This window comes from Coffea arabica, chromosome 7c (genome assembly GCF_036785885.1).
Source record: "Coffea arabica cultivar ET-39 chromosome 7c, Coffea Arabica ET-39 HiFi, whole genome shotgun sequence".
Taxonomy (NCBI): domain Eukaryota; kingdom Viridiplantae; phylum Streptophyta; class Magnoliopsida; order Gentianales; family Rubiaceae; genus Coffea; species Coffea arabica.
In genome coordinates, this window is record NC_092322.1 from 17,315,512 (window position 1) to 17,387,600 (window position 72,089).

At 33.7% G+C, this 72,089-nt stretch overlaps 2 protein-coding genes and 4 long non-coding RNA genes across 13 annotated transcripts; 2 read left to right on the forward strand and 4 right to left on the reverse strand.

Annotated features, from left to right (window-relative positions):
* The first annotated feature begins 5,294 nt into the window (after positions 1-5,294).
* LOC140010793 (uncharacterized) lies at positions 5,295-7,589 on the forward strand. The gene is made up of 3 exons (XR_011817938.1): positions 5,295-5,614; positions 6,355-6,414; positions 7,149-7,589. It is a non-coding gene; the product is annotated as an uncharacterized lncRNA (long non-coding RNA).
* Positions 7,590-7,811: 222 nt separating this feature from the next.
* LOC113699010 (uncharacterized) lies at positions 7,812-18,389 on the reverse strand. Of its 4 annotated transcripts, none has more exons than XM_027219030.2 (4): positions 18,150-18,384; positions 15,243-16,457; positions 9,701-9,775; positions 7,812-8,158 (listed from the first exon to the last, which is right to left on the reverse strand). In XM_027219030.2, exons 2-4 carry the CDS (start codon positions 16,134-16,136, stop codon positions 8,042-8,044), a joined length of 1,086 nt encoding a protein of 361 aa, XP_027074831.2. In that variant the 5' UTR covers positions 16,137-16,457; positions 18,150-18,384; the 3' UTR covers positions 7,812-8,041. The 4 variants fall into 4 exon arrangements, with proteins under 4 accessions (XP_027074831.2, XP_027074832.2, XP_071914436.1 ...); XM_027219031.2 differs by lacking the exon at positions 18,150-18,384 and adding an exon at positions 16,588-16,785; XM_072058335.1 differs by lacking the exons at positions 7,812-8,158; positions 9,701-9,775 and adding an exon at positions 9,806-10,875 and having other exon boundaries at positions 18,150-18,389.
* Positions 18,390-23,095: 4,706 nt separating this feature from the next.
* On the reverse strand, positions 23,096-27,611 carry LOC140010217 (uncharacterized). The gene is made up of 2 exons (XR_011817498.1): positions 27,443-27,611; positions 23,096-23,262 (listed from the first exon to the last, which is right to left on the reverse strand). It is a non-coding gene; the product is annotated as an uncharacterized lncRNA (long non-coding RNA).
* A 2,864-nt stretch (positions 27,612-30,475) lies between these two features.
* Positions 30,476-36,521, forward strand: LOC113698483 (uncharacterized). 2 transcript variants are annotated; one of them, XR_011817429.1, is made up of 3 exons: positions 30,476-30,916; positions 31,065-36,149; positions 36,322-36,521. It is a non-coding gene; the product is annotated as an uncharacterized lncRNA (long non-coding RNA). The 2 variants fall into 2 exon arrangements; XR_003450219.2 differs by having other exon boundaries at positions 35,916-36,149.
* Positions 36,522-55,692: 19,171 nt separating this feature from the next.
* LOC113699672 (probable phospholipid-transporting ATPase 8) lies at positions 55,693-63,324 on the reverse strand. Of its 2 annotated transcripts, none has more exons than XM_072058337.1 (11): positions 62,752-63,324; positions 60,730-62,087; positions 60,024-60,134; positions 59,645-59,801; positions 59,363-59,451; positions 59,153-59,261; positions 58,873-59,082; positions 58,570-58,695; positions 57,743-57,841; positions 57,286-57,477; positions 55,693-56,628 (listed from the first exon to the last, which is right to left on the reverse strand). In XM_072058337.1, exons 1-11 carry the CDS (start codon positions 63,163-63,165, stop codon positions 56,113-56,115), a joined length of 3,381 nt encoding a protein of 1,126 aa, XP_071914438.1. In that variant the 5' UTR covers positions 63,166-63,324; the 3' UTR covers positions 55,693-56,112. The 2 variants fall into 2 exon arrangements, with proteins under 2 accessions (XP_071914438.1, XP_071914437.1); XM_072058336.1 differs by having other exon boundaries at positions 59,645-59,921; positions 62,752-63,323.
* Positions 63,325-65,540: 2,216 nt separating this feature from the next.
* LOC113699050 (uncharacterized) lies at positions 65,541-70,789 on the reverse strand. 3 transcript variants are annotated; one of them, XR_003450359.2, is made up of 7 exons: positions 70,601-70,789; positions 70,170-70,208; positions 69,873-69,943; positions 68,963-69,653; positions 68,110-68,259; positions 67,712-67,759; positions 65,541-65,890 (listed from the first exon to the last, which is right to left on the reverse strand). It is a non-coding gene; the product is annotated as an uncharacterized lncRNA (long non-coding RNA). The 3 variants fall into 3 exon arrangements; XR_011817939.1 differs by having other exon boundaries at positions 68,963-69,943; XR_011817940.1 differs by lacking the exon at positions 68,963-69,653 and having other exon boundaries at positions 70,601-70,786.
* Positions 70,790-72,089: the final 1,300 nt, after the last annotated feature.

Sequence of the window (72,089 nt, forward strand, 5' to 3'; positions counted from 1 at the left end):
CTGCTAATCTTGCTAAAGTGGAAGCAATACTAAATTGGCTTGTTCCCACAAGTGTCAAGGCTCTGAGAGGCTTTTTGGGCCTAACAGGATACTGTAGAAGGTTTTGTGAAAGGTTATGGGAGTATTGCTAGACCTTTAATTAACTTGCTAAAGAAAAATAAATTTGAATGGAGTGAAGCAGCAAATTTATCTTTCCAACAGTTGAAGGATGCTATGTGCAAAACTCCTATACTGGCCCTACCAGACTTCTATAATCCTTTTTTGTTGGAAACTAATGCAAGTAAAGGAACAATTGAAGCAGTCTTAATGCAGGGAGAAAGACCAATAGCCGATGTGAGCCAGAATCTGTGCCCAAGAAATCAGGCCCTGTCCATCTGTGAGAAAGAAGAAGCCCTTATTTCAACTGTTAACAAGTGGAGACATTACTTATTAGGCACTCATTTCATCGTTAAAACTGATTATGAGAGCCTAAAGTACTTGCTTGTACAGAAAAACAAACTACTCTTCTGTAACAGAAGTGGCTAGCCAAACTCATGGGGCTGGATTAGGAAATTCAATACAAAAAGGGGAAGAAGAATATAGTAGCAAATGCTCTATCAAGGAAAGATTCTGAATTAAAGGGAGATGAGATGTAGGAGATACACATACTCAGTTGTTGGCTATTTCAGTTGTTATGCCTTTATGGCTAATTAGAGTTGTAGAGAGTTACAATGGAGATGAAAAAGCAAAAGAGTTGTTGCTAACATTGACCACCAATAACTTTGCATTGCAGGAATACTCCTAAAATCAATAGGTGATCAAATTCAAGGGGAGGCTATTTATTGGATTTGCTAATAACTTGAGACAACAACTCATATCTTGTATGCATGAGACAGCTGTTGGGAGCCATTCTGGCAATCAAGGAACTTAACAGAGGATGAAAACTTATTTCTTTTGGCCGGGGATGAATAAAGAAGTTGAAGATTTCGTTCAGTCTTGTGATATTTGCAGAAGAAATAAGGGTGAATACTGTAGTTATCCAGGCCTACTTCAGCCATTAGCCATACCAGATCAGGTTTGGCAATAGGTTTCCATGGACTTCATTGAGGGTCTTCCCAAGTCCATGGGGCATGAAGTGATACTGGTATTGGTGGACAAGCTGACAAAGTATGTACAATTTATTTCTATGAGTGCCCATTATTTTGCTAAAACTATGGCACGGGTTTTCTTTGAACAGATTTTTAAGCTTCATGGACTTCCTTTATCCATCATTTCAGACAGAGACAGAGTTTTCACAAGTGTATTTTGGCAGGAGTTGTTTAAAAGTGTAGGAATAGATCTTCAAATTTCTTCATCCTACCACTCTCAGTCAGATGGGTAGACTGAGAGGGTGAATAGGTGTGTGGAATCCTACTTGAGGGGAATGTGTAAGCAATAGTCTAACAAGTCGAGGAAGTGTCTAGCAAGTGCTGAGTGTACAACCCTAATTTTCACAATAGTTTGTAGATGACGCCTTTCCAAGCCCTTTATGGTTACAAACCAACACAGTTAAATCTACAGCCAGATAATACTCCAATAGCTGAAGTAGAAGAGTAGTTAGTAGAAAGGATTAATTGGAATACACTGCTTAAAGATAATCTTTTGCAGGCTTAGAATCGAATGAAGCAAAATGCTGATAAGAGAAGGACTAATAGGAGTTTTGAGGTTGGAGATAGTGTATATCTTAAGCTTCTTCCTTATAGGCAATCTACTGCGGCCATAAGGAGGAATTTGAAGTTATCAGCCAAATATTATGGTCCTTATCAAATTGTGTAAAAGATTAGACCTGTGGCTTATAAGCTTCAGTTACCAGCAGGAGCAACCATACACCCTATGTTTCATGTGTCCTTGTTGAAGCCTTCCGCAAAGGCTTCCTTGTCAGCACTGAACTACCTCAGCACAATGAAGAAGGAGAGATCAGTGTCCAGCCAAGCGAGATGCTTGACAGAAGGGTTATTCAAAGAGGTCAATAGGAAGTAGACCATGTTCTTGTCCTATGGAACAATCTGAGTCCAGAAGATGCTACGTGGGAGGATGTGTTAGTGATTAAATCTCAATTTCCAAAATTCAATCCTAGAGACTAGGATTGTTTAGAGATGAAGCAATTGTTATGACTGCAGCAGCATAGAATTCCAGCACCAACAAGGGGTACGTTAGTTGGACTAGTGGGGACCATCAACATTGGTGAAAGAAAGTTAGTTAATAGTGGGGACCACTAGTACTAGTAGTTAGGTGATTCAGTTGCGGTAGTTAACATGTAGACAATTAGCTATTGGAGAAGATATTTGTATAAATAGTAGTTCTGTATACAGGAATAATCATCTGGGAATATTCATTTTATACATTCATCCCTTTTTCAATAAAATTCTCCCACTTTTTCCTCTTTTCCCTCTTTTCCCTCTTTTCCCTCTTTCTCTATTTTCTCTCATCCCCTCATTTTCTCTTATTCTTGTTTTTTTTACTCAATCCATAACACAAATCTAACATTTTGTGTGCAATCAGTTAGTTTAGATGGTTTCTATCTAAGGTCCAATATAGTTTAAACCATGACAAACTAGAATGCAGATTTTCAAATTATAGGGAATTAAATTGAATATTCAACAAATCACATGTAGCTTTTTGGTATTTAACCCATACTGAAAGTCACATGGAAAGGCAAAACGAATAGGAATCTTGCCAATTGAATTGGAAAAAAGGTTGGTAGAGTTGAAAATAAGTCAACGTATTTGAAATAAATGGAAAAAGTAAAGATATTATTTATAATAAATTGATTTGGCTTGTAGATGTATATCCTTGTGAATTCTCTCGCTAAATTGGAGATTACTATTATTGACAATGAATTAGATTACTTTCTAACTGGAGAAAGTATGTGATTTTTTTTATAACTTAAAATAATTACAATTGTTTAGAAAGTATGTGATACTTATTATGAGTATTCCTATATTAAGCACCCAAAACTTTAATTAAAACCATAAGATTCTAAAACCTTAAATTTAGGCCAAATCCATTTTGAGTCCAAAGTATAAAAAATTAACAGGGCTAAGCCTACTCTGTGATTTGTCCAGATTGAGTCTCTTAATTGGACCTCAGAGAAAAGCTCAAAAAACTCCAGCCCAAAAGGCCCAATTGACTGCTCTAGTTGTATTAATTATTTCCCAATATACCCATGCACAGATAGAATATTTGATATGGCCCCAGATATATGTCAAATTCATTTTCCCCCTGTCAACTTTGAAAGCCTAATAGCTTGAAGACAACCTAGCATAGTTGCTTGCTTTCAAGAGATTTCAGTTATCAAACACACTATGCTTGCCATGGTTCACAGTCTTGGCTGAGACCGAGACGACTCAGTCAAGTCGTCACCGAAACAAGACTCCTTGTTCCGATACCGAGATGAGATAATTTCGAAATACTTTGATTGTCGAGAAATCGGCCGAGTCACCGAGAAATTGGCCAAGAAGTCACCGATAAAAATAGAAACAGCCGAGTCACCCTGAGTCATCCCGAGCCAACTCGAATCCAACCAAAAAATAACAAAAAAAGCAAGAAAAAAAAGATGAAATTGTTGGGTGGTCTTGATTCTTGATTTGATATGTTTCACAAAAACAAATTCGAGAACCCGAAAGAAACATCAGGAAACATGTTATTCAAATAATATACAATAAATAAGGTGTGGTTATTATCTGTGTGTGCATATGCAAGTTGAGGCAAAACAACAAAAGATTGCACAAACCATGAAGAAAATATCATAGTTACTTCCCCTGTTTTTGGAGTGTTTTTCAAAAACTAATTTTTCAAATATAATAAAAATTTTTAAAAAGTATTCTAAAAGGTAATTTAAAATTAGTTTAAATTTTTTAAAAATTTTTAAAAATATCTCAAAATATATTCTAGAAACTCTTCTACTCTTAAATATCCCAAAATATTTTCTAAAAATATTCCAAATATATTCTAAAAACTCTGCTATCGCAAAATTTTTTAAAAATACCCCAAAAAACAGCTAATCCAAACGGATAGATAGTTACTTGTGCTTGTTATGAGAAAATATTATGCTTGTGCATATGAAATGAAATAACTTTTCTAGAACATGATCCACAAAATACATGTTGCTTGAGTCTTAGATGATGTTCTATCTTGATCAGTGGTTTCATGAAAGTTGTGGCTGCTAGGTACTGTTGTGGTCTCGATAACACTTATCAGGGATTATAGGCTGGGTATTTCGTGTGTATTTAGATTTTTTTGGATTTTCTAAATTTATTAAGGGAAGTAGATGGGTAATATTTCTTATTCTGCAAAGTAGTTGCCAGAAGTTGTTTGCTATGATGAACTTGCAATGGAATTGTGTGAAGCTGATATTTTTTAAATATGTTAGCATAGTACTGATTGATTAAGGAACTGTCTTCTTGTCAATTTGCTACTTCAAATTTTCATAGTGGAAGGCCTTTTGAGAATGCTGTTATTTCAGCTATTGCAAGTTTGAATAGGGGAAATGCAAGTGCTTGTGTTGCTTCACAACCAAAACCCACTGTGCAAAATGAAGGAAGAGCAGTTGTTAGCCATGACTTAAGAAACTGTAAGCATCAATGTAGCTACAAATGTGGACTCTCATACTCTCAGTAGGCATGAATATAACAGCATGCAGCAATGTTTACTATGGCCCACTTTTCAATGTTTGCAGGTTGAACTAGTTTCTATACAGATGAACACAAATACTAAACTTTGAACTAGTGTTATGTGTTATGTGTTATCTTGATTTTGCAATTATTAGTTTTAAAATTGTGTTATATGTTATCTTAATTTTGTTTGTGATGCCATTATATTAAATGATTAACGATACTTATTGTGTTTAATATGTATAAAAATAGTACATTTTACAGATTTTGTTATGCTAATTTTTTATTATTTTTATTTAACATATTTTTTTATATTATTCACAATTTTTAGAATATTAAATGTTTCAAAATTTGCATCTCGTCAAAACTGCGATCGGGTGAGGATTCGAAAGTTATTTTCATATCTTTTATTTTTATCTTACTTGCCCTAAATTCTTGATTGATATAATGGTTGAGTCATGATTTTTATCCTATAGCTTTATTCAATTTGGTGCATGTTGAGTTTTATAGCTAATGTGACCAACTAGTAAGGTGTTTGCAATAAATTTAGTAGACAAGAGGGAGTTTTGTACAAAATGGATTATGTGACAAGAGTTGTTAAGAGATAATTGGAGAAAAGATAGAGATTCGGGTGAATTAGAGATAAAGAGATAGACTTAAGTTGCACTCTTGCTATTTGTCTCTCATCTAACCAATCTTGACCTTGACCAAGACCAATACTTGTTCAACCAATCTTTCATTTCATTATCATTTCTTCTTCTTTCTTGCTAGCTTCGCCGACTTTGAGGAGAGAAAATGGGAGAGAGAAAAAAAACTCAATTTCAAGTCTTGATTTCTTGTCTAATTAGTAAGAAAACAAGAGAGAAACCTTAATCCACTCCGTAAATTCTTGAGGCAAGTTCGGAAGGAAGCTCTTGGAGGAGTTCTTGGAGGAAGGAAGCTTTCCAACTTTCTTGATTTGCTTTCCATATTAGGTTTTGGAGGTAAAGAGATAAAACCTTGCTAGAAAACCTATCTTTTTCCCTTATCTTTAAGTTTAGTTGAAGTATGATGTCATAGAAACTAAAGGAAGAACTTTTATGGAGGATTTCATATTTTTCTCAAGTTATATTATAAATTTTCAACTTTAGTGCATAAAGTATATAGTCTTTAGAGTTTCTGTATGTGAAATTTTGATGGATTATTTTGCCCTGAATATGTACCATATACCTTATGACATGTTAGTTTTGATTGCTAGTGTATTTGCCATGAAAATAGGATTGAAAGTTGGAGGTTTAAATAGAGAACTTGGGGACAAGTTGCTGCAAATTCTTCTTTGGTTAGCCGAGTGAGGAAGGGAGAGTTTGAGTTTTAACTTTAGGGTGATTTTGACATACTTTTGCTTGAGATACTCGATAAAACCTTGATTTTCACATACATGTTGTTTTGGAGATAAAACAAATAGGTTTAAGAGGAAGGAAATTAATTTTTTCCAAACCACTTTATTGTTGCTAATTTTTAGTTTTGAATTTCGAGAATCTTGTCACATTTCTTTCAAAATTCTTGCCTATAATCAACATATTTTCACTCCATATTATGCTTGAAGCATTGAGCTGCTATATACGTGGTTTTCCCCTTGATTTGAACAAGAAAATGTTGTGATTTTTGGAAGCTATGTTGGAAAAAATGTGTGATGTCTAAGTGAAAGTTTGTTGGACTCTTACTATATTATATATGATCGCAGGATTTGAGAGTGACCATTAGGCAAAACCTACGCTTGAAGTCGATAGAACTTGATAAGTTGGTGAGTGTTCCAATTGCATGGTAAAACTTGCCGCTTGATTGAAATGTTCTCTTTGATGAGATTGTTAAATACTTGACTTGAGATAGATGATTGATTGAATGCTATTAAAATGCTCCTGAATTGTTTGGTTGGACGAGTATGTACTTTATCGCACTTGTTCTAATTTGACTAAAGTACTGTGCACCGTTTGCAAGTGAAACGATATTCATATGCATGACTTGAAAGTCGTTTGGGTACGTTATTCCATCGACTATACTGAGTGTTTGGGATCCCAAACCCCATTGCCTAATTGGTCGAATCGAGTTCGTAAGGGTTTGGTTGAAATGATTAATGAACCATGGATAGTATTTATTATTTATTCCATTGGATTCAATATATTCGAATATTACCCCACCTGTTATATTTGGAGTTCGGATCCAATAGAGGGATAATCGGTGGACGGATACTAGAGTGAAATGGTGATCTATAGAGTATTGTTATTGTATTCTAAGGTTGAAGGAGCGTTAACGAATTCAAGACAAGTTGCAACTAAACTGGTTCGCGAAAGCAATTGTATCCTTACACGTGAAAGTGTTATTTGTTTACTTGAAATGTTAATGATCTATCTTGTTGGTGTTCACTTTCTTCGCTTTAAGATGGTAATATACGTGATTATTATCTTGCCACTATACTTGCATGTTTTCTTGAAACCTCACTGGACGAAAACTCACCCCATAAATTTGTTTTCCTTATAGGGTCGAGAACATGAGATTGAGAATCAGAGAAGGTAGAATTTTGTCTAAGTTTTTGTTAAGTGTCCTAATGAACCCTTCTTAGTTTTATCTCGGATTTTGGTTTATAAGTTTAAATCTTTTGTTATATTTTGAGCTTGTATAGACAATCAAAATTAATGTACACGTGCACGGAAGTTTCGAAAGTGTTATTGTTATTGAAGTTATTATATTGCTTTTGAGGTTCATGAATAAGTCGTGACGAAAATTAGGCAGGCGGCCCGCCAAATCCTGGGATATGCTCTAGAGGAAGGTGAGGTTGTCATAGACCTATGTATTGAAACCGATATACAACGTTCCGAGCTGCGACCGCAACTACGACTTTGAACCATGATGCTTGCTACAAGAAGAATTGGGGCTTAAAACCAGTGTATCTAGGAGAAGGTGCAAAGAGTTTATCATTCTGGTAATAACACAAACTTATTGAGGCAAATCACAACACCTATCAATTCCATAATCCTTTGGTGGCAGTGCTGAAGGTAGGAGGTGAACAAGCAAACAATAAAAAAACAATTTTTTTTTTTGAAATGGCAACAAGGATGCACCACAAGGGAATCACATCATCAAGCTTTTACTCCAAAATAACCTCAACTCCCCCCCCCCCCCAGGGGAAAAAACAAAAGGATATGGTCTACTTTAACACAGCTCATGAACAGCATTTAAGACATAAAAGATGAATTTTTTGACATCTTGAAACCATCTTCAGCTGGTTTCACTTGTTTCCATGACAGAACCAAACACAACTTGTGACAGATTCATTCAACAATATCAAATGCACTGTTCACTCTGCCCCCCGAAAATCCTATATTGACAAAAGAAAAAGCTAATGATAATGCAGTAACACAAATAAATGCAAGTCATGTTGCATGAGAACCATGTGTTCTTGAAGCCCATATGCCAAATACAAGAAACCAGAAAACAAACAAGATGGCCCAATATCGTGCTGGTCCATACTTGATTCTTGTCAGCACAAACTGCAGGTTGCAGAAAGAGGAGAAATTATAGTGTCAGATCAACGTAAAATTAAAAAGAAATAGACATTAGTAAAGTGGATCCTGTAACTGATTAATAGCAGAATTAGTAATGCCAATTTCCCACAAACATGACCTAAGTGCTTTAGAGCATCCTCAGAAACTTGGTTTTAAAAAAAAAAAAAAAAGGGCGTCAACAAAAGGAAGACCCATAAAGGGTTTTATACTCACTGATGTTAAATAGCTAATACTACATGGGAAAGTGGGAATAACAAAAGGAAGCCACGAATATAAGAGAAACCCTTGGTAGTATGCTACTGCTTGTTAATGTATAGAGGAACAGTTCGTAAAATAACGAACAAAACTAAACCAAAATATAAGGAACATTTGCTTTGGTCACTCCTCACATAAAAGTAACAAAAAATTGAAAACCTCAATCGTCCTTTAGTATTATGAAATGACAAACAAAACCAACTCCCAACATATTGAATATGTAATAAAGTCCTAATTACATTATATATGGTTTTTGACATAATAGATCAGCTAAAGTTGTTTTCAATTCTAGGAAAGAGAAAGGAAATCAATGAGATAAATCTTCCTTCAGAAACATTTTATTTTCCTGATTACCCTTTTTTCTATTTTCTTTTGTTTCATTTATGTACATTTCCAGTTTTCGGTTCAATGGAGACAAGGGCGATGATTCAAATGATGATGACCCCCAACCACCCAACCCCCCCCCCCCCCCCAAAAAAAAACAAAACAAAACAAAAATATGTCACAGCCATACTAAATCTTTAAAACCTTCTCACTGGAAATGAATTTTCCCGACCCCTGCATAGCAGTACTGTGGCAAAATCAGATTTACTACGGTCAAGCCAATTAGTTCTGAAAAACAGTGACCTCAATCCCACTGTTTTCAGCTTTTGAACCAACCAACCACCATTCTCATTGTTTTCCACTCAACAGCCTTTACTTTGGATATTATCTAACCATTTTGTGCCAACTACTTTCTGGACTGTCACTCTCATTGTTATACATTGAGCAGAACTATGTGGAATATTACTTAACCACTTTCCTCCTGCAACTTTCCCCAGTTCAAAATGACAGCTTTAAAAATTAAAAGAGAAGTTAGATATTACATTCAAATTGAATTTTATACTTATTATATACAATAAAAATTTACCTTTGAGACAGAAAATTGAGTTCATGAACAATCGTTTGCCCAAGGATCAAATCCATAGGAAAGCTGATTTTCTACAATTTTGTTGACAAATAAGAGATTCCTCTTTAAGCACATTAAAAGCTCATGTTGCAGTAGAAATTTAAGTAGGTCTATGATGAAAACTGAAAACCAACTGTCAAATAGCAGGAGACTGAGTCTCGACAATGACAAGCATTGCCAAATACTGTAATCACTGGATACCTATCAATGTAAAATGCCAAAATACTACCCACCACTATTTTTATATAACTGAATGTAGCAAGGGCGGAATTCTATAATACTCATGCAATCGGACAAAAAGACTGATGAAAAGGATTACTTACAAAACGAAAGAAGATTACAACTGTTAAAGCACAGACGCCTCCAAGAAGAATATGTAGACCATTTTTTGCAGTTTTCTGCCAAAAAAAGAAGAGAGAGAGAGAGAGAGAGAGAGAGAGTTTGCTTGGTCAAGGCATAGTTGTCAGTGTAAAATATAGTAAACTAAACAATAAAGTTAGAAAACAGCAACATCAAGCAAGTGGCAAGAAGGGTCAAAAACAAACTTTTCAACCATCACTAATGATGTTACACTGATTCAACAACTATAAAGGCACAAACCAGGCGATGCAGCCTCCTCCAATCTTGTGCAAAATGTTATAGAAAATTAAGCATTACACTACCAGAGATGTCAGGAATTGTTTGCAATTGCAAGCCTAAGTGTTTTCAAAAGTCAGAATCATTTTAATTCATGAAGAAATCTCATTACAAGTTGACATTTCAATTTATAGGAAAGAAGGTTTCGTATACATAAGTTGTGATTACATTACTAGATAGAAATGTTGTCTGCCTTCATCTCAGTTGTTATTCCCTGACTTACCTTTCATTTTATTCAAAACAGCTAATACAACCATCAAAGAGCTCCCTGTCTATCTCACTTTAGGGTTTTAGCACAAAATAAAAGGTCCTTGTGCAATATTTCCATAATTAGCATGCTAAGAATCATGGACACAACAATGAGCCATTATTAGCTAAAGATTTTAAAAGGGACTAGAATAATAAGAGAGATGCTACATATCAATCAGTAGACCAATAACAATACAGTTTAGAAGACAAATACAGCAGGCCATTTTCAAATTTATATTTAGAGAATCAAATATAGCCCATTAGTTAAAGATCTTTCTATTTTTAGAATGAGGATGCAAATTTACACTGCCTCTATAATAACCAAAAAAATAAAAAGGTACATACCAAAACTAAGCTATACATCGCTCAAAAAATTTCAAAGAAAAAATGGTTCAATTAGTTAGGTAAACTGTTCAAATCGAAGCTAAAGTGGCAGATTCATTGCTTTACCAAAAATTACCAACATTACATGCAAATCTTCAAGCTTCTAAATATCTACATGCACTATCAAATGCAGAAAATCCACCTTTCTTTGCCAGCTTCAACTACATCTTATCATTTGCTTTAAAAAAGTGGGGAAAAAAGGTATCCTTTTCCTGAAAGCATGGAGAAACTACAAAAAAGAATTCCAGAAGAGGGAAGAGAGAAGGAAATATCATGTGAAAAGATGTAAGACTATCACATCTCCAGTCAGATATGGAGAAAGCCGAATTAACTTCTTAAAACTCCCAATGAATCTTTGACAAGATAATTGCAGAAGCCATCTGCAGTGAGATGGAAGCTTAAAAATTAGTTAAGCAGTGATGCAGAAAGCTGAAAATCTATGAGAGTAACTCAACCTTGGAGGAATCAATTAAGGAGCAAGTAAGTCCTTGCTTAGGTTTAAAAAGTATATAATATGCTGTGGATGATGGAGAAAGAATCACCTCTCTTAATAAACGTGTAATATGGATATTAGTTTCTCAAAGCTGTGTACCTAAATGTTAAAGGAAAATTTGGCATAAGGGAAGAGGAAGAGTTTCAATTTATGGGTGGGGTGTAACTTTTGAGAAACTTTCAAAAAGTGATTGGTTACTATATAACAAATTTTCATAATATGAAGTTCTATCACCAAAATACCCAAGTGGCCTAATTCAGCCAAATGAATCCCTTTTCCCTTCTACCTCTCCATCTACCACCCCATTATGCCACCACCACCATCACCTTCCTCCACAAAAAACCAACCCCAATTTCCTCTGGAAACTCCACCTCATATTCCCCTTAGATTTCCCTCTCTGTAATATCCAATTGAAACTTCCCTTCCTCATAAGCTCCTTGTGAGCAAATGCTCAGCTGGAAGAGAAATAATCTACAAAACCAAGGGACTTGTCTATGAAGACAACATTTCAAAAGTAAGTGCCACACTTGAACAGAATGATCAGAACTCAGAACAAAACACCAATGAAACTTGACAAAGCCAACAGAGGTAGAACTCCATTAAGATTTATGCAAACTGGATGGAAAATTGGGTTGTTCTTCATTCATATACTCCCTAAAGCTATATAGCCAATATCTAGGCACATATCCAAATAGTAGACAACATAAAGAGAAACAACCAGTTGAGGTAAATGCTCTTCCTTACAGGACATGACATCAGAGATTGAGTAATTGACTTCATATCTTCTTAGACACAAGCTATTCAAAACATATAAAACCATATACTAATTTTCAGTTGAATTTCTATTTATTCATATCACTTGTATTAAATTGCAGATTCAATTAACATTTTCCCCATAATAGAAAGTGCTTTACACTTGGAAATTGGGTTTTTTCTTTCTTTTTCCCCCCCTTTTCTTTTCTTGGGGTCAAAGATAGGTAAATATGGCTATCCAAGAAAAAAATATGACCACAGCAATCTTTTAAATTTACTATTTATTCTCATCACTCATTATGAATTCCATATGTAGATAACATTTTTCTTATACATCAAAAGTACTCTATGATTAAGATTTGGTATTTGTTTAAAGATATGTATGTATGTTCGTATCCCCATAGACACAGGATATTGAAAACAAATACAAGACCACAATAATACTCAATTGACTTTTATTATAAGTGTTCTTGTTACTAAGGTTTTCCCATTCATACAAAGTACTGTAAACTTAAAATTTGATATTTTTACTTTTTACATGTGCAAGTATGTTCATCAACCAAGTGACAAAGTAACATTTTACACATCATACAAAGTGCTTTAGATATCTTTTAAAAGACATGTAAGTGCAGTAATATTTTTCCCATACATAGAAAGTACGTTTTTCAACTGAGTTAACTACTATCTTCCCATAAATAGAAAGTACATTACATACAATGATTGGTACTTCTTTAAAGATGTGTAAGTACAAAACTGACTAAGTGACAAGCAAGATTATTCCTACACATGGAAGGTACATTACATACAAAATATGGTAGTAATCTAGATATCTAAATATATCTCTAAACCGGGTATATCAATGTAGGATGGCAAATGTAATTATGGTTCAATATGTAATTAACATACTTATTAATTCTTATCACTTGCACATGAACGCAATATTCATCCTGCACTTAGCAAGTACCTCACGGACAATGTGTAGTACCAATTTTAGATATGTAACTACATTTCTCAAATGATTAGATCACCTTAGCCTGGTGAATGAAAATCCAATTTAACACCTTTACAGTTTTTTATCTTCATATTCAGAGATGAGAAACACAAAATACAAGGCAATGAATCAAAGGGGCATATATATTTTGGAATTTCAGGAATGAAAGACAACCATTAAACAGTGGCAAATTTACAAGATAAACTATAACTAGGATAATTGCCTGAATTAAATGGTGAAAACCAATCACCAAAAATTTCTACTCTTTCTCACTAAAACCACATTTCTTCTTCCTAATTCAATTATCTTAAAAAATTTAGAATAAAAAAAAAAACCAACAATCATCCTCTCATGCACCACATCCTTCAATTACTTCCAAAAATTTCATCCTTTGCCTTCCTCATAGAGAAAGGCATCATGTCCATTTCCTATTTTCACTTCTTCCCATTGAGTATAACATTTTATACCAGATTCCCTCACTTGGTGTCGTAATGCGGCAGAGTAGAAGCCATAACTTGAACAGCAGTTGAACAATTCAGGATTGCAATTAAACCCCCTTTAAGATTCCCAATCTCGATATGCTCCATGATCTCAGGATTAACTTCCAGGAAAACAAGGGAAACCCCTTCAATTATCTGGACTAGGATAGAATCCACCACAATAAACCCATCATCAATTGCCAATGGTCCGAATTCCTTATACAGGGGAAAATGATGTCGAGGTTTCGGAGGGGCAGGGTTTTTGTGGAGGAATATGGTGCTAGTGATGGTTGTGGTGGGGTAATGGTGGTGGTGGGGGGAAAGGGAGGAGGAATTCACTTTGTTGGGGGCAGCAGCAGAGGCATGGAAATGGCAGCTGGATGCATTTAGGATTTCTGGCAGAAAAGTTGAAAATTGAATACCCATGTAGTACTCAACTGAATTAGCCCACTTAAATATTTTGGTAAATTAGCTTGAAGTTAATTTTTTTTTAAACCTTTTAGTAGTAGCCAATTCTTCCTTTAAAATTTTCTCAAAAGTTACACCCTTTTCCTAAATATTAACTCTTCCTTTTTCCATTGTGTTAAATTTTCTCTAATGTCTAGGTACCAGCAGATTGAGCACTAGCAGTGGTGCAGTGCAGCAGCTGGACTTGAGGTCAGATTGGATGTCTCAGATATTGCACAACAGGAGGTAATTAGGTGACTACAATTTGTCTAAGTAGCTGCCAAACAAATGACATAGTTTCACCTTCCATGGGACAAGGGAGATGGTTGGAGTTGCCAGGTCAGTCGCCAGGAAACTTCCATGGGTCTAGGGGGATGAAACAATACGCTTTTTAGCAGAAATAAGAACTATACGCACTAGCATATGTACCATGGCAATGCATAAGAAAATTTTCCCAGCTGCTCTTCGTCTTACTTAAAAACTCTAGAGTTCCTTGTGTAATCAATGGAGTACAAAAGTTTTTCTTTTCCATGGCTTTCCATTAAAAAGTCAAACCAAAAATAAATATCCTTTTTTTTTAATGTAGAAATTGCGCCAGGTTCTGAAGTTAGTGGACTTCAACAATTCCTTGTATCTTTTCTAGTTAACAATGCCGAGCTCAAATGCAACAAGAATTCAGGAAAACAGAATGAGAATACAAGCATTTACTTGCACTAAGCATCCAGTTTTTACAAGTCAAATACTCCATGCATTGAATTTTCCACTGTTCTATTGTTTTTATTACTTGTATTAAGATGCTTGAAGAAATTTTCTAAGGCAAAGAGAATGAAGCAAGACGGTAAACTTAAACTAACTCTAATATCATTAATCAACAGTCAAAAATAAAACATTAATTGATGAACAATTCAAATATATTCTATGACAAAGATAGACACTGAACAGTGAGTATCTACAAGGCTACCTTTGTGTCAAAGAGTTCTTATCCATATTTGACAAGAAGATTAATGAATGAAGATCATTCCTATAGGTAAAGAAACCTTGCAAATGAAGACAACGTTCTGAATTTGACATCAAGAGATGACCAATACACCAAAGGATGACAACAAAAGGTAGGTTAATATCATATAGCTGACCAATATTATGGGTTTATAAGCACTAGACTAGTCAAACTAAGACGTTCCCTAAAAGACCCACTAAATGAGGCAAAATTTTAAAATATCACAACTGCTAGAATTTCTAAGTATCATTAGAACACCTTAGAGATTTTCTGAGATCCAAACTGTCCGAGAAAAGGAATTACATCATAGAATTTTATTAACTTGGTAAATTTAAGTGTCCACTCAAGTGATTTACCACTATCTAACAGAATTAGCTTTCTCAAAAACACAAAAAAATTGGTGTCCAACTAAAGTGAGAGAAGCAACTCCAAGTACCTTTCCAACCCGAGGAGCAATGAGCCATGCCAGTGTAACAGTGAGTAACCCTGTAGCTAGAAGGATACCAGTACCTTCCACAGCCCATTTGGCTGCAGTATTTTCACCAGCTACACGCTCTTCCATCACAATATTTGGAGCTGAAGGCTGCTCATTGACAACTTGTGAAGCAGTAGTAGTGTTATTAATATTAGGACCAAACCACAGTGAGATTTCACTTAGCCTTTGCCTTCGAATAGCAGCAACAGCATCAGGATCCACCACTGAATTCCACTGTAGTTGTGCAGGAATAGGTTCTCCATTAGCCGTCCTTTCCCTCAATGCTTCATTCTCCTTCAAAGCATTAATAACTTTCTTTACATCTGAAGCTTTAATGTTCTTTGCAACACATCCACAAATCTCACAGACAGTTGATCCATGGTTGACAAACCACTTCAGGGCACATGCATAGTGAACAAGAGCAAGATCATTCTTGCAAGCACATCCAAGCTCCAATAGTCTGTCTTCATTCTGATCATACCCCATTTCCACATCCATACTACAAACAAAAACCTCCCCATTTGGACTAACAAATTCAACATATCCAGATCTTTTCCTGTTGGTTGTAGCATATGAATCTTTTCCAACATCTGTAGAGATGATTTCACCACTAATCATGACCTCCTGGCTTCCATTAGGTGCCTCACTTGATGGCGGAACAATGCCCAGGAATCCCAAAGCAGCATTTCCCTTTTTCTCAGCTTCAGTACACTGGCATACCCGACAAGCAGCTGCTCCTACCTCCTTGTCTACACTCTGGTGCAATCTAGAATTAATCCTACTTTGTTCATCCTCAGTAGCTGAACAAACCATGATATGTTTGTCATGACTTAAAGGTGACTTTTCCTTATCCATCACATTCAAGTTGTGAATGTTGGAAAAGGAAGATCAATTATAGCATCAAAATAACAATCAAATACAAAAGGGGAGCTCCTTGCAGACACTGTCGTGAAACACTAAATAGCAAATTCCAGAAAAGTATTATTCTCTGATGACAAAATGTTCGTCTTCTACAAAGAAATCCAAAGACCAAGCACATGAAAGTACAGGAGTCTACAATTTTGGAGAATACATATATGAAGTATCTCCAGCTGAACTACAAATGCTTAAGATCCCAAGCTCTTGAACTGTATCCATACTACATTTCAGTCCTTTTCAGTGCACTCTAGAGAGAACCTAAAGAGGAAAAGAAAAAATAGAAGACGACATTTAACAGGGAGTTAAAACAACTTATTCCATCAACAAATTATCAATAGCTATTTAGTTGTTCAATTAAACACGTAAGTTTAGCATTTAACATAGAGACCTCAGTTCATACAATAGGTAGGCGTATCCCACCCACACTTTGCCCTTGTGTATGTAGCTGTGCATCACGTTGCTTTTAGAGGCAACAAGATTAAGAGCTGAAATATTAACTACTAGTGAGATAAAGTTGAAGCAGCTTTCCATGATTATATGTGGATGAATGTCATTAAGCGGTGGGGAGGTCACGCACCTATGTAAAACTATAATCATGTATCTTGGATTAAAAGAACATTTTTTTCCAAAAAGGCTATAATTCTAATATGGGTTAAAGAACTGACCCTTTATTTTAAGCGAAACTTTCAACAAACACTGACAGCATTGGCCAGTAAGTTTGATCATATGAAAAAAAAATGAAAGATAATTCACAATGCCATTTCAGGAAAGAAGCAGACTCCATTCAGATCTCCCAAAAAGCAATCACCCAAGTTTGCTCAGAAAAATCCAGAAAAGGGAAACAACTGTAATTACTGAATTGCAACTTTCCTGCTACCAGGATGACTTTGTGATAGTAATGCTTCCCCTAATCCCTATCGCAGTCAAAACAAGCACTCCACTACAAGCCCCATGTATGCAATGGAATAAACAAATTAACTACAAACTCCTCCAAAATAAACAAGATTGGCAGAACATAATTTTTGAATTGTAAATTCAAACCACAAAGAACCTTAAATGGAGGGAGCAGCAAAATGTCAATGCAAAATTAAACTAAAGACAGTAAAGATGGAATTTTTATGAAAAACACTTCTCATCCAAGAAAAGAACATTACACATAGAAATGACCAAGTTGATTATGATCCAGAAAAAACCCCACTCAACTATTTCAAAAGCAGTACAGTACTACTAACTTTTTAGCAGATTTAGTACTTATTTTACAAGTTTCTTTTTCTTTCCTGCTGTAACTTGGTTACTTCAAAGTCCCCCCCCCCCTTCTTTGCCCCCAAAAGTGAAAAAAAGGTCACATAGTCACAGTCATAATTGATCAAGAAGTTGTATTTTCGAAATTAAAAAGCCACAAATTGATGATAACAAACTTCACACTTCCTATTAGGAACTATGCGAATGTTTGCATCTACCTTAAATCCCAATTACTACAAAGCTTTAACCATAATGCACTCTTGCAATCTCCACCCATACTTTCCTAAAAGCTAGTCTTAGCATCCATTCGTAATCAAATTAGGCATTTACTCAGTTCTGTTTCGAGGTGTATATCTTTTCCAGTTTGAAAATCTTCATATTGTCACTGCCCACAGACTGAATTCACCATAGATAAAAGTTTTACTACTTGAGCACTAACCCAAAACTTCTCAAGAACCCCCCACTCTGGAGATCATAACTCATAATTGTTTGTGAACTAAACTCTGAAAATCTGAAAAATAAAATAAAATAAAATGGCACCACACCCATAAGCCCATTTCAACAATTGACAAAAAAATTCCAAGAACGCAATGTTATGCTTCAAATTAGTGTGTTAAATCCAAAATAAAAAGAAACCCATTTCAGAAACTCAATAAATGAAAAGAAATAATCAAAGAAAAAGGGGACTTCACAGAAGAAGAAACAGACCTCAGATGTTGGAGTATGAGTGACGAGTGTCCTGATAAGGTGAAAAAGATACCCAATTCTAGAGCACCGAATGAACTACTCCTCCAATCATGGATGGCAATCTAATCTAACTGTACAGATTATCTCTCTCTCTCTCTCTCTCTCCTTTTTTCAGTTTCACTTTTTTATCACTGAGGATTCTCTAGGCTCCACGAGCATTCATTGTAGCTGTTTTAACTGTTAAGAGTGTTCACATTGTCGGACTAGACTAGGATTAGCTGCATCTAAGGTTGCGTTTGCATTACATCATTTTCAAATAATTTGAGAAAAAAAATAATACTACTGGGGTTAGATTGCAATTTTAGAAAGAAGGAGATTTTGTTGCATTATTTGAGGTGTAATCTACATCAAACAAAAATGTAACTTGTACACTTATTAAAGTAAAACCTCCCTCATTTGTAGAATTGAAAATTTGCCGGCTCATATGTTAGCAAAAATTTCTCTTGGTTTGGAATGTAGAATTGTCTTATGGGATGATTTTCCTCCATTGATCAAAGCTGTAATCTATGATTTGAATGAATGAAAACTTCATTTTACTCTAAAAAAAATACACTTATTAAAGTAATATTTGATAAAAGCACTTAATATATATAAGAAAAAACTAAATTATATATATATATATATATATATATATATATATATATATATCAGAAATTCTACCATACGATAAGTGGATGTCTGAATAAATAAAATGGACATATAATAAGGAGAAAAGAACCTATATATAATAAGTGACAAATGACATGTAAGAAATTTATATAAAAAAAAAAGGCATTGAAAATGGTTAAAGGTAATTTTTTTTATAATATAAGTCTAGGCTGGAATGCCACTGTAAAATATTGATTTGATGGGTCCAAAAAATTAGAACTTTTATAGTTAATCAATATAGAATGAATATAACTTATTTCACTCGGGATAGTAAGATCACTTTATATCAATTGTGATATATAATTATAGATATATATATATATATATATATATATATATATATCAATTTTTTTAACAGGTAGCAAGGCCGGAGTATACTCCCCCCTTCCCCGCACCCATTTCTAAACGGGGGGAAAAAATTCCCCCTGCCCCACAGCATTAGCCCCTTGCATGGCGGGGTGCACGTCATTCCTACTTTTCTTAAAGTTTTAATTGCTTTCACTGCACTGAGTATTTGCTGTAGGAATTTGGCAATTTACCCCTAGGATAAAGAGCAAGAGAAGGGAAAGTTAATCCTCGCAAATGTCATGTTTTTCTAACTAAGAAATGACCAGATGATTCTAGTTAATTTTAATACTAGGGACTTGTTCATTTATGGCAAAATTGTTTTTTCTATTTGTTTTTGGTGTTCAAAAATAAAGTATCTACTAAATATAACTTATGGCACCAAAAATAATCACCATTTGAAGTAAAAATATGCCTAAAAATTGTGACCGTAAGCGAAGATCTGATCTTGGATCTACTATTGCACTGATTCGGATCCGTGACCGAATCTGATTTTGCATTTGACGGTTCATACGATTGGGCGATGATGGATCATATTGATCCAAACCAAATATGTGAACTAGATCTAACATGCAATTTCAGGGCCTTTGTGATCAAAATGCATTGATGGATTCGGCTTGATCCAAGCAAGGATTTGGCTTCAGATTCTTTCAGTATTCCTGTGCTAATTTGCATTCTAATTTCAAGTCTCATTTGATGTAATTATATCAAATTCTTAATTGTACATTCCATTTTCTTTTGTATATTTGAGTATTAATTATTCAATTTCTTATTTCATTACAAGCCAGATCAACATTAAGTACTATTCAATGTGATTATATGATCCTAGACATTGGCCCGAGACTGAAACTAGATAGCAAGGTTTTCAAAATCGAGATCCTACCAAGGATCGTTTTTTAGTTTGTAAGATTGGATCGTAGGATCGGATCGTAGAATCGGTAGATCCTACAAAAAATGTAATAAATTGTCATATTTATAATTTTTAAGTTTGTAATTCATAAATATAGTAACAAATAATGTAATTCATGTGCAATCAATATAATTATATTGTTAATTAAGGTTAATTCATTTCTAAAGGCTCTAAACCATATTAATTTATTATAATAAAGACACAAAACACAAGTTTCATGTGATAACCTATAACAAAGATCATTTATTCACTTTAGTGAATTATATGAGTCAAATTTAAAGATTCATGAAATTTTCTAGGTTTGGAATTGGGCTTAATTATTTACATGGATTTAAAGCACTCTGAATATAGTTTACAACGCAATAAACGACACTCAGTTTCGAGTTTTCTACACAAAGATATAGTCAAAATACTAAAATTGTTATTTAATTTATTGAAAATAATAGGATCGTATCAGGATCGTAGGTTGGATCGTTAGTCTTGATCCGGTAGGATCGTACGATCCTGCAATCCGGATCACGATCCTAACAACTATGCTAGATAGTTAATAGATAAAGCAAAGTCGAAGAGTTTAGGTATATATAGCAGTAAACTCTGTTGAAATTGAGAAACAACCTATCTCAAAATGCCATCAAGGTTGCCTAGTCAAGTTACGGCCCAATAACACATGATATACAACTTAAAGTGTATCTTCTCAGCCTGTATGTGGATGAGATTAGTGGTCCTGTTTATTGTTTTAATCCATTTTAAAACCTATCCAAAAAGGCAGATTTATCTTCACCAATACTTGGACTCTTTGGAAAATCTTGGACAAAAATAAACAAACCAAAAACCCTAGAAATAATTATTAAAAATAAAACCAAATAAAAGAAGAAAGAATCTACCAAACCATGGGGAAAAGGAAAACCAAAACCTAGAATCCTGGAGTTTGTGTGTCTGTATGTGTATATGTACATATATATGTATATATGTGTGTACATATATATTCTGCTAGTTTAGAAATAAGGAGAAGGGCAGGCAATAAAAAATCCAATATAGAATATTATTTCCAATGGTAGAGGATACGACTAATTGGCTGATGGCTCAAAAATTTAATGTTGGTTCATTAGAATCATATAAACTGATACCCAATACTCTCATTAAGAGAAAAATAGAACCCTCCCCCCCCCCCCCCCCAAACCATATACAAAATAAATTTTACGGTCAAGTACAAACATTTCTTTCCTCCTATTTGAATGAATCATCCTTTCTACAAAGATAAGTCTTTGCCTACTAGGCAAAAGGATAACAAGTTACAGAATCTGTGTGATTGGAGAAGAGTAACCACTTATTCCTAAAAACGAACGTTCTTAAGACTGACCAAAGAATTGGACGAAATAAAGGTATGACTCATAGAACAAGTACAATTTTTCTAACATGTCTTGAATTGCCTTTTTTATTAATGAGTGTTAAATGGATATTGTCTTAATATACTCAAAATTATCATATAAGTTCCATCAGTTATATGTAATGTTATCCATGTACGGAGGCAATTTAGTAATTTTATTTTATTTTCTTGAAGATTAATGATTTTCCATCAGACAACTAGTTAGACAAATACTTAGTTCTAATATTACCATAATTTATTGCATGAAAGTATATACATTTCATATTAACTAGTTCGCCCATATCACCACAATTTTTCGAATCTATTGTATTTAATAAATTGTAAATCTATTATTTCTAATGCATGTTTAGTTTGCTATTAATACAAATTTTTACAATGTATATCAAATCATACTAGATAATTTTCAGCAATTTCATTAATAATTTTTTTTTATAAAAAAAGGTTCGTCCATATCTTAATGCAATACTCAATTTTTGCGATTGCACAAATTTAGCTCCTCTAAAACTAAGAGTAAATTTTTGCTACAATGTCAATATAAACTTAGGCTATCCTATGCTCTTGATTTGTGTCCTACAATATGTCTTGCAATCTAAACTTATGATAGAAAATTATGTAAAGTCATATCTCGGTTAAAGTAAAACTATGTAAATCCTATGCCGACTTGTACAATATTATGTAAATCATATGAAAGTTGGTATAAAACTACGTACACTTATATGTAACCTAAACAAATGGGCACAATTACTTGCTAGCAAATTAAATTAATTAGCTATAAAAATAGACCATTTACTACAATGAAGATATTTTGAATGAATGTAAAACAAAAAAAAAAATTCAAATCCTATTCTTTTTCCATCTTTTTTATTTCATAAAGTCATGCATAACATATCATGTAGCAATAATTAAAAGAAAATTTTACACAATTAATGCTCAATCATGTTTATTTATTAAAAGTACTTGATAACTCAAATAATTTACTACATTAATGCCCTATTTGATAACTCAATTCAGCATATAAATTTAATGGGTTCAAATTTTAACATATTTAGATGTGTTTGATAACCAAAAATAGAATATCTTGATTAATTAAGTGGCAATTAATTTCCCAACAAATCTTACTCCAAAAAAAAGTGATGACCTAGTTAGTTATCACTTACTGCAAAATATGCTCAAATATTAAGATTTTAATACTTTAATAATTTAGTTATTTAATAGATTCAGACTTCGTATTTCAGATTTTAAATTTCAATTTTTAGACTTCAATTTTATCAAATACACCTAAATCTAGTCTCATCATGTAATATTTTAGTTTAACCAGACCAAGGCCCTATTTGATAACCCAATTTAGCACCGAAACTTATTGGATTCAGACCTTAAAATGTTTAGATACATTTGGAAAAAAAAATAAAATATTTGAATTAACTAAGTGGCATCGAATTTTTTGGGCAAAATTTGTTTCAAAAAATAAGTGATAAGCTATTTATTTATCACTTAATGTGATATTGTGACGACTCCACCTCCCCCAAGGGCATACCCAAGGGTTTGGCGGATCGTCTGCCCAACTCTCATCAGAACTCACTCACTAACATTCTTGAAATAGCCGTTCAAACCTAGAAATTAATATAAAAGTTCCATTTCCAACCAACAATTCAAACTTAATTTACAATCTAAAAGTAAAACATAGGATTACATTTCTAAAGATTTCAAATACATCTCATCTACAAAAGTACAAGTACGAGAAATTATAAACACTAGTTCACGGCTACTTGCTCCAGCTTCCACTCCTGTAAAGAAAACAAATTAATGGGATGAGCTAAAAACTCAGTGAGGTTCCCAAACAAGCAATCAAGCAAGCATACACGGAAACATTTACACTTAGCACTTTGTATACTAGGCACAGTAATAAGCAATTATTTAAGAATCAATCATTCATTCATTGAAAGGATACATGCTCACTTAGAGCCATTTATTCAAATCATTCATTTATCCATTCACCAACCATTTTCCTTATTCCTCCGACATTAGAAAATAGGGAAAAATGCACTTTTCATCCTCAAATGTTGGGTTGATGACTAATTTCGTCCTCAAAGTTTCATCAAGAATACATTTCATCCTCAAAGTTCTTGAATTTTGGCCAATTAGGGACAATTGACAGAATAACACTCAATTTGGATGGAAAGCTGCACGCGAGAAGCATGTTCTATTAGAACCAACAAAAAAGGGATAAAAACCCGTTCAGAAGTGCAGATACTAGTGTTATAACTTCTGAATTCTAATTTTTGTATCTTTACGTTATTTTGTTTATGGTCCATATTCAGTAGGAGCCATGTCAAGGACCACTTGGAATGCATTTTTGACAAGCCTATGCCTCTTCTTTTTTGATGGTTTTAGTTGGTTATATTAATTTGGTTACAATATCCAGTTTGGTTGCTACTTTGGATTGTTAAAATTTAAGGCAAAACTCTACCAAAATTTTCCTTCTTACCTTATTGACATGTAAATCAGCATGAAGATAAAAATAGTTGGTGATTTTTTTTTATATAATGCCTATTTTAGCTTGGAACTGAAATCATACCCATAAATAACTGGTAGTTTTTTCAAATAATGGACGAAAGCAACGAACGTCTGATAGTTTATGGGAAATAAAAGAAGCCCACAAAGAATCCTATGCATAGCTAGCATTTTTTTCATTTCTAGAGAAGGTAAAAAAGAAGTTATAAAGAGGTGATAATTTTTGGACAAGATAAAAGAAAGGAATAATTTCAGAAACCTCCCCTGAGGTTTTTGACAATTTCACTCACCTCCCTTAGTTTTGAATAATTACATTAACCTCCATTCATGCAGTAAAATTACTATAATATCCTTCACTTATAGATAATTTCTAAAAAAGTCTACAACTAAAACTAATCTTTCATTTTAAAACAACGGTTACCACACAAAACAAACTCTTATTCTCTCTCTTCGATGCTCTCTCTTACTTTTTCTTTCCTGTATTTCATACTCCACTTTTTTTCCATAGTTGCCATCTACACAACCATCTAATACATCCCAAATCCTCATTATTATGGAAATAGATTCTCTTTTTTTTTTTTCCTTTTTTGTAACTATTATTGAATTGACATTGCTAAATAATAGGTTGTCAAAGCATATTTGTTATCAAACTAAATGAAGATGAAAAGAATGGCGGTGATACAAATTACAAACAAGAAAATAAAAAAGATGGCTAAAAAAGAAACATAGATTGAGGAAGATTACACTATTATACCAATTGTGTAAAAAAAAAAGAATTTTGGGATATAAGAACTATAATCAAATTTGCCTAAAGACATAGAATGTGGTCTCTAATGTTGCTTTTGGTTGCTCCTTATTGGTATTCTTGGTGGGTTAGATTATTTTAACATCAACAAGCTTGCATCCATTTTGATTGAATTTGAATAATGACATTGGTCAATTTAGATGCAAAATTTGGGTAAAAAAATTGAGGAAAAAGATTAGGTTGAATGGAATGGTTAATTGTCATAATTGATTTGTACAGGAAGCTTTAGAGCTGCAAAGTTGGGCTTTCGGAATTATGAGAATACGAGGATTAAGTTAAGGTGGCTTATTGACTTCGTTAGGGTGGTAGTTATGCCGATTGCAATAGTTACAATGTGGAAGAAATTCATGAGCGAGTTTTCCCCCCTTCTAACTAATAAAGAGGTATTTTAGGGTTTTTAGGACAAATTTAGCATAGTGGATTTATATTGTTACTAAAATACTAATAGTAGAGAAGGTAAGTGTAATCTTTTAAATTAGAGAGGACCTACCTGCAATAGTCAAAAACCTCCCCTGAGATTTGTGAAATTATCCCTAAAATTAAAGTTATAAACAACTGGTAGTTTCTATACAAGATAAAGAAACGACAACCTACCAATTTTTTATGGATTTCCTCTATTTTTGCAAATAGAGTTTACTTTATTATATTTTCTTATAGGTAAAAAATAAAAATAAATTTAAACTAAATGGACTGGGTTAATTTAATGCGTTTCGATAGATACTCAAATTCAAGTCATCTATAAGCCATGAATAAGTGGATGTCGACCATTTATGTCAACCTTTTTGCTAGAAATGACTGGATTTAGAATGGTAAGGGTGGTTAGAAATTTTTTTAGAATTACAACAAGAAGAGGAGCGGAGAGGACATAAATGAAACAAGAACAGGTTTTATCCTTTTTTTTGTTGAATGCAAAGTTGGTTCTAACGGGGTATGCTTCTTACGCGCTGCTTTCCGTCCAAATTGAGTGTTATTCTGTCAATTGTCCCTAATTGGCCAAAATTCAGAAACTTTGAGGATGAAATGTATTCTTAGTGAAACTTTGTGGGCGAAATTGGTTATCAATCCAACCTTTGAGGATGAAAAGTGCATTTTTTTCTTAGAAAATATTTGCAAGTGAAAATTCCTTTAGTGCTCATGTCATTCGTTCATTGATTTCATTGCATTGAATTCACTAGCCAGGTCTTCACCAGATTTCGTGATAATACTCAAATATACCATACATTGTCCCAACGTCACCAGCCACTCGACTGAATTCGCTTCTGACTCGAGTGGACTGGCAATGAAGGGTAAGGGTCCAGTTCAGCCAAAATGTTTACACTCATGCACAAGTATCATTCAATTATTGAAAATTCACTTTTGCTTGGGTCGAGTATGATAAAGTACACACTTGTCCACGAAAATCCATTTACCAATCATTGGAAAGCATTTAATATTTCGACAACATTCACAATATTTCACATAGTCATTTAAAACATACACAAGCAAGAATCACTCGCCTTTTAACGTAAACCAAAGCTAAACATTCGACCCTAAAAATAACCAAGACAAGATGTCATGATCTGATCATTCAAAACTTAGGTTAATAAAGTACTCACTTTAGCCTTAATCATGAGCCATACGCCTATCTAAAATCGGCTCCTCAAAACACAAATTCAAAGACAACTTGAAAACCAATCGAAGAATGTCCAAGTGCATTCTAGGACTATGAAGTACACTTGTTTAAGACCACAAAACCATCCAAAATCACATCAATTAAAGTTTAAAACCTAGAAAAGTTTTCTCAAAGTTTTCCAAATTACACTCAATTCATTTGACAAAATTTCCAGTTTTGGCGACATTTTTTGAAAAGTATAACTTGAGTTCCATAAGTCAAAAAATCATAAAACTTACACCATTAGAAAATAAACTCGAAGTACTAATAGACCTTAGAAGACATCTTCATGAAATTCAACTCATCGGTTAGTCAAATTTTTAGTTCAAAATCACTGCTGTCTCATGTGCAAAACAGAACAGTCATGGGTTTTTAAGAAATTTTGTAAATTTTCTGGTATTTATAGGAGTTGAACCAACCTCTGATTTTTACACGGTTAAAAGAGCTATGAGTCTAGTTTCAAATACGAGAAATGGAACTCAATTTGGATTTTTCTACACCAAGATATAATAAATTTTCCAAGACTGTTCAAAGTCTCCTGCGGGAAAAATTTTCAACAGCACTTCCCTTTATTTTCCCTAATTTCCAGCCATTTTCAAGACTTCATTCTCATCACAGGACAGCTCCAAATCAAGTTCACAAGGTATATGATACATAGAGTACTATTTTAGCCACAAAACTAGCTATAATCAACTTATACCTAAGCTGTAAAATTCTCTACCAAGGCTGAAATTTAGCAACTAAGGCTGGAAATTCTTATTTGGAAACTAAAAAGTCACAATAAAGCTACAAATCTTTATACAAGTCCATAACAAAGCGAGATATCATCATACCATAGCTGAAAAATAAGAAACAAAGCTGGAAAAATGAACCTTGGGCTGAAGTTTCACTAATCTTCACCAAATCTAAGTTATCATCCATAAAATTCCAAATTTCATGTCATCTTCACCATAATTTGCAAGAATAAGAAAGAGAAAGGAAGTTATTCATTTTATACCTTCAACCCCTTGAAGAAAGTGAAGAACCAAGGCTTCCTCTCCATTACAAGTTTCCTTGCTCCCTTGGTGCTATTTTGTTTGGTTTAGTTTTTGTGATTCTAATTTAAAACAAGGCAAGAACCAAGATGAACTTGGTGGTTTTCTTCTCTCTTTTTCTCTCCAAACTCACGGCCAAGATGAAGAAATGAAGGAAATTTTGTGCTAGGAAAGATAAGAATGGAAGAAAGCTTCTTGGTCAAAGGTTGCATGGATGGCCAACACTTGGCAAGCCACCAATTTTCCTCTTGTTTTTGTTTCTTTTCCTCTTGTTTTTTGGTCAAAAATTTTGGCTGGCCTTAGGATTAAATTAGCGAGGATTAAATGAAATAAAAACAAGGAGATTAGAGTAAGAAAGTATTGGTCAAGTGGTGTACTCAACCGGTAACAAACGGCACACGTCGGTTCAAGCCTACTTTCTTAACTCTCTTGTTTGTCTCTAATTCCCAAGATATCTAGGGTTTTTCCACATAACTCTTAACACCTCATGTCACATAATTCTTGATGCACAACACTCCTTATTTATCAAATTTATTAGTCACACCTTGCTAGTTAGCCATACTATCTTAATGTACTACGACACTTATCATGCATTAAAATATAAGAGGGAAATTATAAAAATCTTGACTCAACTAATGAAATCACCATGAAATTTAAGGCTAATAAATAGTTAAATAGTCAAGTAAAGAAATATAAAAGGAAATATAATTTAATTTTTTCAAAATTGGAAGGAAATTCTAAAGAAATTTTCGGGTTCTCACAGATATACACTCAAATATATCAAGTTTAGTACTTAACAATTTAGTAACTTAATGAATTCACACTTTAGATTTTAGATTTCAGACTTCAATTTTATCGAACGCACCATAAGTTTTTATATGACAAATTTTGATACTAATGGTTTGTCAATTGTTTAGTAGATTATAAGTTGCTTATGATCAAGTTACTTGAAGGCCTTGTAGTGTATAGAATGGATAACAAGGTTAAAGGATGAAAAGGCATTAAGGTCAAGCCACTATAGAGTAATATTCTTGTAAGTTTTGAAGTCGCCATTTTAAAAATTTTCTATTTGAACTCTTTAGGTTAACATATGTCTATTAGGAAAAGTATGGATTGCCTAGTTATGATAGGTTCTATGTCTTTCTTTAAATCTACTCAAAACAGAGTTTTACAAACTATTTCTTTTCTTAAATATGTCTCGAGACATTTTTGAAGTTAAAATCCATTTTGAACTTTGAAAAATAAATTTCAATAACTTATTGATTTGTTCAATTTCTGGCAAAAATTAATTTGATCTTGATTTTAATGTCCAAATACCTTCTATCTTGGAAAGTTTCATGAGTCCAATATTGTCCAGATTCCCTACATAATCTTCTAGTATTCTTTTGTGTCTACATTCATTTTCTTTAAATTTCAAACATGTATTTTTTAAGATATTTTCAAATTCATATCTCATCCATAATTTTGACTTGGACCCAATCTTCTTCCAACTGAAACTTAGTTTTTTTTTATCAAACGGCAATTTACGTTCTTGAATTTTTAACTCTCACATCCTTCTAACTATAGAATAATTTTAAAAATATCTTTCCTATATGAGTTATTCTAGTCCAGATTTATTGTTCATGGTCAATCCAGCCAAAAGTTGATGAGCTATCCAATCTTCGTGATAGTTTGCTACATATTTCCCATCGCTTTAGGGAGACTAATCACCCAGCAGATGCTTTAACTAATGAGAAGGCTACTCAGTCTAGCATATGGATTTATAATTCGGCATTATAGTTACCTAATTTAATGCGAGGGGAAATTAGAGTAGATAGGCTTTGATCCCCCTCATGGAAGTAGGAAATATTCATTAAATTTGTAAGGATCTTTTTCATTTTTAATTCAGGTTATTTGTAATGCTTGGGAGGTAGGGTTCTTTGTCCCATTCATTTGTACCATTTTGTTTTATTGATAAAATCTAGGGGTCTATGCGGTTTGTCAAAAAATATCTTTTGTCTAGTTTCTTTTATTTTTTGTTGTTCTTATTATTTTGAGAGTTATACTTGCAATTTATTGTTGTGTTAATCTGATTATTGTTTATTCATATTGCAAGTGTTTATTATCTTTTTTTTTGGGAGAGGGGGTTACAATATATCTTTGGGAGTATTTTATACTTAACCCTTTTGCTTTTCTTTAATCAAGTCCAAAACATCCTTATAGTTAGCCAAAAGTTGCATATCAACCTATTCATTTCCCCTCTAGATTGACCTATTCGAGACAATATATTGAAATTCTAATATAATTCAAGTCTAATATAAATTTAAAAACACCAGAAATGATTAACTTATATTAATTATAGCGCATTGTCTTTCTTTTGCTTCTTATTAGAAGCGCACACGCTCTTCTTATTAGAGACTATACTATAAGAAGCAAAAGAGAGACAATGCCCAAGTAAGCCTTAATGAGAACAAAGATATTACAAAAATTATTACAATAGTATCTAAGAAGAGAGCCTCTATGATATCTAAATTGAATATGGCTTCAACTTTATTCAATTCAAATGAATGATGATATGACTCTAACGTGATCGTACATATGTGCAATGATAAGTCCACATTTAAAACCTATGAAGATGCTTCTAAAGGGCATGCAATATTATAGAGAATTATGACATTGCGAAATTGCGTGGCAAAAGGGTTAGGGGTGTGCAAAGTCGAAAAATTTCGATTTCAAAATCGATTTCGAATTGAATTCGGAAGTTCGAATTCGGAAGTTCGGTAATTCGGTAGTGAATTCGGTATTTCCGATTTCGAATATGTCGAATTCGGGTCGAATTCGAAACTATAATTTTTGAAAACGGAATTACCGAATTCGAAATGGTAATTCGAATGCGGAATTCGAAATTGAAAACGGAATATCGAATTTGCACAATACATATATAATATATATTATAATATTATATAACATAAAATAAGTTAATAATTGAAATTAAAATTGAAAGCCAAAAACCCTGATCTCTTCAGTTTTCACTTACTCACCAGTCACCTTAGCTCTTCCGCCGCCCTCTTCGGCTCTTCCTCATCGCCTCTCCGTCACCTTCCTCATCGCCTCAGCCTCTTCATCACCTTCCTCTTCGTCACCTTCCTCTTCGTCACTGGCAAAGATTTGGCTTCTCGAGGTAGAGAGTTTGCTCAAGGGAGTGAAGGGACTACTATATAATACTATCCCTGTCATCAAGGTCTCCAGCAAGGATCAGATCCATGCCCTCAACGAGATGGAAGGTTCAAGTGAGTACTAGAAGCAAATCATAGCAATTTGGCAAAGAAGTGGTCAGGGAGTTAGCATTGCTCGCATCATCCTTTTCAAAGACTTTGTGCAATTGTGAAATTTTGCCTCATCAGACCACCTTCTGCTGCAACGAAAACTACTTAATTACACATACATTGTCTTGAAAGGTACGTGTGTGCGTGTGTGTTTTCCTTGTTAAAATTTTATAAGATGATGGTGTTATATGGGTCGCTGGTTCTCTTGTATTTTTTGCTTTTTGTGTTTAAAGTTATTGCTGTAAATGTGGAAGGACAAAATCCAGATGCATTTTGACAGGTATAAAAGCAGATTGGCTGCTGGCTACGGTAGCTCCTTATTAAGGTTCGAGCTTTGCCTAGCATACAAGGGACTTGATTTTGGATTGTGATTAGCAAGTAACTTTGCTCCCGTATGTGGAATGCATTTCTTTTTTTTTTTGTTGGGTCCTTGTTTCTGGATTGTGTTTCATGGAATGGGATAATTGCACGAGTACAAGAGAATGTGTTTCCAATTCGGTGAATTCGGAATTCGGTGAATTCCGAATTCAATTCGGTAGCGAATTCGAATTCGGTAGTTGCCATTTCGAATTCGAATTCGGTCGGTGAAATTGAAGCCAAATTTTCGAAAAATTCTGAATTCAACTTCCGAATTACCGAATTCGAATTCGATGCACACCCCTAAAAAGGGTTGTGAACTTGCAATTCACAACCGTTAAGAAATTGGTACTCCAAATATTAGAAAAAGTCTTGTATTGGCCAATAGGCTGAATAAGAATAGTCTTAGAGTTGTACTTTTATTCCAACAAAATAATTTTGTACAAGAATGGTGTATCTATATGACAAAACTATTTTTGTGATGGAATATTTCTATTCAATATTAATAAAGTTTCTATTATGATTGTATTGTTGATTTTTCTTATTATATATTACATGGTAGGGTAGGACATATAAATAATAGAAATTTATATTTTATGTGCGAAACAAAGTTTGAAATATATACATCTATATATATATATATATATATATATATATATATGCAAAAATGATTGGATTACCTTTTCCTAGGGGCAAAAGAAATACTAATTTGCTTGTTATTGTACATCCTGATGTATTTGTACTAAATGATTTTCTAATAGTAGGTGGTAATAAATATTTCATTACCTTTATTGATGATTGTTCTAGATTTGTACATATTTATCTTATGAAAAGTAATAATGAATATTTTACCATGTTCAAATCTTAAAGTTGCTTGTCAAAAACCAATTAGATAAGAAAATCAGAGTATTGAGGAATGATAAAGGAGATGAATATTTTCCTAGTAAATTCTCAATATCTAATGAACAAAATAGAATTATACACCAAATAAGTGCACCATATCTTTTACAACAAAATGATTTGATAAAAAGAAAATTAAACTTTGGAAGATATGGTTAATTTTATGTTAGTAAGTTTTGGATAGCCAAATAACTTATAGGATAAAGCATTGTTGGTTGCATGTCATGTACATAATAGAACTCATTCATTGAAAATAAAAGTCTCTTCATATGACGTATGAAATGGGAGAAAAGCAAATCTAAACTATTTTAAAGTTTGAGGTTCCATTACTTATTATAAAGTTCCAGATAATAAGAGAACAAAATTCAAACCAAAGGCACTTAAAAGTATATTTATAGACTATGTAGAAAACTTCAATGCTTATAGGCTGCTTGACCTTGATTCTAATATCATTGTCGAATTAAGAGATAAGCAATTCTTTGAGAATAAATTTCTTGAAGATTCAATGCCTATTGTGGATCCTACTAGTGGTCTAGAATTACTCCAAAATATTAGTTCTTCTTCAGGTAATAGACGAATGAAAGTGACATCCCTATTGAGCATAGAAGAAGTCAAAGACTAAGGAAAGCAAAGCATCTACTTTCGGATTTCATATTTTCAAAAGTTATTATCTTCTTGATTGAAGAAAATAAAAAAATCTTTACAAAATAAAATACTAATATTATTGAATGGAGAAGGATACTAATCTTATTGAATGTAGAAGATGATCCTAAAACATTGAGTGAAGTAATGTCATCAAGAAATGCTTCATTATAGAGAGAAATGGTAAATGATGAATTGAACTCAATATTATCTAACAATACTTAGGTTCTTTTATGGATTCACACTAACTTTTAAATCAAGATTAGTAGTTATAGGGTTTAAACAAAAGGAAGGAATAGACTATTTTGGTATACATGCATTGGTTGCTAGACTTACATATATTAGAGTGCTAATGTCATTAATTTTAATGTGCAATTTGTTTGTACATCAAATGGATGTTACAAAATGGCAACTTAGATGAAAAAGTGTGTATGGAATAACCCAAAGATTTGTTTTGCCAAAAAATGAAAAGAGAGTATGCAAACTAGTTAACTTTTTGTATGACTTGAAACAAATACCTAAATAATGGTATGAAAATTTTGAATTTGTGTTACTCCCAAGTGGATTTAGGTACGATAATACTGACAAATATATTTATTCTAAATTCATTCAAGAGTATAGTGTGCTTATTTGTCTCAATGTAGATGACATGCTAACTATTAATAATTCTATGAAAGGTGTAAAAGATACTAAAAAGTATCTTTCTTCAAGGTTTAAGATGAAAAACTTTAGAAAAGTGAATACTATTTTGGATATCAAAGTCAAGAAACATAGTGGAGATTATGCTTTATGTCAATCTCACTATGTTAATAAGCTATTGAACAAGTTTCAACATTTAAAGGTTAAAAAATTGAGTACACCTTTTGATCATGGTTTGAAGCTTCTTGAGAATTTCAGAAATTCAATTTTTTAACTTGAATATGCTAGTTCAATTGAAAACTTGCTATATGCAATGCATTCTACAACAACAGATATTGCATATACAGTTTGTGGACTTGCCAGATATATCAAAAATCTAAGTGTAGACCATTGAAAATACATTGAAAGAGTTTTTGGTTATCTTAAAAGAACAAAGAATCTAGAACTCTTATATAACAAATTTCCTATCGTGCTTGAAGGTAACTCGAATACTTGTTGATTCTGTGAGGACCTGAAAAATTTTTTCTACTTTATTTTATTTCTTCAAATACATTTTCTTTACTTTACTTTATTACCTTAATTTTCGAGATATTTTTATAAGTGAGTCCAGTTTTTAAATTATTTTCCTTGTATAAGTTAGTTTATATTAAGTTTGAAACGTATTATGAAAGTGGGACCCGCTAATACGGTAAATGCGATAAATTTTTGAAGATTAGTAGGAATTTTACACAAAGGGATATTAATTTATAAGGTGTTAAGGGATAATTAGAAGATAGCTAGATAGTTTAGCCATTGGAAGACAACAAGATGAGGATTAATTTTGGCTAAACACTTGTCACAAAATTTTTGGATCTTTGACCTTGACCAAAGACTTTCTTACCTCTTTAATAAAAACAAAATATGACCAAAATTCCTTCCTTTTTCTGCTAGTCTTGGCCGAAATTCTTGAGGGAAAAAAAGGAAAGGAAACTTCATCTTCAACCTCAAATTTCTTACTTGAATCTTGAATTTAACCACTAATCTTGCTAACTATACGATAAAAAGTGATATTCAAGGAAGATTAAAGGCTTGAGTGGAGAGATTTTGGAGGAACAAGCACTAAGTTTCCATCTTTCTTGGGGTTTTAAGGTATTTATGGCAAGAAACTTCTCTTTACTTCTAATACTTGCATACTAGTGGTTTAGAGTTGAATATTGTTAGTTTTATGAGAAATTTCATGGTTTGAAGTGGAGATTAGGAAATTTTCAGCTTTTATGGGGAAATTTCAGCCCTTATATGATGCTTAAAGTTGGCCATGATTTGATAGTTTTGCCATGTAAAATATCTAGTTTTTATATGTTAGTTTGGCTTGTTTAAGGAAAAATTCCAGCTTGTATGTGAAAATTTCAACTTTGGGTTTCCAAGAATCAGCTTGAGTATGGTTGGTTTTGAGCTATAATTTTGCTATATTTGGATAGTTTTGTGGCCTTAATCAAGTGTATGCTATAACGTATGACTTGTGGTTGTGGTTGAGGTTGATTTGAGATGAAATTTGCTGTTGAGTTTGGATGGAAAAGTAAAAAAATAAAGGGATGTGCTGTCCAACTTTTGGGACAGTTTGTTTCCTTCAAGTTTGGGTTGATTTTGTGATAAACTTGCTTAAGATGCTTTATAAACCTATAAGCTTTGCTTATGTGTTGAATTTTGGTTGAAATGGAAGGATTTTCATTGGTATTTTCCCTAATTTGCTAGCTGAAATTTTGCTTGTTGGCCAAGTGATAGCGAAGTCTATTACCTTGTTGTTGTCTAACCTTTTCATAATTGATTTTGGCCAAAACTTGTTCCAAACCTTGGTTAAGACTTTTGTGTGGGAATTTGAGTGAAAACTATGGAGATTGGGAGGTGAAAAACCTCATGATTGTATTTGTTTCATGGCTGTGAAAAATCCTGGTTTGGATGGCAGCTTTGCACCTTGCTATCTTTTAGTCTCAAAGTCTTTAGTTTGGAAGTTTTTTGGATACACTCTCGTTGACTTCACTTGCTAAAACCTTGAACAACAATTGTATGTTGAGTTGGAGTGAATATCCTAACCAAAAGAGGTGCATTACCTTGTTTCTTTTCATTGTTTTGTTGCTAGAAATTTCAGCCATGAATTGGAATGAGGAACTCTTTGGTTGCTCATGTCCCTTGAATCCAAATATCTTCTTTTCATTCCAAAACTATATTTACACCATTGCACTAGTAGTTACTTGGATTTTCTTTGGTTCACCTAAACTTTAAATGGTTGAACCATAATACTTTATCTTGGTTGTTTTTAGGGTTTGTTGGTGATCAAGTGCATAACTCGGGAGCGAACTTTTGACGTTATTTTGCTTAAACTGATGAGTGTTCTTTGTATATTGTGCTTCCAATGACTATATGAATTGTTGGGAATGTTTGTTTGAATGTTAAATGCATTTAAATGATTGTTAAATGAATTTTCAATATGCGAGTGTGTACTTTATCGCACTTGACCTAAGTGAACGTGAAATTTTCAATGATTAAATGATTGAATATTACTTGTGCATAAATGTAAGCCTTTTGGTTGAATTGGACCCTTACCCTTCGTTGCTAGTCGACTCGAGTCAGAAGCAGATTCGGTTGGGTGGCTAGTAACTCTGCAACAATGTTTGGTATACTCGAGTATTACCACGAAGTTTGGTGGAGAACTAGCCAGTGAGTACAATGCAGTGAAATCAATCAATGAATGACAATGAACACTGAAGGAGTTTTCACTGTTAAATATTTTCTAATGACGGAGGAATAAGGGAAACGGTCGGCAACTGAATGACTGAATGAATGGCTCCAAGTGAGTATGTATCCTTTCAATGAATGAATGTTTATTTCTTGAATGACTATTTATTATTGTGCAAAGTGTTCAAATTGTTAAATACCATACTTCTATGGTTTTTCTACCTGATTGCTTGTTTAGAAACCTCATTGAGCTTTTAGCTCATTTCATTAGTTTGTTTTCCTTACAGGAATGGAGGCTGGAGCAAGTAGGCATGAACTAGGGTGTACAACTTTCATGTACTTGTACCTTTGTAAATGAGAGATATTTGGAATCTTTGGAAATGTAATCCTATGTTTTATTCTTGGATTGTAAATTAAGTTTGAATTGTTGGTTGGAAAGGAAACCTTTTATGTTAATTTCAAAGCTTGAATGACTATTTCAAGAACATTAGTGAAGGAGTTCTGGCGAAAATTGGGCAGGTGGTCCGCTAAACTCTTGGGTAAGCCTTAGGAGAAGGTGGGGTCGTCACAGATTCACTAGTGTGATGACAAGAATTTCACAACCAGGTGAATATTCACTTTGGTGCAATCTCATGGATTTCTAAGAAGCAAATTGTGATTGATCACTCCATCATGGAAGCCAAATTTATAGCTTTGGCTACTGCATATAAAGAGGCAGAGTGATTTAGCAATTTAATATCAAGTTGTAGCCACAACCTATGCATTCGATTACTTTTTATTGTGATAGTAAGGTCTGTGAGAACCCGTAAAACCCTAATATTTTTCCTAGGGTTTATGTCCCCTTAATTGCATGTTTTCTGCATTTTCTGGCTTAGAAATAATTTCCTGGTGAATTTTATGAGCAATTATAGTTTTAAGATGATTTTTCTAGCATTGGAGAAATTTTAGGAAGTTAAGAGTAAATAGTGGACGTGGGACCCACTAGTGCGAAAAGTTCGGAAAAATTCGGCCAATTAGGTTAAATTTCGGATACTGTGTAAAATTTATCGGGTGTTAAGAGATAAGTAGGGTGTGTGAAGTGATTGATGTGAGAGAGGAAAGAAAGATAAGAATGCATTTATGAAGGTGACAAGTGTCACCTTCTTATTGGATGCCTTTTAAGAATTACTATTCACAATTTTGACTTTTTTGACCAAAGGTTAAATATCCAAAAATTGCACAAAATTCACCATTTTTCTCTCCTTGTTGGCCGGCCACCTTGAGCAAGAAAGGAAGGAGATTTCTTCAATTTTCAAGCTTCTACTTGGTGCAAATCAACCAAAAACATTTGCTTCCATCCATTTCACTCCATAAAATTCTTCCTTCTAGAGCTAGTAAGTTGTTTGGTGAACTTTGTTTGAAGGATTAAGGTGCCCAACATCTTCTTCTCTCTTGGTTCTTGGTAAGTGAAGCTTGAAACACCCTACTACACCTAATGATGCTTATGTTGTGCTTATTAGTGATAAGAGTGCTAAAATTCTGGTTTTTATCTTGGTTTGAATTGTTTTGGTGAAGTTTTTATTTTATTGGGATTTTTTCTGGTTTAATATGATCTTGATGTTGGGGGCTTGTATGATGATTTGCAATGGACTAAAATGGCTCTAGTGGATGTGAAATGTGGTTAAATACAATCAATTTTGGATTTGGTGTGAAATTTGAAAAGTTAGGGTTCTTGAACCCCAATTCTGTCCGGTTTTAGATCACTGGGTTAGAGGCCGAATTAGACTTTGCTCAAAACATGAAAGTTGTAGGTATTGATGTGTTTGAGGTGCCTGTAAAATTTCAGGTCATTTGGATGAGTGTAGAGTGAGTTATGCCGTTTTTACTGTAGCTGTTCTGCTTTGATCAGAATGCGAAAACTGCGATAGTAATTGGACATTTTGACTGGAATTGGTTTGGATTTTGAAGTTGGTGTCTTCTGATGAAATGTAGTTGGATGCCTTAGCTAACTTATGCCTTTGGAGTTTCGGCATTTGGACTTGTATGGACTGAGATATACCGATTACAGTTTTTTGTGTTTTACGAACCTGTTTTAGGAATTCTGGGTTAGTATTTGGCATTTTCGACCTAGTTAAGCTAGGAATTGGATTGAGTGACCTTCTACATTGTTGTAGCCCTGTTTCATAGCTTCGAAACGGTGGGTCTTACACCCCCATCCGATAACCGTAGAGAATTTTACACCATTACCGCATAATAAAGGCAAAACAGTTTTCTATTTGGGGCCAAGGCTAAGGCCATTTTCTAATTTCTGGTTTGCTATTATGCTCATTTATGCATATGAAACCCTATTGGGGTTGTGTTTAGCATTGCTATATGACTCGTTATCGAGTCTCATTGCATTTGTTGCGTGATTCTAGGGCGTGACGGTAGCTCACGACGTCTTGGTGACCGTGGTGTATGAAACACCATTTTCTTACTTGGTGAGTATACTACTCACTTACTTGTTATAATGTGGCTTTGTGCTATGTGTATTTGATGCCTTGAAGGCTTACTTGGTTATTGGAAATGATTGAGGTGAGGGTGTACTTGATCGCCCTCACCCCTTGTGATTTTATTCATGGCTATTGACTGTTTTACTGAAATACTGCACTGGATATATGAGATACTGCATTCCATTCATGGAAACTGATTTGATGTCGTTGGACGAGTATCCAATGGCTTTACTGCATTTATGAGCTCAACCCCGTATGGTAGTTAATTGGATCGAGCCAGCGAGGGCTTGGTCGTGAAAATTATCATGCCACGGGGACTGTACTGGGGAACCTTGTGGTAATGAGACCCTTGATTCCGGTAAACTCGAGTATTACCAAAAGCTACTGAAATGGAGTGCGGGCCCGGTTGGGGTATGTTAGGTGGAAGGATTGGAAGTAAAGGGTGGTCTACGGTTTGGTACTTTTAACATTGACGGAGAGTCAATGAGGTTGGATCAAGATTGCAAGCGTGGAAATGGGCTCTTGAGAGCCGACCGTATCCTTTTACCGTTTTGCTTCATTGCTCATTTGTGCACTTTAAATGAAAGTTCATTCTTATATGACTTTGATTGCTTATTGGGTGGTATACCACTGGGCTTTAGCTCATTCCGTGTTATTTGTTTTCCTTACAGGGTGATAATTACTTTTTAGAATGGGTTGGATAGTCAATTGCCGAATTGAGCATGTAAATGTCTTTTGTATTGCTCTTGAAGTGAAACCCTAATGTATAACGGGTTCATTTCCTTTTGATAGGCAAATCGAATGTGTACTTCCTTAGTGAATGGTTTTGGCTTGCCGTTGTGGCTTGTAAATGGCTAATGTTATGTTGTATATGTTTTTCGATGCTTGGTTGGGTTTCGGACGGGTCGGTTACTATTCATGGCCGACTCTGGAGTTCGTTTCTTTTATTTTGGGATATTTTGCCCTTTTGCCTTGTTGCGCGCGTTACAAGTTTCAAACGTGATAGATCGCTTTATACTGCACCGTTAGTCCTGGCGAGAGCTGGGCAGGCAGTCCGCTAACCTCTTTGGTTCGCCTTAGGGGAAGGTGGGGCTGTCACAAGTGGTATCAGAGCCTAGGTTTCAGATCTCTGTAGTGTATCCTAAGTTTGAAGTTTAGGATGCCTGACTGTGAGATTAATTTGAATATTATGTGAACGAGGAGCTATTGTATCCTAGTGGGACAAAGAAATTGATTGTTTGAAAATTCCTTATTTGGGACTTGTAGGAAAAAATTGAGGAATTAGATGACTAGTGAAAGATTGGACGAATTTGAATTCTATTATGTTTGTAAGTGTGGAAGGAATTGAGGTGATTCCTAGTACTGGCCATGGCCATGGATAAAAGGTGAGATGTGATAGTCAAGTTTTATGTGTAATGATTTTGAACTGAGATAAAAGGTACCAAAGGAGTAAAATGCATTTTCCGCCCACATACCTTCTAAAGAAATTATGCTTTGGAATTTTAAAGAAAAACTAGGAGGTACTAGTTTTATTTGCAAGCGATGATTGGAAATAAGATATATACGTTTTAAGTATGTATAATTTGCCGATTTTAGTCAAAATGTGAATTTGACTTGAAGTTCAAAGTTGAAAATTTGTGAATAACTGATGAGTTGTTGAATTTTGTATATGATGGGTGGTTAATGTTAAAAGTTTATAAACTAAGTTTTTCCCTTGATTGTATCTTTTCGCACTTGAATTTTTCTATGCTTTACATGAAAACAAATATATCTTGAGTTTTTGAAAGGATGGTGAGCTATTGTAATTATAATGAAAATCCTGAACTTGATAAGTTTCGGATTACTTTATATACTTTACTTATGGTTTCAAATTCTTGACTTTCTAGAAGGGTAAGCTTATCTTTAAGTATACGGATTGAGGGACTTTGAGATATAGAATGATTGTATTCAAGAGTACGAAGTTAGTGAGCCTATTTGACTTGGTTTCCATTTGACATGTAAGTTAGCAAGTTGTATTTGTTTCTTGGATTTGAACTTGGAGCTTGAAACTTTAATTACAAAACCCTAAGACTGGTTGATTTTGGAGATGATGGTGTTCTGACTGGTGGCTTGTTTATTAAAGATTTTGAACTTCGAATGGATAATCTTGGTTCCAGCTTGTGTTATGGATTGATTGGATTTTTGGTTTAGCTATAGCCCTAGGAAGGGTGGTGCACGCTGTGAGGCCTTTTGTATCCTGCTTGTATATATTACTATATTTTGTGGCACTTAATTGCCTATATGCAATATATAACGTATTGGCCTTATTTTGTGACTTTTAATCCGTGCTATAATTTTTGATACCTGTAAAGAATCATGTCCTGCTTATAAACATTTGTGGACTTTGTATATGCATTAAGCTCTTTATGCCTAATGATGCTTTTCTTATGTTTTTCCTGTGCTTATAGACTTCTATTAAGTAGAGCAGCAGGAATGAGAAAAGGGGACCGTGGCCGAGGGCTTAGACAATCCTGTACTTGTGAGACAAATTGATGGACAGTTTCATATAATTTAATGGGTCCCCAGTGCTGAATATGAATTGAGAATAAACCAGAAGGTTAGATTTACCAAGGGATAATGGTTTAACCTAGTCGGGACCTTGGTAAGATTTTCTTGTGCTCAACATATATTACGATTGGTTCTGTGACCATATTTCTATCTTAGGAAATTTGAACTCCGAAAGTATTTCGTTGGTTTGGTGAGAAACCTTGAACTACCTGAAATCGATTAGACTGAGCTTACTTGAGATTTGAACCTGTTTAGGCTAGTGTGGCCTTACATACCTAATGTGGACTTGAATTTGTGACTGCTTAAGAATGTGAATTGCTGGACAGAGGCTAGACCAGTGTGTTCTTACTCGTACTCATGATCCTTGAAGTTGAACTTGAACTTGAACTTATGCTCTTATTCGTGCACATGCACCGTGAACCTGAAGTATTTGGCTCTGCTTTGACCCTACTCTTGAACTTATTCGTACTGGTGTGATTGTAAACCGGCTACTACTCTTCGGTGACGGTTGAACTGAACCTCTCTGGCGAGGCATGCCTGTTGTGTTGTCCAGCACCGCCTGGGACAAATACTTGAACTGAGGCTTTTGGTGAAGTATAGCCGTTGAGCTAGCTTGTTGTGTTGTCCAGCACCACCAGGGCCGACTTACTGAACTGAAATTCTTTGGTGAAGCGTAGCCGTTGTGCTAGCTTGTTGTGTTGTCCAGCACCACCAATGATGAATTTTCGATCTAAAGCTTTGCTATATCCTGAATTTCTTTCAAATACCTGGGACTTTACGTCCGACTTCAAGCCTTTTGCCTGTTTTATCTGGTTACGCGTTTAACTCCCTATTGGATCATGACTATTTGATAAGTTGGATTGGCATGATATTTAGTACTTGAATATGATAAGTGATTATTTGATAAGCCATGCTTTACTGGATCATGGAAATACGATAAATGAGATTAGAATGATTCTTAGTATTTGACTGACTTTGAGGAAACTTATGGAACCGGGTGAATACAAGTTGGATTAGATTGAATTCTAATGCTTGATTGGTTTCTGAGCGATATCTTGACCGGATGTATATGCGTTGAAATTTCGAGGACGAAATTCTTTTAAGGGGGAGAGAGTGTGAGAACCCGTAAAACCCTAATATTTTTCCTAGGGTTTATGTCCCCTTAATTGCATGTTTTCTGCATTTTCTGGCTTAGAAATAATTTCCTGGTGAATTTTATGAGCAATTATAGTTTTAAAATGATTTTTCTAGCATTGGAGAAATTTTAGGAAGTTAAGAGTAAATAGTGGACGTGGGACCCACTAGTGCGAAAAGTTCGGAAAAATTCGGCCAATTAGGTTAAATTCCGGATACTGTGTAAAATTTATCGGGTGTTAAGAGATAAGTAGGGTGTGTGAAGTGATTGATGTGAGAGAGGAAAGAAAGATAAGAATGCATTTATGAAGGTGACAAGTGTCACCTTCTTATTGGATGCCTTTTAAGAATTACTATTCACAATTTTGACTTTTTTGACCAAAGGTTAAATATCCAAAAATTGCACAAAATTCACCATTTTTCTCTCCTTGTTGGCCGGCCACCTTGAGCAAGAAAGGAAGGAGATTTCTTCAATTTTCAAGCTTCTACTTGGTGCAAATCAACCAAAAACATTTGCTTCCATCCATTTCACTCCATAAAATTCTTCCTTCTAGAGCTAGTAAGTTGTTTGGTGAACTTTGTTTGAAGGATTAAGGTGCCCAACATCTTCTTCTCTCTTGGTTCTTGGTAAGTGAAGCTTGAAACACCCTACTACACCTAATGATGCTTATGTTGTGCTTATTAGTGATAAGAGTGCTAAAATTCTGGTTTTTATCTTGGTTTGAATTGTTTTGGTGAAGTTTTTATTTTATTGGGATTTTTTCTGGTTTAATATGATCTTGATGTTGGGGGCTTGTATGATGATTTGCAATGGACTAAAATGGCTCTAGTGGATGTGAAATGTGGTTAAATACAATCAATTTTGGATTTGGTGTGAAATTTGAAAAGTTAGGGTTCTTGAACCCCAATTCTGTCCGGTTTTAGATCACTGGGTTAGAGGCCGAATTAGACTTTGCTCAAAACATGAAAGTTGTAGGTATTGATGTGTTTGAGGTGCCTGTAAAATTTCAGGTCATTTGGATGAGTGTAGAGTGAGTTATGCCGTTTTTACTGTAGCTGTTCTGCTTTGATCAGAATGCGAAAACTGCGATAGTAATTGGATATTTTGACTGGAATTGGTTTGGATTTTGAAGTTGGTGTCTTCTGATGAAATGTAGTTGGACGCCTTAGCTAACTTATGCCTTTGGAATTTCGGCATTTGGACTTGTATGGACTGAGATATACCGATTACAGTTTTTTGTGTTTTACGAACCTGTTTTAGGAATTCTGGGTTAGTATTTGGCATTTTCGACCTAGTTAAGCTAGGAATTGGATTGAGTGACCTTCTACATTGTTGTAGCCCTGTTTCATAGCTTCGAAACGGTGGGTCTTACACCCCCATCCGATAACCGTAGAGAATTTTACACCATTACCGCATAATAAAGGCAAAACAGTTTTTTATTTGGGGCCAAGGCTAAGGCCATTTTCTAATTTCTGGTTTGCTATTATGCTCATTTATGCATATGAAACCCTATTGGGGTTGTGTTTAGCATTGCTATATGACTCGTTATCGAGTCTCATTGCATTTGTTGCGTGATTCTAGGGCGTGACGGTAGCTCACGACGTCTTGGTGACCGTGGTGTATGAAACACCATTTTCTTACTTGGTGAGTATACTACTCACTTACTTGTTATAATGTGGCTTTGTGCTATGTGTATTTGATGCCTTGAAGGCTTACTTGGTTATTGGAAATGATTGAGGTGAGGGTGTACTTGATCGCCCTCACCCCTTGTGATTTTATTCATGGCTATTGACTGTTTTACTGAAATACTGCACTGGATATATGAGATACTGCATTCCATTCATGGAAACTGATTTGATGTCGTTGGACGAGTATCCAATGGCTTTACTGCATTTATGAGCTCAACCCCGTATGGTAGTTAATTGGATCGAGCCAGCGAGGGCTTGGTCGTGAAAATTATCATGCCACGGGGACTGTACTGGGGAACCTTGTGGTAATGAGACCCTTGATTCCGGTAAACTCGAGTATTACCAAAAGCTACTGAAATGGAGTGCGGGCCCGGTTGGGGTATGTTAGGTGGAAGGATTGGAAGTAAAGGGTGGTCTACGGTTTGGTACTTTTAACATTGACGGAGAGTCAATGAGGTTGGATCAAGATTGCAAGCGTGGAAATGGGCTCTTGAGAGCCGACCGTATCCTTTTACCGTTTTGCTTCATTGCTCATTTGTGCACTTTAAATGAAAGTTCATTCTTATATGACTTTGATTGCTTATTGGGTGGTATACCACTGGGCTTTAGCTCATTCCGTGTTATTTGTTTTCCTTACAGGGTGATAATTACTTTTTAGAATGGGTTGGATAGTCAATTGCCGAATTGAGCATGTAAATGTCTTTTGTATTGCTCTTGAAGTGAAACCCTAATGTATAACGGGTTCATTTCCTTTTGATAGGCAAATCGAATGTGTACTTCCTTAGTGAATGGTTTTGGCTTGCCGTTGTGGCTTGTAAATGGCTAATGTTATGTTGTATATGTTTTTCGATGCTTGGTTGGGTTTCGGACGGGTCGGTTACTATTCATGGCCGACTCTGGAGTTCGTTTCTTTTATTTTGGGATATTTTGCCCTTTTGCCTTGTTGCGCGCGTTACAAGTTTCAAACGTGATAGATCGCTTTATACTGCACCGTTAGTCCTGGCGAGAGCTGGGCAGGCAGTCCGCTAACCTCTTTGGTTCGCCTTAGGGGAAGGTAGGGCTGTCACAAGGTCACTTTGTCTAGAGTCTTAAACAAAGTGTACAATAGTAAATCTAGACATAATAATCTAAAACATGAGTATATTAAACAAATGCTAAGAGATTGCATTATGATATTGTATATGTAAGAACATACAATAATTTAGCTGATCTGTTGACTAACTTTTTGCTAAGAGACTTAGTGAATAAAATGTGTATTAGAAATGGAATTAAAATCATTTATCTACAATCACTAGCAATATGAACCCTATCTTTATTCTAGCATTGCCATTAGATAATGAGGTTTAAAGAGTAACAATAGATTGTTAAGTGATTGTGAGCACTAATACTTTGTGTACAAAATTACCCATTAATGTATTAAATGTGAGATTGAATATATGATGAGTTATATTCTTAATAAAATATAATTGCTTATCTTCCATAAAATGAGACTCACTAAATCATTAGATCATTGTCTACTTGTAAAAGGTTGGGGAATGCTATGCAAGTGTTGTTAAAAAGAATTAAGAGATGGAAAGAAGAATCTCGGGAGGTTGGCAAGCTCACATTCGATAATTTTAGACTTTGAATTTACTTTTCTTAATCAAACAAAGAATAGCAAAGCCAAAAGTATTCCAAATCAACTCCATTCTAACACTAATCCAAGATATGTTTCAACTCCATATGAAATAATATGGTGCCATTTTAAGAAGACATTGTTCTAATTTTCAAAATAGTTCTAGTTGCCTCTGAGAATGGATGAGAAGTTGGCATAACTAAAATAGATTCATCAGTCAAGATTATTTCTAGAACCATCTTGTCAACCTTTCTTCCTTTAAGGAAAAATTCAAGTTATCCCAACTAAGTATACTAGAAGTATAATTTGATATATTTCCTATTTGAAAAAATGATTGAAGCATTGTTCAATTTGATGATGGAGAGAAGCTGGTATGAGAAAAATATTGAACCAATATGCTAAATTGCAAGTAAGAATGAGTTTCATTACCTATAATCTACTAGTATAGGATAAGTAATGAGCTTCCCAACTACAAATTCTTTTATTTCTAGAATTCAATAATGATTAATAGTGCTCTATCATAAGCCTTGAAGAGAGTAAGAGAGTTCAAAACCTTTTTCCAAAAATTTGTAGTTTTTAGGGATGTTGGCCTAATTTGGACTATAGTGTTTCAATAACAAATAGGAGATTTATATAGATTAGCAAACAAATCTAAAGTCATTACTAAATAAGGAGAGAATATGTTGCAATATGATTTCTCACTAGATAGTTGCCCATAAAAACAAGAAGAATCATCAACAAAGGCGAGGTGAATCACCCTAGGTCTAGGTAAAATTGATAAACCTGCATTTCTTGATTAAGAATAGTATCTTCTAAATTGTCAGAAAAATTTTGCAATAAAAGAATGAATAAATAGGAGGGTTGCCTATTGCCCCAGGCACATGCAAAGTAAATTACAAAATCAGCATACCCATAATTGCGAATTTCATCCCACCTATACAAACTCTAATCCATATAGGTTTTTTTTTTTAGAAAATTTAGAGTAGATAATAAAGCTAAAAAGAAATCCTAATAAACTAAATTCAATGCTTTGTGAAGGTCTACTTTGTTAGCCATACAAGGCAGGTATTTCAAAATATGATAGTTGTAGATTAATTCATTGCAAAGGAGAACATTTTCACATACGAGTCTGCCTTTTATGAAGGCTAATTGTTTTGGATGAATAAGGTGATAAATAACCAATTGAAAATAGTTAGAAATGTTTTTAATTATGGCTCAATAAACAATATTGCAAAATAAAATTGGCCAAAATTTTTGAAAATGAAGAGAGGGAGTCAGATTTCTGCAATTGAATCTGCCTAATTTTTGTTAGTGTGTTAATCAAAATCATCTTCTTTGATTCATAATTCTATTTTATCATTAGTTGTGTTTGCAATTCATAATTTTCTAAAATGAATTGAGTTAAATTCAAAATTGAAACTTCCAAATATCAATCTCTTCAAAAGAAATTTCAAGAAGGTTTGGAGACTAAAAAAGTAGGAAGAAGACCCTGTTGGAGAGCCAAAAAATATTATACAAAGAGTTGGCTACATATAAAAATAGATTGTAAAAGGTTACTGATGGGAGGGGATAGCAATTTAGTGCTAATGGACAACATGGATGTCCTATCTGTATAATACTACTGTATCTGGTTAAAAAATTGTGTTACATGCTCTATTGAAACAAAATTTATACCATTTTTCCATGAAATTTTTTAATATGATATTGTCAAGGAGGGACTCTACAAAGTGATTGCAAATACAAAAAGCAACAACACATTTAGTGTTAAAGTTGTTGAGTTGGAGAACATTGATGATATAAATATTGAGCTACTTGACGCCTTAGCTGTTAATGTTGTTTAGCATCCTACCACTTGTAGGTACTGATGATACCAACAAAGCAACTCCTCCTACAATTATTGATGGTATTAGTGCTTATGTTGTTGAAGGTATTGATGGTGATTAGTATGATATTGGCAATGTGCACATCCGGCTTACAAATGACGAGTTTATATGTAATTTATAAATGTGTTACCACTTGATAATTGTGTATAATTTATAAATGTGTTATTACTTGATCTTTGATTTTATTAAAGATGTTTGAAAATTTTGATACTTTTTGAAAAATATTTGATAGATAAATTTTGAATTTTTATCAGTATTTTATAAATAGTTCGTTAATATTTTTATTAAATGTCTTTTTTATAAATCTCATTGGACATTAGCTCATCAAGTTTTATTAAAAAAAATGTTTCCAAAACTGGATAAACTATCAAGACGATGGTCATATGAAAGACCATCAAAAGCTCGGGATTGGATACATGTGAACTTGATTGGAGATTTAGTTTTATATTATGGTCAAACTTATATTATTGTCTTGAATTTTGTATAAGTTTTATTGTATTATTGAAAAATTGAAAACTGTGAAAATTTAAGGATTTTTATAATGTATGCATTTTATGATTTTACCTTGTTAAGCCTTAGTAAGAACCAAGCAAGTGGTCAATTCCCCTATTTTTAATAGGATCGGGTTCGATCGTTACATTACTAACTTTCATCAATGGGATATAGACACATACACATAGACAAATATGTTTCTAAATCCTATTGAAAACTCTAATAGTGTTTTCATAAGGACTAAGAAACCAGTTTCTAATACAACTCTTGTTTTGGAAGACTTATTCATATTTGCAACATAAGTTTCTCAAGCTTAATTTGTTTTACAAATTAAACTTCAAGTTTTGCAAACTTATCATTCAAGTTCTTACTTGAATATCTTTTAATCTTGCATAAAAACCTCTTGACCTGTGTGACCATTAAGTGCTCAATTACATTAACAATAAGTAGAAGTTAGAATTATTAATGATAGGGAAAATGACATGTTTCATCCGTCACATTTCGTAAAAATATTCTTTTTGTCCCTCACATTTAAAACGAAACAAATTGGTTTTTTACATTTAAAAACTGAAGCTTTTACATCCTAGAAATAAACTCTCAGTTGTGAATCAAATCATCTAATAACCCGATTACAAATTTTGGAGGTAGAATTGGTAGATCACTCGCAAAAACATATTTCTAACAAATAAATTAAGGCAATTAAAAAATCTTAATTAAAACCCATTTGTTTCTTCAAAAGAACGAAATTGTGCTAAAGCTCTCAAGCACTAAACCCTTAGTGCAACAAAACTGAGGAATTTGTCTAAGGGTTTAGTGCTTGAGAGCTTTAGCACTATTTCGTTCTTTTGAAGAAGCAAATGGGTTTTAATTAAGATTTTTTAATTATTTTAATTTATTTGTTGGAAATATGTTTTACGAGTGATCTACCAATTATACCCCTAAAATTTGTAACCGGGTTGTTAGATGGTTTGATTCACAACTGAGAGTTTATTTCTAGGATGTAAAAGTTTCGGTTTTTAAATGTGAATGACCAATTTGCTTCGTTTTAAATATGAGGGACGAAAAGAATATTTTTACGAAATGTGAGGGATGAAACAGGTCATTTTCTCTTAATAATAACCAAACAAACAAATTAAACTATTTTAACTTATCATTGACTAAACAAAATCAACTAACTTATAGATCAAGATTGGCTTTTAACAAAACATCAGGACCATCTAAATATAGGAAAGTGTCAAGTAGATTACATCTTCCATGCATGTATGCCATATAATTATTATCATTTAGTATGTTTATCTCACATTAATCCGGCGTACGGAATATGTGCCAACTCTTATCTAATTAATTTTTTTTGTGAATGCATATTTAAATACAACTATTTAAAATCTTTCTACTTAGTTAAGATCATTTGAGTTATATTTCAACAAGTGGCATTAATAAGATAACTTCTCTACTATTTGAGGTGTCGAATCCTTATAAATTACTCACTATCCCTCCATACTTCATGCTATACCCAATCTCTAATGATATGGTTACCCAATTACAGTATAATGATTAAGATCATTAAAGTATAGCAATCCACATTCAAGGTATCATGATAATCTTAAGGAGTAAGATCACTTATACATACAACATATAGAGAATATATCATTGCCAGTCAAATAGTTATCCATATGATATTCTCTATACAAATCAATCTAGTAAATTTGATTGTCTTATCAAGCACCTATATAACTAATTTTGATATCACTACATTATAGTATATGAGATCTACTACTTCCTTCAAAAGAAAGAAATATAGTATACTCTGATTTATCCATATTAATAGTATTCCGTCTGTTAATACTACCACTAGAGATTTTTAAAAATAAATTCTAGTTAAATTTATCTCAATATCATAGCATTTATAATTATATTTATCTAGGTATATGTTTATTTTAGGGACTTTACATATTTAATTGATAAAACAGCACAACTATAAGATATAATGTCATTCATTGTATATAAATAATTAATGTAAAATGACAAAATCCTAAACTTTAAAGCATACATACTAATACCAGATCTATCCGCTACCAATTTGCGGATTAGTTTGACATTAACTTAAATGATAATAAAACTTTCCTGAAACAGCACATTGATTCCTTTATAGCACAACTATGATGGTTTTAAGGAGACACTGAGGACACAAATGATTCTGATAATAATGTGGATGATGATCTTGATAAGGAGAAGGAGGACAACTCTAGTAATGAGAATGATTTTGGTCCTCCATTTGTGGAGGCTGAAGAAGAAGATCAAATTGAAGAAGTATTGATCATGACATGATTCTAGCAAGACTCCTTGAAATACTTTGAACTTCTAACTTGCCACTTTCACTCGTAGATCTATGTACGACCAACTTGTAGCTGAGTTTGGTGTAAATTTGGATGATCAGAAAGCTTTCCTGATGATGTACATTGATTCTTTTATAACACATCTCAATGACAATGATGGTTGCGAGAAGAATGAACTAAGGATTTTGATAATTCTAATTCTTATGGTTTTGAGGAGCATGATGATCCTGAGGATTTCGATAATTATGGTGGTTTTAAGGAGAATGATGATCCTGAGGATTTTGATAATAATGAGAATAATGGTAATCTTATCAGGATTCTAACTTGGATGGACCCAAACGATGAGTGAGGTCTTTTGAAAACTAGTTTGGTTGGCTAAAATGTTTCTTCATTCTTTTGCTTTTCTTTTGTGTTTTATCCTCCTGTTATGCTCATTTGATTAAGTGTAGACTTTTGGTAGCCAATCAAACTAGAACTATTATGCCTAAATTATTGTTGAGGAAAAACTTTCTGAGAATTTTTAAGCGCTGTTCATAGGAAGTGTAGAATGGGTCAAAAAAAGCTATGGGACTAAAGTTGCAATTCAAAAAAAATTGTCTTTTTGGTCTAGCCAAGAAGTGCCAGCATAAAACTCTTTACTGGCAAGTTAGTGGTGGTGGCTAGTGGCTTTAGATTACCTCACCCACTGTTTTTAGCATGCACATCAATAGCCACAAATTAAAACAATAATAAGTTCATGGAAAAAAATCTAGATTTCCTTGATTCAATTTCAGTTTATGCATATTTACAAACATCTTAGAAGCATTTACAAAATCACAAGTTTCATGTTTTGATTAAACATGTGCAGGTATAAAGTTCCTCATATCAATAGTATAGATTCACAATAAATTTGACAAGATTGGATCCAATATTTCAACAAGCCCCCCAAAATTTTGACATATACATATGCCTAAAGAATAAAAATACATTTTCATATAGTTTAGCTTTGATCTTTGCCAACAAGATTGGCCAGCAAAGAAATATATTTTAAGTATCGAACTCTTTTGGCTAGTTTTTGGGAAATGTTATGTTATGAAAGAAAAGAAAAAAAGAAAAAAAAAAAGAAGAGGATAAAGTTTAATGTTGCTTGAGATTTTGGGAAAGAAATGGAAGGATTTTAAATATATACATCATTAAAATTTTATTTAATATATATCTAAGGATAGAAGTGGCATTTAGAAAAATTCTACAAAGCTTTTTTCAGCTTTCCTTCGTTTTGTGCCCAAATTTGGGTGGAAAATTTTTTTCCTCTATAGCTGCATAATATATCCCACTTAATCTTTTGGTAAACCAACTCTCTCTCATTTTTCTCTGCTTTCCCCAAACATTGGCTCCCAAACAAACACTTAGCACAATCAAGATTTTCTAGAGACGAGATTGTTGAAGGACGAAGACCAAGAATGTTGGAAGTTCCTTTTTTTCGATTTTACATTTAAATTGCAATTTTGAAAGTTTTTAGAAGAATGAGAAATTGTAGCATAATTTGAGATATGTATTTCTAATTCAAGAGAATTGATAGGTCATTTGAATAAATATGTTGCACCCATTTTTGTATCCACTCTCTTCTTTAATCATTATTATTTCTTTCTCTTCTAATAACTTTTATGGTTTTTAATAAAATTTAATTATTTGTTATTATGATCCCTCTCTCTTCTAAAAACTTTTGATCTTTGTAAATAAATTTTTACGTACCTGTCTATATGGAGTAACTTTAATTAGTTTGATCTCAATTGTTATATCGATAAATTCATTATTACTACTAGAAATTGAATATGTTTGTTCATGAAAAATAAATTATTACATCTATTGCATTTAATTGAACACAAATATGTAATTTAGGTTAATAATCACTGTGAAAGTTAATAATCATCTCATAAAATATTATCATGTCAAATATGTTGTATAGAAGTTATTAAAAATTGGTATGGTAGCTGAACACTTAGATTATATTGATTTTCTAAAATAAAAATTAATGAATCTGAAAGAATGTTTTTGACATCTTTTTTATGGAATTACTCAAAAAAGTTAATAACGGATGTAAATAAAGGTTCTTATGCACGGGATAAAATACTAGTTTTATATGATCCTTTTCCTTAAGTGTTTCTTTATTTCTTATCCAATAAAGTTGCATGGTACTTTAGAATTATTATTGCTGTAAAGTATTCGAGAATATTAGTCTGGTGCACTTGAACCACGAACAATGGAAATGCAGCTTCTACTTCCATTGCCTAATGATGGTTTTCTGATAGCCCTATATGCATACATTCAGCAAAAAATGAATACTTCAATAATAAACTCCACCTCCTTTCCAACTCCGCCTGCAAATCTTCATATGTCAATACGGAGCAAAACACAAATAAACAACCAAAAAAGCAGGGAAATTTTGTGATATAGTAAAAGGAAATGTGGAAATTCAAAAAGAGAATAAAAGTTTGATGAAATTCAAATATGGGGAGTCGGTGCATCAATGCTTTAAATAAAAGAGTAGCAAGTGAAATGATAAATGGACCAAGAAGCATAGTTGCTAGTGGTGAACACAAGTCGGGCACCCACCCCGGTGCACACCATTTGACTGATTTGACCAGCATTTTACGAGTCAATTATTTTTTTGCCCTTATTTGTTTCGCGTATCAACGTGTACCCGATTGGCAGACACTCGTTAAAAGAGAGTCGAGTCAACAAGTACCCATCCCATTTCGCCCCACTCACCATTTGTTTTTTTAAAAAATAATTTATATTAATTTAATATTGTATTTTACATATTCATCTAAGACTCAATATAAATTTTTTTTTTCTAAAAAAAGTCACCTACTAAGAAATAAGTATACAAAGATTACAACTAACGGAAAAATGTTAAAAGAATTCAAAATTAACTAATTAAACTCTTTCCTAAAAAACATTAAATTATGACATATATATATATATATATATATATATATATATATATCATTTGACCGGATCAAGTACCTACAAGTTCTTAATCCCATAACTCTAACCCACCCCACATATAAGTGGATACCCAATCCTATTTTGATCTAGTCAAATAATATGGATCGACTACCTTATTTTCGGATCGAATCAGATATTGTAAGTTTTAAGATTGGTGGGTATTTTTATCTGCCGCTGTTATTATTTACCGGCTCATATAATGATCAAAAGCCTACAAATCTTTTGTTTAAAACGTTGAAACCAGAAAGAAGTTGAATAATAGAAAATTTGTTGCTGCTCCATTTCTCAAAGTTCTGGATTACGTAATCAAATTCCTAAATCTCATGTCACCACACCTAAATCCCTGCAACCTGCAAAATTTCCGTGGCCAAATCACTTGCTGTTACAATGAAGACATAATATGCTGTAAGCAAAATAATAAGGGCTTTTTAACAATGATATTAGAGAAAATCTTGCTGAATATTATGCTATTGTAGTACATAGGCAATTTTTTTACACACACATATATATGTATATGCAATCACAGTGTATTCATATGACTACCTAAATGTAAAAGGCAAGCAATCCAAACTGGCAATCATTTTAGCACGACAACTAGATGAGTCATCTAACAACCTCATGTGCAACCATGAAATTATCAAATTGGGGATCATTATTGGCTTAGTTGACTTAATTCTTACATTGACAAATATGAAAACACAAAAGAAATCAGAAGTGACATTTAAAGAAAGAAGGAAAAACCCAATAATTCGTCATACAAGGAAGCATATACCTTTTTCTTTTTCAAAGACAAAAGTCTTGGTCACACACTCCTGTTAGGAATACTTGCTTTTTGGCAACAACAAGGCAACCCTTTGTCAAGATTCAAGTTTGAGTACAAGATAGAACTAAGCAATAGCTTTATTTTTAACGTTTTAGGACCAAAAGCAAAGTTTCTCAATATAAAATTTCAAGAACAAGAAGGGAAGTGTCTTGATTTGATTTTTGCCTGGTGAGGTGCATTAACCAAGTCTCACCAAGAGGGGATTTGTCTATTGAATGGAAAGTCACTATAAGGGGTTTCGACCAAAGCTCAAAAAAGGAAAAAAAAATCAACAGGTTGGAAAGACCATAGGTCTTTCTTGCATCCTCAACGTGCCTACTGGAATTAGTAACAAAGCTATGATTCATATTTACAATTACCAAAGTTACAAATAAGGACATATGTTTACCAACATTATACATAAAAATCTCATAATTTTGGAGGAAGAATAATAAAGAACTAAGCTGTTTTGCAGAACTATGGAACTGTTATGAAGATGAACTAAGTATTGATGTTAGGAGAAAGAGCAGACTGGGTATGGCATTCGTAGTCTGTAGGGTTTTACAAACGATCTTCTTCTTTTTTTTTTTGGTGAATATAAGGAGCTTAGAATAAGAATGCTAATTGAAAGACTTTAATATGGGGTTGGTATTTGTGACTATGAAGTAATTGGAAGAAGGTTGCTCTGGTAGATTAAGCTAGTTAATGAAGTGTCACAATTTTGTTAACCGTCGTTTATACTAACAATGTATAGAAAAAAAAATAATCCAAACTATACTCACCAAGAAGCTCTTGATCATCAAAAGTTAGAAAATATTTCAAGAAGCTCTTGTAAATCATGCATGTCTCATGCAGGACCAGTTCCATATTTGTTTTTCTTAACTGCAGAGGGGTAAAAAAGCCATGATAGAATTGAAAGTACTTGTAAACAACTTCCTTTAGAGGAGTTAACCATCACATGAATTGTGAGGTGGTGGAAGGTTAAGGGTTTAAACCCTACCTCCTATCAATGAGTTTGTTTGGATAAGAGTTTATTTGGATGATTTATTTGAGATATTTACTGTAGCACTTTTTGTGATGTGATGTATGTGAGATAAAAAGGTGATTGAAAAAATAAAAAGGTGATTGGGATTTGTGAGAATAAATTTTGCAAACCAAATTCTCTCTATCCAAACAAACTCATTGTGTCACTATATATGTGATTTCTTCTAAATCTATATGAGTATATGATACTCTCATCTGGTCAAATGATGATTCAATCCCCGTCAATTCTCTCAGTTTGGTTGCACCATCCCCCATAAAGTAGGTTAGAGTAAGAGGAGGAATAGACGTAGACTAGATTAGGTGTGCTATTACGAAAAAAAATTGAAAGTACTTGTTAATTGCCCCCTTTTCCTTGCCTAAAAAAGTCATTCTCAGACACCAATCATTTTTTACACCCTGTACTAATATTTATCCCACCATGGAAAGCCGCACAGAGTGTACAACTGATTAATAACTCATTTCATTAATCCTTCTTGGATCTTCAATTTTTATGATAGTTTAGTAAATTAAAAAAAAAAAAGAAAAGCAAAGGCTTTTTTTATTCTTTTTACAAAGAACAAGTATCTTTTCATCAAAACTTGAAGAGATCTGCACAATTCGCAGCAATCACAAGCATTAGACACAGCAAAGAGAATAATCTTCTTCCAAGCCAGAAAATTAACCCCAAAAAAAAAAGTAACTTCAAAGAAGAATTTACAGTGGATTCATATTAAATTTATATGAATCTTGGATTGTTTATCATTCTGTGTCTGGCAAACTCGTCTAGTGGGGGGTTTGGGGCGGGAAGGCAAGACTTGGGCAACTATAGGCTACAAATAACAACAACACTGGCAATGTTACCCTGAACTGCTGAAGTTTAAAAGGATTAGCATGTTCTTCAGGGATCCCAAGCTCAGGTTTGCTAGCCAACTTGCAACCTACAAAGCATATGGGCAAAAATGTCACCCTATACAGAAGCTAAATAACCAAGTACTAGGCTACTATCATTGCCCTTATAGCCTTCACAGGTGGTTTCCTGATCCCTCATTTAGATGCTTTTCTTTGCCCCCAACTTGGCACAGGAATTTCATGGGGCTCTTATGTTTCTAATCCTTCCAGTCGTCTTCTTTGAATAATTTCATGGAACATGGGATGAAATCTAATCTGGATAGCTTTGTATGAAAAATATGGTAAGAGAGCAGATACCACAATAAGCAGGCTTGCCATCCAGTAGAATGGGCTCGGAGCACAGGTTTCCACTAAAACCCGGTAAGCAGTCGTGGATAGTATTGGAGATATAGTACCATAGATTACCAAGAACAAGTACCATAGAGTAATACTGCCCCAGATGAAGAAATGTTGGATCCAAGTGAAGTAATTGATAGATAACGCCATTTGGCAATTAACAGTCCAAACGACACTAGTGTACATTAGCACTCCCAGGATTTCGTAATCAACCACTTTACCATCCTTGCGGAAAGACTGCTCCTTGATACAATTTGTTGCAAGAAAGAAGATGATCATTGAGCACATAAACCCGTTGAACATCCAGCCAAGGATGTGTTGCCAACTAAAGAGAATATTCTGCACTCCTTCTTGGTATAGCAAAGGATACTGTAAAGCAATAAATAAAGTAATGAATTGTTGCAACTATGTCTTCCCCGACATTCGGACCATGCTTCAAGCAATGAAAATAGTTCCAGCAAATTAATATTGCACTTCATTTAGGGAAGTTATATCTTCCCAGATTTATAACTCATCTTTCACCGTGAAAAACTCTTTTGCAAATTAAGTCTAGAGCCAGAAAGAGAATGTGAAGTATGTAGAAACCCCAACTTCCAGAAATGCAAAGCTGGTTAATTGACAGTCAGATATCTTCCGGGCATGACAGAATAACAGGGTATACTACATACCAGCAAAGAATAGCAGGAACTATCTATTTTCTGAAAATTATAACCATTCTCTCTCTCTCAGTCTCTGTGTATGGTCCTACCATATTGATTAAGGCAACTAACTATCCAACCACTTATCATACCAAAGTATCCTGTGGAGCTTATATTGGACCAAAAGATGCCTTTGCTTCTCAGTGTCTTGACTTATCTTATCAATAGCTTTCAGCAAAGGCATAGTTAAAGACTCAATTAGCTCAACTGGTATCATCACAGACTATGTTAACTCAATTTAGTTATGTTTGTGTGACATTTCACTTCCATGCATCTGGTTGAAAAACCATTGAGCCTTTGGGTTTGCCCAGAAAATTTTCGTAAATACCTTGAGACAAAACCGTGCTGAGACATCTTGATCAAAGACTCCCAGAGCTATGACAGGAAGTGAAGTGAAGAATACGTTATACAATGACATATACCAGTCGTTGTATGCAGGTTTTCCAGAGAAAGAAGCATATGCCTCAAACCAAAATAAGGTGAAACCAAATGTGATGTTCTTGTAGAAGAAATAGCATATCTGCATTTATCCAAAAAAAAGAAAAAAGAATTAGGACAAAACAGTAAAAGAATGATGTGAGCATAGAGAAGTAACATTTTAACTCTTTTCCAAGCTAATGAACTTACTCTTGCCAAGCTCACTAACTCTTGACAGTGACATACCAAAGGAGGATATGGGCCTTGCATATGAAGAAAAAAATATTTTCTTCCTCGAAAATCTATTTGATTAAGCAAGCAAAAACACCCTAGCAAGTCACTCAGATCACATAGGAGTATATTTTTACCATCATTGATATCCTCCTGTAGCACCAGTGGCCATGAACCAGCAATAGCCGCTCAAGAAAGCGAAATTGAGCAATTGCAAAATCGCTTGACATCACAGCCTACAAAAGATGCTCAACTATCAGACAATTATCTTTTTATTTTAGAACAACAATTATGACAAGAGAATGCCTTCATGCCGACAATCTAACAGGTACAAGGAAGATAAATAATGCCGACAACAAAGCAAATATAGAGTTCATCATATCAACGTTGATGCACCCATCTATCTTATGACTGCCTGCAATCTGAGGACTGAACATAGAAAAGAGAAAAACATTTGCACTAGTGTTTCCAAACTAGAGAAACCTTATCATCCTCATCAATAATGAAGCTAAAAAGAAAATTAAGAAAATTTAAATCACATCTTCACCAATACTGGCATACGAAATCAGACCTCTATATTATTTGTAAGAGCAAGACATGAACGAATCCATATGAACTTATTGACAGAATACATAGTATGCAAAGTTTATAGTTACTATAAACTCATTATTAACCCTAGTTTTCCTATATATTGAGTCTGTCAAAAATCTTCACACACCATTTCTCAGCTTTAAATACACTCATGAACAACAAAAAGGTGGATATCCATGGCAATAAAATTTAGTCAATGATTAATCAACACAAACTATACCCTCTAAAGGACACAATAGATTCAACATGTGTGCAGCACTGTGCCAAAAATTCTCTCTGTTATATTCCCCAAGGAAGAAAATGACACCCAAAGGAGCAGCAGAAGGGAAGATGATGACAAAGGAGGAGGAGAAACTAAAGGAATAAAGGTAACCTGCATGCCTTCAACCCCGCTAATACCAACACCAATATCAGCTTCTTGAAGCATGCCTACATCATTTGCACCATCTCCAATTGCTAATGTCGTTCTATTTTTCCCCTTTTTGACCAACCTTGTTACCTGCATATCACCAATATTTTAATCAGAAAAATTGGACACCAGAACATATCTGCAACTACAACCATTATCCTGAAAAACCAAGAAACTGTTGGTTTCAACAGAAACTGTCAAATCCCTCAACAAAATAAACAGAAGACATTCAGAATCTTGACAAACAAACGTTATCAAAGTACTTACAAGAGCCTTTTGCTTCGGGGTGGAGCGACAGCATATGACAGATGCACACTTCATTGCAAGCTCTAAAAATGAGTTCTCCAGATTCTCATCAAGGGCAAAGGCAAGTGACTTTCCATCGATTATCAAAGCAAATGAAACAGAACTTTCTTTAGCTGAGCTGAGTTCTGACAATCCTTCTTTTATTTGCTTAGTTATGCTTGAAATTGAAGCCTTTGAAAATTGACCTTGTTAGAGCGTGTACCAGAAATCATATGTTGAAATAGAACCCAAAATGTTGTACCTTTGCAATAGCTTCTTTGTTGCCCTTGTTTTCCAAATCATTTACAGCAGGAGAATCTAGCGTAATCACAATCTGTTTCATGCCCTGCCTCAATAAGCTACATGCATACCTGCAGGAGGTATGGAAGAATTATTTTCAAATTATGTATGATTCAGCTTAGCCATAAAAAAGGAGAAAAAGAGGTTTCAAGGGAACACTTGATAATGGTACCCAATATTGATTGCTGTCTCCATCTTATCACCAGTTAAGACCCAAATCCTTATGCCAGCATTTGCAAGTTTCTCAATGCATTCAGGAACCTTTACAAAAGAGGATAATATTGTGTCATATTTAATTATGGGACAAGGCCAGAGCCCAGGTGATCTCTCCAACTACTAAGATCTATTGAAAGTTCATTCATTCCACTAGAATATGATCCATTACAAATACAAAGTTGCAGAATATGCTTGTTCATACTATTCCTAGGTTATAAGTAAGCAATTGAATATTTACCCCTTTTTGAAGTTTGTCCTCAACAGCTGTGGCACCAAGGAGAATTAAGTCTCTTTCAATTTTATCAGCAACAGCATCCACCAATGCATCACGGTCTGCAGTCACTGAAGTCTGTGCCTTCAGAAACTCCTCTTCCCATGACATGAACTCTTCTTCACTAAGCTCACGATATGCAATTATTAAAGTCCTCAAACCAGCCTCAGCATACATTTTTACATGAGTTAATGTGGCATCTTTAAAAGACTGAGCTTCTTTAGAGAGCCTTTCATACATCACACTTGATAGGGAAAAACAAAAACAAAAACAAGGACAAAGCAGAGCGTTGGATTAGTTACTGCTAAATTCTGTAGGTTATGCACTACATGTCATGGTGGGTCACCTGTCAGCGCCCTTGCAAAGGAGCAACAGCTGGTTCTCAGGATTTCTCACAATAACTGACATTCTTTTCCTGGCACTACTGAACTCTAAGACATGAAGAAGCTTGTAGGATCTGAAAATGGAAAACATTCACTCAGGTGACTTGTCTATAGACAAAAAATAGCTCAAGCATTCTGTAATCAGTTGGAGCTTTTTCAGTTTCTGCTAGAAGACCTAAAAACACTTCTTACAACGAGTTGCAACTCGCTCTCTGCTTCTGCATTTAGTTGCTCGATAGGAATGGAACATTTCATAATCATAGAGAATGGAACATTTCATAATGATAGAGAACATACTAATCCAGTGTCAGCATGTAAATAATGAAAGTCTGTCCCAGATGATTATGATTTACAGCAAGTTCAATTACTGAAGAGACAAATACCAACAAGAAGGTCAGTGGTTCACCATTTATATTCATCAATTCAGAACCACACTGATTAAATGTAGTCTGTACAATCACAAACATTACACAGATTACAATGCAGAGACAAAGTAATGCTGCTAGCTTAAGGAAATGCCCATAATCGACACACAAAGGCTGTCCAGAAACAGCTGAGCGCAAATAGCAGCTGTAGATCTACTAGGACTATTACCAGAATGAATGAATTTGATCTGCAAAACTTTTAGTTTAGCAAAACATCAAAGACTTTGGGCCCAAAAACTTTTACCTGTCAACTGATTTCCCACTTTCACGGTCCAGTTCATGCAGTGAGATACTTGTTTGAGTTCTTTCATAGAATTCAAAACCAAGTTCTCTAGCAGCAATTACAAAAGCGGCTTCATCTGGGGATTCAGCTTCATAAGAAATTTCACCTGTATCCTGATTGACATCAGGAATGGCAGTGTGACAGAGAGCTAGGACTCTGAAGAATTTCTGTATAACATTGGAATGAGTTTGCTTAACCCATTGACCATTCATAATCCGTTCATCTTGGAAGTTAAAGCCTTTAATTGATCTGCCTGTGTCCACAAGCTCAGCATTAGACCCTTCTGCATCGAAGGAAGTATCACCAACTTCAGGAGGCCCTCCCCCTTTTTTCTTTGCTAAAGCCCTCTCTACTTCCGTCAAGCCACGACCATAGGCAATGCCTGCTATAGAACACTTAACAAACTCCATGGAGTTACATGTCAAAGTACCTGTTTTGTCAGAAAGGATGGTATCAACTTGACCAAGTTCCTCATTCAAATTAGATGTCCGTGCACGAGCTGGCTTATCTGTTTCCTCAAAATACATATCCTGATCTTGATTAATAAATATGGTCTGCAGAACTTTTACAACTTCAATAGACACATACAACGATATTGGGATCAAATATTGATACAGCATAAGATCTGTCAAGAAATGAAAAAATGCAGCAAGTGAAGCTCTTCTGGGATCATAAAACACAGTTGCATTGCCTGGTCCCAGATACCACCTTGTTAATTTCCCATCATGGATATCATTTTTGGTCTCAATCCCAAAAAATACAGAACCAACAGAAGACATCATAATCAAGGTACTGAAAAGGATGTAGATTATCTTGTCCATTTTCCTCTCAATCTTACTCCTCTTGGAAGGAGGGTCTGTAGTATTTTGCATAACTTTTGTGTCATGACCCGTAAAAATCACCACACCATAGATATAATCAGTATTTTGGAGTTTAGAATCTCTCAAAAGAATTTGTTGCACAGAAAGAGGATATTGGCGACCATGGCACAAAGTTCCAACAAATGCATAAAGATCATCATTTGGGTCTTCACACTTGATCACTGCTTTGAAATTCTGAAATGAACTCTCATCGTGGATGGAGGCTGTGACATCTAAGGCATGCTTCACCTTCAGATTGGTTTCTCCATCAAGATTTGATGTCTCAACATAACAAATCCCATCTTCATAGCTTGATGAGACAAGAAAAAGATCAGCAGGAAAATATTCATCCTTGTAGACCTTAACAAGATCACCAACTCGTAAATTCTTCCACCTGGTTTCTTCAAAAGTTTGGTTTCTACCATACACTTGAACCTTCCTATTATTTGCCTCAATATCCTGAAAAAATGTGTGCTAATTCATTTAAATATGGACTCAAAGAAGGAATTAACTTGGATAAACTTAACTTTCCAAAAGCAAGAAGCATTATGCATCCCTAACCCCAGCATTAATCAGGAAGGATTTTAGTCCGCGCTTTCTAACTTGCACAAAAAAATATTACTAGTATATGACAATAGATAAGGGATTTTAGACTTATGTTGATAAGACACTTGATTCTTAAGAAACTAAACTGCTCTACTGTATCTTCTGTAGAGCAGATACACAGAAAAAAAAAAAATGAAGTACAGACCAATAAATAACAGTACTAATTGATCACCAAGGAACCCCAATAACATTAACATGAGTTTAACATAATTCTGGAACAAGGAAAGGGATAAACAAATTTCCTATGTTTGGTCTTGACCACCATAAATTTAGACTGTCTTTCTCATCTACTTGGACTCTTTGCTCTGGCATCATACACCTAAAATCTCGACAAAAACCGCATTCTTCACTAAAATTGAGACACAAGTTGCAGCTCAATCTTTTCATATTTTCCACAGAAATTTAAAGGGCTAGTCATAGACGAAATGCAGAACTAACAGCAAGTAAAATCTGCCATCCAATGGGATCAAAAAACCCAAAAAAAAACCACAATTTCAAAAATTGAAGTCAAACTTACCTGTTTCCTACGCCTCCAATCTTCCACACCCTCCTTCGCCATGGTTGCTCCAATCACCACCAAAAGAGGAAAAAGAATACTAGTAGCACCAAATGGGGCCAAGGGACTAAAAGAAACACAAGCCACTACAAGAAAGTATATATTGGCCACTCTCCTAAATTGCTCAAACAATGACTTGGGTATGAAATTCAGAGCTGTGTACTTGGTGGTCGAAACATAATTATCCCTGTACCTCAGCTGAAGCTGTTCAAGGTTGTCTGGATCATTACAGTGCACATTTCTTGAGAAACCGCTCTGCCCAATTTGACTATGCTCATCATTCAACGAAGACCGACAGCATGCGAAGTTGCAAAGCTTGGTGAAATGTACTTTACTCTTCTTCCCCCTCCTCCTCCCCCCTGTCCCAAAAGCCATTTTTCTGAGTCACACTACTGTTTCTTCTGCTACTTTTTGGTCTCTGGGATGATAATTCTTGGCCAGTCCGAAGAAACTCCAAAACCAAAGTATACTAAGCTTCAGAATTGAGGCAAATTTACTCGCCAGCGCGACACATGGTAGTGCTTTATGAAACACATGTAACACCCGTCATACCATCATGTGTCAAGTTATAATTATTTAAATTATAATAATGGAAAAGGGCGATTCTACTGTTCTTATATTAGTATCATATTTTTGAATTATTAAATTGGCGGATGGTGAAATATGAGCGTTTTGAACTTTAAATTGTAGTATTAATTTTAATTATGTAAAACTTGGACCCCTATTATCACTAAAAAGATATGACTATTGGAGGAATTGTTGGGACTATAGAATTTTTTCAATAGGATTGAATTGGGCAATGTCAAAAGTCAAACTCCAATTGAGATTATAACATCATAATAGAGTCTCAGGTGCATTTGCTAAAATTGAACTTTAAAAATTGAAATCTGAAGTTTCAATTCATCAAATTAGTGAGTTTCAAATCTTAATATGTTCAGACGCGTTTGATAATTAAAATATTGAACATCTAAATTAATTAAGCGGTACTGAATTTTCTAGATAAAACTTACTATCATAAATAAATGAATAATTTATCACTTAATGGAATATACATTCAAATGTATCAAATTTAGAGTGTGTTTGATAAAATTGAAGTCTGAATTCTGAATCCATTAAGTTATTGAATTATTATGTATTAAATCTAATACATTTGAGTGAGTGCATATTATATTCAGTGATAAAGTGAACAGCTTATCACTTATTTTTGGAAGCAAGTTTTGCCTAAAAAATTCAGTGCCACTTAATTAATTCAGATGTTCAATTTTTGAGTATCAAACAGTCTAAATAAATTAATATCTGAATCCATTGAATTTAAGTTTGAGTTATCAAACAGGACTTTAGTACCTAACAATTTAATAATTTAATGAATTCAAAATTTAGATTTGAGTTTTGTCAAACACACCCTAAATATTATACATTTAAGTGCATATCACATTAATTAATAAGTGAATGGTTGATACTCATGTTTTGGAGCAAGTTTTGTATGGAAAGCACAATATTACTTAATTAATTTAGATGTCCTATTTTTATTATTAAATATGTCTAAATATCTTAAAATCTGAATAAATTAAATTTAAAGTATTGAATTAAATTATCAAATAATATGCCATATTTGGTCATGTCGAAAATCTATTATCATTGAGGCACGTTGGCACCGACAATTAGAGAATGCCAATCTTGCCTCTAGACAACAAATTATCCTTTTGGCTACGTACTTTCTAACCTTAAATACTAGTTGATTGTGTCTGAAAATACCTTTCTAGGTATCGATCTTGTACTTTTCGATACTTATCCATTAGTTTCGGGTGTCGGTAGAAGGTGCTATAAAAGTACCCTTTTGGGTACTTAAGAATTTGCAGTAGTAATAATAATCAGACTTGTGAATTTCCAAAATTAGCCATGCTCTGTTTTTTAATATACCAAACAAAACCAATACGTAAACTTTAAAATCTGTAAAAGTTAGGTTCTTTTGGAATACTTTACTTTGATCTCAAGTTCCAGAAGTCTCTTCCTTCCTCCTTCAATCATTGTTCACGTAGTCAATGAGCTGTATTGTCACACAAAATTTAATAGTTATTAGCTTTTTCTTTAAATTGGAATTGCAATAACTTATATACTTCTGATACAAATATTTTTAATAAAAGTGTTTTTGAATTATCAAAAATTGGCCTCTTTAACTTATATGAAATTAGTTACCAAATATCCTATGAATACTTAAAAGTGTTTTTTGTTTTTTTTTTTGTGTAAATGCACTGTAATTTTAAACGGGACTTATGGAGAAATACGCGTTTAAATTGAGAGAGAGAGAGGGAAGTGGAACGTGATATGTTTTTCTAGTTGGCTACTTAACTTTACGGTCTCCACAAGCAAAGCAAATAATTTAGAAAGTGATGATTTCCCTTTCCGCTTTTGGTCTAGACTAGGAGGAGAACACCGCGCGATGCGCGGTGTAATTTTCAAGTTTGCCCAGAAACATTCAGTTATTCAAATTAAAAAATTAATTATAAAAAGTTACATAAAGGTGTATCAAAATCTTTGCAATAGTTACAAAAAGGACATCAAATATACCCATTTTATTTTGTAACAAAACAATGGCTTCAGAGTTCAACTACTATTTTACCGAATGAAATAAAAAAATAAAGTTCATGACATTGACAAAATATTCATCCAATCCAATAAGAAAACTTCACGAAGAAATGCCATTGAAGTTTGCAATATAAAACTACATCCTCTAATAAACCATCAAAAAGTCAAGAAATTTGATTTATTGATATCCTTTAAGGATCATCATCATTACAAAGAATTAAAAAATAGCTCCATTACCAGTGGCACTGGTAACTGGTTAGGTTGACATTGCCAACCAAAATAAAGTTCCAACAAAAGGCAAACTACAAATTACCTAAGAAAACAAATTAGTTTACTCTCCTTGCCACTATTGAGTTGATAAAAAAAAGAAAAGAAAAGTAAATATTGCAACCCATCAATAAGGTTGACAAATAACCAAAAGCTGAAAAAACAAAAATAAGACTAACATCTCTAGAAAAAGGAAACTACAGGCCGAACAGCAAGTGTACAAGCAATAATATGTCCGAGTTGAATTCTGCAAAAAAGAAATTAGGTTGTATGATTCTCAAACAGAGAACTCAAAACAATAAAAACGGAGTAGGTAAAACAAGTAAAAGAAAATAACTTTGGATCTCGAGGAAATAGGTTGCCGTCTCAAATTTTCACCCTTCACTTTTTTAAAGACCAATAACAGGATAAAGAAAGCAGAAAGTTACAGCCAGTTACAACGAAAAAAATCTGTTCACACAAAAAAAAAGGACATTAAAACATATCATCAAGGCTTACTGAAGAAAAGTAGCCTCCTTTATCTTTTCTTCCTTCATCTAACAAAGACTCAGAATAAAAAATGCTGGCAAGAACAAATTTATTAGGGGGGGAAAATGAAGACGACAAAACCTTGGATCTACACTAAACAGATTAACATTCTTTTTGTTCAAAAAAAAGGGCCTAAATAAAATTCACATTGAGAAAACAATTTCCAAAATCCTTTTGTACTATGCTGTAAATCTTAATATCTCAACCCATAATAAACATCTGGGATTTAGTAGAAAATAAATATAGTTAAAATTCTTATGCTACACCATCAAATCTAGCATAGCATATGTTAAATTGCAAAAAAGAAGTAAAACAATAGGAATTAAGCACTAAACACCTAAATTTTTTTTCAAAATTTCACATCCAAATCACATTGATGCAATAGGACAAAACATCGTCCCTAAGCCACTTTTTGAAGTAAATAAATAGTTTGTAATCTAAACAGATAACAAAGGACCTAAAACTTACAATAGCAAACAATTAAGGACCAAAAAAACCTATAAAGTTACTTTTGCTGCATCATAAGTGAATACATGAAAGGGTTCGGACCACCTTAAGCAAATGGATCAAAATGCAATCTACTACATAAAAGGACACATAGAACTACATAAGAAATCTGGTAATATCTGATAAGTCAAAAAGGAAAATATTTACAAGAATAAATCAGCATTTTCTGAAAGCTTTTCGTGCCTCCTATAACAACATAAGAAAGTTTCCAAACAATGTGATATGATAATTCTACCACATTTCCAAACAACGTAGCAGATACAGTAGAACTATGTTATTAGAAAAAGGCTTGCTAAATCTAAAACCTAAACAAAGGACCTAAAGCTTACAATAGCAACAATTAAGGACCAAAAATACTTTTTTTGTTGCATCATAGGTGAATACATGAAAGGGTTTGGACCACCTTAAGCAAATGGATCCAAATGCAATCTACTACATAAAAGGACACGTAGAATTACATAAGAATTCTAGTAATATCTGATAAGTCAAAAAGGAAAATATTTACAAGAATAAATCAGCATTTTCTGAAAACTTTTCGTACTTCTTATAACAACACAAGAAAGTTTCCAAACAATGTGATATGATAATTTTACCACATCTCCAAACAACGTAGTAGATTTAGTAGAATTATGTTAAAAAAGCCTTTCTAAATCTAAAACCTGATTCTTCTATAATCGTTATAAAACAACCAATAGTTGGCCACAATCTAAAATGCGAGAGAAACACTAACATGGAGTCACCAATTCTCAAAAGGGATAAATCACAAAAATTGAGGTCATTAGGTATGAGCGCCTTGATTACTAACTCATACTGCTACTCAGATAGTATTTGAATATCCATTGTTCTTTTTTGACGAGTCTATTTACTCAAAAAATGTTTCTTTTTTTTTCAGACAGTGATAAATTCCTCTTGCTTCTTACAAAAATAATGGTAAGACAAAAAAAATTCAAAAGATTTGAGACTTGAGAAACAGAAATCAAAAGAACATTCTTATCAGCCAAAAAGAGTTAAAAAAAACTTCAAAAGAATATACCTCTACAGAACAGAAAAGAATGAAAGGTAGGTGTTGTCATCTTTCTTCCTACAAAGGCAATAACATAAAAATACAAATCAGATAAAAAAAATATCAGTGACACAAAATACTTTTCTAAGAGGCAAAAGATCAGAAGAACAAAGGTCTTGTTAATGAAAAAAAGAAACCATGCGTCATTAAATCTAATAAACATAATCCACCAGATCAATTAAACATAATCTACCAGTTGAAGGATGAGGGACAAATCACAAAAGGGACTATAACTTCAAGCTAAACCTACCCAAATAGTACCTCAAACATAAGCCAAATATTCCAAAAACAGAAAGCATAAAATGAGCTTATTTACTTGGAATTGAAATGTGCTAAAATACAATTAAGTACATGATAGAGCAACAGACCTTGTATACATTCTTGTGCTCAGGTACAAAAATATCAGAATTGAAAATGTTTCCACCTCTTGAAGTGATACATTCTGATAGCTTGTAACTATTCCACCTCATCGTGCAAGAAAAATATGGAAGAAAGGGTAAAGAGTTCACAAAGATAACCTGAAAACAAATAAGTAAAATAGATGGTTATCAAACAATTACCCAAAAACAATGAGAAATGTAGTAGCTGAAAGTAAACCAGCAAATTACACAAATCATAAGTTTGTATAAGGAGAAGAATCTACTGAGAGAGTATAAAAGCGAGTCTTACCAACAGAAATCAATCAATAAAAATAATGTCACTGATGTAATTTCCCCATAGGGAACAAAACACTGTACATATATGTGGAAGCAAATTCTAAAGAAGTTCCTATGCATTATTTTCCAATTTTTCTTTTTTCTAAAAATGCAAAATTGGGTCCAACATCAAAGGTCAATGGTGTGAAGCACAGGGATACTACTATTTCCTGAACATATTTTTTCCAGTCAAAGATTGAGCTAGGTTTTTTTAGTAATATAAAAGGGGAAAGATGGTATCTTCATAATAGATTACATGGATTTTGATTTTGAAACTCCATTTACCTAATTCATATAACTATGTATCTCATGAATCATGAACTGATCAAAACATCTTCAAGGAAGTTAGGCATAATAATGATTTCACTTTGCACATTAAAACCACAAAATCAGAAAAATCAACTATGAAATAAAGATTTCATCATACAGCTTCCCAAATCTTGACATTACGAAGAATACCATGTAGTTTAATAACAGATTCATTATGTTTTGGATGATTCTTTGGAACATGGGCCAAAAGACCAACCTGGAAATGGCAGTCAAAGTCCCCTTGCAATGGCAGAGACATGAACAAGAACCAAGAAAATTGACGATTTCAGTTATTTTGAAAAACCCAAACAACAACTAAACAAGAGTTGGGAAATTTGAACATAGAACATCAGCTGCTCTATCCGCTAAATTTAAGACATTTCAACTGCTAAGAAATAATAACTGCAATCAATAGAGATAGATAGAACCCCGCTAAATTTCAAGGCAGTAAAGATAGGTAGTATGGCAAATACACGAGTACCCAGAATCATAACTGGAGAACGCCCTCAAACTGAATTAACTCTTGCAATGCCCCTCCCAATTTTGTCATATTCCGAAGCAACCAATTTAACAAGCACCATTCATTTTTATTTAACTCTAAAAGTGCCTTTACTTTTTAAACCCCTATAGGCACACACAAAAGCCTATTTCTACTTTTTCGGGTTAAAAGAAAACATTTAGACAAAAAATTCTGAAACATAAGAGACAAAAAAATTGGGGGAATGAAGAAAAAAAGTGTAAAAGTAGGTGCATTCTAGTCCAGTGAAAGCAAAAAAATTTCTCATTCGTAAAAGGTTTATGGTCAAATGTATCACCATTTCCAATGTGATTTTTAACATCAAAACTTCAACTTTCTCACCCATTCACTTATCATATCTCAAGTGATAAGTCTTGCTTCAGAAAACTTCCTGTATCACCAAAAAAATACACTACCTCATTTTTCAAATCAAACAAAAGAACTGGAGTAATTTTCTACATGCATACAATTGATTGTTCAAAGCATATTTCCAAAGCCATTCCCTATTAATCCTTTGGCAAAATGTTGTGAAATATAACATATTTCAATCCAAAAAAGTACAATTATAATGTTCTTGATTATTTAGAAAAGGGTATGAAAAAAAGCAAACCTTTTTTGACTTGCTAAACCGTCCAGAACATTATCATCCCCTCCTTCACTGCTCTCCATAAAAAAAAATCCCTAAATTACAGCAACAGCAAAAAACCCAAAACAAAAACAAAAAAATTGTTTCACCAAAACATCATAAAGAGCACAATACATTATAGGGAAGTCAAATTATTCCTTCTTAAAGCAATACGAAAAAACAGAAAAAAAAACCTTAGAGATAAGAGTAAAAGCATATGAGAAAAAGAATTTGCTTGAATCTGGGTTTTAAAGATAAGGAAAAGTCATGGAAGACACTTACCTTGAATCTGTAGTCCATGTAAATAGTCAACCTTTCCACCTACAACACCATAGAAAGTACAATCGAGTATTAGGAAAAAAAACCCACAAAAATCACCGATAAAGATGACAATTTCTGAGAAGGAGATGAAGAAGAGTTTAAAAGGGAAAAATGATCTCCATATATATATATATATATATATATATATATATATATATTTTTTTTTTGCTTTTATAATGGTGGATGATCCAGCGTACTCATGATTCAACTGATGAGAGGAAGAAAGATTTGGGTAGATGGCGGTGTAGAAAAAGACTGGAGAGATGAAGAGAAACTAAGAGGAGGAAAAACATTTTGACATCTCTGGGAGAGAAAATCCCGAATCTTATTTTCTTCCCAAAGAAAGGAACAAAGAAAAGAAAAATGGAAGGGGAGAGAAGCTCTGGAGATACCCTTTAACTTGTAAGAAAAAGCCCAACGTGTGACCTTTGTTTGGTCTTGCACTGTTATTTAATGTTCAATTAAAAAAGAAAGAGAAGAAGTGAAAGACAAAGAAAAGAGAAAGGGAGAAAGAATCGGAGAAGAACGGAAGAAAGACGGAGCAGAAGCAAGAAACACAATGTGCGGCGCAAGTGAAGACTCTCAGGAACCCTACCTATTCATCAAGGCGTGAAATCTCGATTTTGTCCTTAATTCAATTCATCAGCTCAATCAACGGAGGACTACCATCAATTGGCCAATCACAGCGTGCCACATCAGCAATTGGGTTCAATTGGAGGGATTGGCATTCACACATTTAGTTATATATGTTAACAAGTGAGACAACAACTAAAGATAATCTTGGCTCCCTCTTAATCTTAGCCATTTAAGTCAAAAACATATTAAAATGCATTTAATAAGTATTGTGAAAGTTAATCATCAAAGATACGACACTTCATACAAAATTTAACGCCTTTTTATAAAGGATCTACCTATCGAATGCCTATTGAATACTCATTAAAATGTAGTCTAGATGTCAACTTTTTTGAGAGATAAATTTAATTTAAAAAGTGTATAAATGCGAGAAAAGGTAATAATTGTTAATATATGTATTCACGTGATAGATTACGCGTGATTAAGATGTATTAACAAGTGCTAATTAAACACCTGTTAGAAATTTTATAAAATATTTTTGTTTTAATTTGGTACTATTGTATTAAAAAGTAAAATGTAACTTAACTGATGCATTTACACCAAGCTAATTTAGTTTATGATATAATAGTAATCTCAAGAAGTTGTAAATTGTCAAAAATAGGTGTTTTCGATTCCATGCTAAGAAAGAATTTTTGCACTCTTTTTCCTTTGTTTCTCTTGTTGTTTATCGGAAGTAATCTAAGAATCTTCCATTTTCCTTTTTTTTTTTTGTTTTGTTTCAAATCTTCTACATTCATTAGTTTCTGTTGAGACCATCATTGGGCGATTATGGTTAATACACAGCAGATTATTCCCATGTTCGTGAGTTTTGTAGTTTACAAGTGAAAAAAAAAAAGTTTAGATGAGTATTATATAAATATGCTTATTTTTCTTCTCAAACTTTTATAGTTTACAGTATGACATCATCAAAATAGTTCACGTGGTATATAATATTCTTCAATCAAGAAAAAGATAAAAACAATTATTAATATAAATGTACTAAACAATATAACATCTTTTAGATATGTTAATTCATTACAAACTGCTTGTATAACTTTATAACATAAATTTGATACTAAAATATTGTTTATGTGAGCACGTAATTGTCAATCTTGTTAGAATTATGTGGTGTTACATCGACCTTGCAACTTTTTCGTATTATAGCTACCAAAACTACAGATCATTCTCTACTACCAAGTACTAACATCTTTTGCTAGGGGCGGGCAAAATTATCCAACAATTCGAAAACCTTCCATATTTAATTCGATC

Excerpts from the sequence above, each read along its gene's own strand:
- LOC113699010 (XM_027219030.2), bottom strand. The coding sequence starts at position 16,136 with ATGGATAAGGAAAAGTCACCTTTAAGTCATGACAAACATATCATGGTT. Across the intron at positions 9,776-15,242 it reads TTGCTCCTCGGGTTGGAAAG|AAAACTGCAAAAAATGGTCT; the intron begins GTACTTGGAGTT and ends TTTTTTTGGCAG. Across the intron at positions 8,159-9,700 it reads TTGTAATCTTCTTTCGTTTT|TTTGTGCTGACAAGAATCAA; the intron begins GTAAGTAATCCT and ends TGCAACCTGCAG.
- LOC113699672 (XM_072058336.1), bottom strand. The coding sequence starts at position 63,165 with ATGGCTTTTGGGACAGGGGGGAGGAGGAGGGGGAAGAAGAGTAAAGTA. Across the intron at positions 59,083-59,152 it reads ACAAAGAAGCTATTGCAAAG|GCTTCAATTTCAAGCATAAC; the intron begins GTACAACATTTT and ends CAATTTTCAAAG. Across the intron at positions 56,629-57,285 it reads CAGCACGGTTTTGTCTCAAG|TATCCTTTGCTATACCAAGA; the intron begins GTATTTACGAAA and ends ATTGCTTTACAG.